Here is a 66,945-nt window from a genome sequence, read left to right as displayed (position 1 = left end):
ATGTCGTTCAGTACGCTGTGAATATGTGTTGCTCTGATTGGATGATAAGTAAAATGCTGTGGGCTGGAGAGATGGCTCAGAGGTTGAGAGCACTGACTGCTCTTCCAGAGGTCCTGAGTTCAATTCCCATGCACCCACATGGTGGCTCACAACCATCTGTAATGAGATCTGGTGCCCTCTTCTGTGTACATAATAGATAGATAGATAGATAGATAGATAGATAGATAGATAGATAGATAGATAGATAAATCTTTAAAAAATAAAATGCTGTTTGTCCAGTAGCCAGGCAGGAAGTATAGGTGGGGCAAGTAGTCACCAGCCAGACACAGAGGAAGCAAGATGACAAGGCAGAACTGAGAAAAGGCACTAAGCCACTTGGCTAAACACAGATAAGAATTATGGGTTAATTTAAGTGTAAGAGTTAGTCAGTAATAAGCCTGAGCAAATGGCCAAGCAGTTATAAAATAATATAAACCTCTGTGTGTTTACTTGGGTCTGAGTGGCTGCAGGACCAGGCGGGACACAGAAAAACTTTCAACTATATACCAGAGGCTATGGGGGGGACATTTCTCATGCAAACCTTGACAAATTGTCATGTACTGTTTGAGCTCACCAAGCAGCTGACTCTGGAAGCAGATTTGTCCCCACTCCCTAGACCCAGTTGTGTTTACCCCAGAGAGCCTGACTTGTCTACAGATGGGCTGACACCATAACTTTGAGACAGCAAAGGAAATAGCCTAAGGGTAAAAATGCCATGTACTTCAAAACAAAAGGAAAGTAATTGTCAGGAAAAACAAAACAAAACAAAACAAAAAAAAAAAAAAAGCATTGTGTCCTGAAGGGTCTAAAAATAGGAAGATGGGAATACAGGAACAAAATAGAAATATAGAAATAAGAATATAGGAATAAGATAAGAATATAGGAACAAAAAATTATAGGCTTAAGAGATGGAAGCTGACAGCCATCAGCTCTGCCAGCAAATACGGATTAATCTTTAACTAGGTCTTTCTTTGTTTTTACGATGGGCAGCTCTATCAGCAACCCAAATGTTAGTTTTTCTTTTAACATGGCTTTCTGCAGCCTGGGGTTAGCTATTCTCCCAACCACTGACAACTGCCATAGACCAAAGGTAACCTTTAATGAGTTCTACGTGACACCTACTCTGCAATGTTTCATATTCTCCCCCTGCTATGGGTACCCAGCTACTTCAGGAAAAGTCACAAGTTTGGGGCAAACATCAATTAGCCATGTCAGGGAAGATGACAGATTTCTGCAAACATCAGTTAGAGCTGGAACCTTCTAAAACGATCTTAGTGAAATTATAAATCCTAAAATGCAATATGTCTCTAAACGTTGAACTTTGAAATTGTAAAAATTCATTTGTCCATAACCAAGGTTTACTTCTTGCTATAAAAAGGGGGGCCAGAACCTGCCTTCATTGCCACAAGTTTCAGAATCCCAGACTCTGGCTGTGGTCCCAGCTAGCTGGTAAGCTTTTTGGGGCCATGGTGATTTTTTTTTTTTCTGGGAATAAAGTTCACTTCTGGTTTAATAGACTTTGGTGGTCTGCCCCCCATCTTCTGCGCACCCTTGGACCTAACAGTGTCCTTGAACATAGCTGGAAGGTAAATCATTCCCACACCTTTCTAAGAGCAAAACACTCAGACATTTTTTATCATGTGATATAAAAAGAGAAGCTTAAATTTCAGTCATAAAAAGAAAGTCCAAGCCAGGCAGTGGTGGCGCACACACCTTTAATCCCAGCACTCAGGAGGCAGAGGCTGGTGGATCTCTGTGAGTTCCAGGCCAGCCTGTTCTCCAAAGCAAGTTCCAGGAAAGGCACAAAGCTACAGAGAGAAACCCTGTCTCAAAAAACAAAAAAACAAAACAAAAACAAAAACAAAAACAAAAAAAAAAAACAAACAACTTTTATTTTAAAGCTGGAGGCATGTCTCAGTGGTAGAGCCCCTGCCTAGAATCCCCCAGTGAGGGGCTGGGGTGTGGCTCAGTGGTAGAGCACCTGCCTAGAATCCCCTAGTGAAGGGCTGGGGTGTGGCTCAGTAGTAGAGCACCTGCCTAGAATCCCACAGTGAGGGGCTGGGGTGTGGCTCAGTTGTTGAATACTTGCCTAGCATATACAAATTCCCAGGTTTTATTTTCAACACCAGCAAAACAAAACACTTCATACTCTGTGTTAACACCACATAAGAGATGACACAGGTAGATCTAAACTCTTTAGGGATTTAATTCCTCTAGGATTTCAAAGGCCAGAGTGAAGAAAATACCTCCTACTTCACACCTCATGCACCAGGTTTTACTTGCTGATGTGTCTACCCAATCTTTCTTCCTGTTCATGTTGACTTTGTTTGGGAATCTTGTGAGTCTATTGCCAATCTATATCACTAACTGTTGAATCTCCCTTTCATCTGGGCATTTATACAGATGTGCCCTAAATGATGTGGAATCATCTTTTTGTACACGGTGAAGATGTGTCACTCGAATTAGTTTAATGAAAAGCTGAATGACCAATGGCTAGTCGGGATTTTTGGAGCACAGAGGATGCTGAGAAGAAGGGCAGAAATGCCAGAGACACAGAACAAGCAAGACATGCAGGAGGAGAGGTAACAGCCACAAGCCACATGGCAGCACACTGATTAATAGAAATGGGTCAAATTAAGCTATAAGAGCTCATTAGGAACTAATTCATATTAAGTCTCTATGTCATTATTGGGGAGCCAACAGTTCCAATGGAAATGTCTGACAACACCTAAGAGCTGTCGGTCTTCCACCTTCTGTATGTAAATAAACTTCTTCTGGGGCTAGAGAGATGGCTCAATACTTAAATGTGTTTGCTGCTCTTAGAGAGGACCCACGTTCAGGTTCCCCCACACTCATATCAGGTGGCTCACAACTGCCTTCTCAGGGACCTGCACTCACATGCTCATACCCACACATAGATGCATAAACCCACAGGTACACATAATTTAAAAACAGGAGGATGGATGTGGTGATCCATACCTTTAATCCCAGAACTCAGGAGACAGAGGCAGGTGAATCTGTGAGTTTGAAGCCAGCCTGGTCTACATGGTGAGTTCCAGGACAGTCAGGACTACAAAATAGTCTTTAATAATAATAAAACTGGAGAGATAGCATGGCAGTTAAGAGCAAGTCTGTTGCTCATGTAGAGGACTCACATTCTATTCCCAGTCCCCAACATCTTTCTGCTCACAACAATCTGCAGTATACACACACACACACACACACACACACACACACACACACACACACACACACACACGGGAAAACAGGACTGGCAGAGTTAAGAAAGACTGCCCTCTGGTGGCTGCCTTGGTTCGTGCGGTGATGGACAAATGCCACACAACTTGTGTTTAAAGTTTGAGGCTGGATGGGTTTATTTGTTCTTCGTGGGTTTGTTTGTTTTTTCGAAACAGGGGTTCTCTGTGTAGTTTTGATGCCTGTCCTGGAACTCACTCTGTAGCCCAGGTTGGCCTCGAACTCACAGAGATACACCTGACTGCCTCCCGAGTGCTGGGATTAAAGGCGTGAGCCACCACCGCCCGGCATTCTTCGTGTTTTTGCAACACTGAGGACTGAACCTAGATTGAGCACATACTAAGCAAGCGTTCTACCACTGAGCTCCATCCTCAGCGCTCTTTCTACTTTCTATTTTGAGATGTGGCCATGCTGGCCTTGAACTCGTTTTGTATTCCAGGTAGGTCCTGTGATAACCCTGACTCTGCCTCCTTAGTGCTGAGATTAAAGGCATGCAGACCCTCTCAGAGTCTTAGACTTGTTTTGCTGGGTAGTGGTGGTGCTTGCCTTTAATTCCAGCACTCAGGAGGCAGAGGCAGGCCAATCTCTGAGTTCAAGGGCATTCTGGTCTACAGGGCAGATTCCAGGACAGCCATAGCTACTCAGAGAAAGTTCTTTTGTTGTTATTGTTTGTTTGTTTTTCTTTTTTTTCTTTTATTTATTTATTTTTCTTAAATTTTTTTATTTATTTATTTATTTTGGTTTTTCGAGACAGGGTTTCTCTGTGTAGCTTTGCGCCTTTCCTGGGACTCACTTGGTAGACCAGGCTGGCCTTGAACTCACAGAGATCCGCCTGGCTCTGCCTCCCGAGTGCTGGGATTAAAGGCATGTGCGCCACCACCGCCCGGCTGAGAAATTTTGTCTCAAAAAAAAAAAAACCAAAAAACAAAAAAACAAAAAAAAACAAGACTTGTTTCCCAAGTGAAGAAAACTGGCAGTTTTTCAGGGGTTTTGTTTTGGGCTTGTCTAACATGTACAAACCCTTGGGTTTCACCCCCAGCACGTTACAAACCAGGCAAGGTGGTGTACACCTGGAATCCCAGCACTCAAGATGGAAGGCAGCAGCGTGTTGGAGGCATGTGCCTTTGATCCCAGCACTCGGGGGCAGAGGCAGGTGGATCTCTATGAGTTCAAGGCCAGCCTGGACTACAGAGTGATTTCTAGGACAGCCAAGGCTACACACACACACACACACACACACACACACACACACACACACACCAACTTAACCCCTCATCCATACTCTCATCCTCCCATCAGCACTGAAGCCAGCAGATCCCTTACCAGGCCGGGTCCCTGATGTCTGTGAGGAGTGGGTCACAGTGCAGCACTGGAGGACCACTAGGCTCCAGTACATTCTCTCATCACCAATGGCCTCCTTTCACTCTGTAGCCAGGTAGCTGGGGAGCCTGGCTAGGGGACCCATTTATCACTTTCCCTCTCTCCATCTTTGTGTGGCGGCTGAGAGGGAGCCACACAGCTGTGATGGCCCTGCTGTCCTGGGATCTCAAGACTCCTGTGGACATCGAACTGGCCATTACCAGTCATAAATCTGGCTCCCACTCCGGCTGCCTCTGGTGGTCTCCCTGTGGTCTTTGTGGACACTTGGGAAACGACCTCCACCCAGGGAAGCTCACTGTTCAAAACAAGATGGGCTCCCTCCTCTCCATCTATCCCACCTGAGTGTTCCTAAAAGAGTTGACAAAGGGCCTGGGGGGGAGGGGGGACACGACAGTGTAGAGAATCACAGCCACAATAATACTTCTAGAATCAGGGCAGGTGCCACTACTAACCCCTCTCACTCTAGGACAGTGGTTCTCGACCTTCCTAACGCTGCGACCCTTTAATACAGCTCCTCGTGTTGTGCTGACCCCAACCATACAATGATTTTCATCGCTACTTCATAACTGTGATTTTGCTAGTGTTATGAATCGTAATGTTATTATGTGTTTACTGATGCTCTTGGGCAACCCCTGTGAAAGGGACATATGGCACGCACCGCCCCCCCCCCCCAAAGAGGTTGAGAAACGCCACTCTAACACTTCCTTCCAATCTACCTGATCCTGCTCTTGCTCCTCACTAAGGCCTTCTCCACTCAGATCAAGTGATTACTTGTGTTTTACTTATTTGTTTGAGATCTAGTTCAGCAGGTTCACCATGCAGCTTGAGGATGACCATTTAATTCCTGGCCCTCCTGCCTCTGCTTCCTAAGTGCTGGGATTAGAGAAGTGAGCCACAGAGCCCTGACAAGAGTGAATACTTGAAAACAAGGATGTTGTTACAGCCTGCTTCTAAGCCAGTGGCTTCCATGCTGCAATCATTCCCAGGCTTGCCCCACATGAACCCTTATTCCTTGCCACTTTCCCCGGTCCCACAGAAGTCCAGCCCCATAAACCTTCCTTACTTATGAGACTAGGCCTCATGTAGCCCAGGCTGGCTTTGAACTTGCTCTGTAGCTGAGGATGACCTTAAACTTCTCATCCTCCTGCCTCCACTTCCCAAATACTGGGGCTATATGTATGTCAGTACACTCAGTTTTATGCCATGCTGGGAATTGAACCAGGTACTTTGTGCATGCTAGGCTAGCACTGTATTTAGTTACTTCCCAGGGCCCCAGGGGTCTTTCTTTTCTGCTCAAATGGGTCGAGCTGTTGTGGGAAATACATCTACTGTTCTGCACCACGGACACCCTTCTCTCAGATCCTCAAGGAGGCAGCTTTCCCTCATTCAGTTTTTCCGTCAAACACCTTCTCACAAGCTGGGTGTGGTGGCTTTCCCCCTGTAATCAGAGCAACCAGGAGGGTGAGACAAGAGGACTGAGGATTTTGAGGCCAGCTGGGGTTACAGGGTGAATTCTAGGTGAGCCTGGGCTGCAGAGCAAGGTGGTCTCAAGAGCAAAAGAAGCACACTGTGCTTGTTAGTACTCATCTGCACTTCGGAGGCAAAGACAAGGGGTTCGGGTCATCCTCAGTTAGATGGCAAGTTCAAGGCCAGCCTGGGTTACAAAAGACCCTAATCGAAAACAAAAACCAAAACCACGGGCCATGCCAAAGTAAGTGTTATTGTGTTTCAAGCTTGATCCCCCACCCCAATTGTCTTATTAAAAGAGAAAATTAAAATTAAGGGGGAGGGGGCAGAGAGATGACTCAGCTGATAAAGTTGCTTGCTGCCAAGCATGAGGGCCTGAGTTTGACCCTCAGAACCTACATGGTTGAAGGAGAAATACAATCCTGACGTCCATGTTTAAGCCATAGCTTGAATTCATGCATATACACCCTACAAAATAAATGAATGTAAAAAAATTGCCTGGCGGTGGTGGTGCACGCCTTTGATCCCAGCACTCGGGAGACATAGCCAGGTGGATCTCTGTGAGTTCGAGGCCAGCCTGGGCTACAGAGTGAGTTCCAGGAAAGACGCAAAGCTACACAGAGAAACCCTGTCTCGAAAAACAAAACAAAACAACAAAACAAAGAAGCAACATCATTCAGAGGCTTTTCCTAACCTCTCAACATCAAGCAGCCTCTCTCTCCCAGCCCTGTTCTTTCTTGTCCTCATCCTGCATATATACTGCAAGCCACAGCCTACAATTATTTGGTTGTTACTACTATTATGGTTACTTATCTGTCTCCTGAATAGAATGTGACTTCTGTGTGAGGAAGTCACAGATTCTGTGGGAATCTGTCATTTGCTCAGTGTCATAGTATCATATGACCTACACCAGTGCTTGAGACATTACAGGTATTAATTATCCACCTAGTGAATTCACTGAGTAAGTGAATGAACTAAAGTCAGGTGAGAGCCAGGTGGGGCTGCACATGCCTCTAATTCTGTAATCCCGGGAGAATCAGGAGTTCGAGGCCAGCCTCAGCTTTGAAGACAGGCTGGAATACATGAGACTGTCTTTAAAAAAAAAAAGTAGTCAGCTGACTATGGGGTCATCTCATCTCCGTGTCTGGCACCTTCTCACCAGAGTGCATCCTGGGAGAAACAAGTCATTGGTCACAATGTTCCTCTCTTGAAGCTTCTGGTTACAATCCCAACGATTATTGTTCTCAGTATTTTGCATTTACATCAGGACAGTATGTCTTCCAGTCTCTTTTTTTTTTTTATTTTGGAAGACCTTAACAAGAATATTCGTCAAGATGATAAACATGCCTGCCACCAAACCTGACGACCTGAAAACTTAATCCTGGGGACCCACAGGGTGGAGAGACCGACTCCTCCAAGCTGCCTTCAGTCCTTCACGGACACGGACACACACACACACACACACACACACACACACACACACACATCCCATAAGTATTTTAATTAAATTTTTTGTCTGCATTTTACTGAGGCTCACTGAGGATGCAGAGTTGAGCCTTCGTCCTACTTAGGTTGCAGACAGTGATAAAGGTGGCTGAGGCCAGTCACTCCATCTTGCTGGGAAGCTGCCTCCTGGCAAAGCTGACAAGTCTTGCTTGATCTGCCTGTCCTCTGGGTCTCCCTGACTCCAGTTCCTCGCCGGAGGAGGGGCTTTCCTGATAGGAGTCCAGTTAAGCGGCCTCCTTGTCTTCACACACCAAATCCTCCGAACTCTTCACGGCTCCCCTGACCACCCGAAAGGGGGCTCCGTGACCAGGTACCACCACATCAGCCACACCCAGGATCCTCTCCCGGCTCCGCTGCTGAGCTACTGGGTCTTCGCTCAGGGCCTGCCAGGAGTCCTCGTCCCCAAGGCGCTCGAACACATCACCAGCCACCACCACGGTGCCCAGGCTGGTGCCCTCCACTACCACACTCACGTCCCGCTGTCCTCCGTGGCCCGGCGTGGCCCACACCTGCAGTCCGGAGCCCAGTGTCAGGGGCTGCCTTTCACACAGCCCAAGAGGCAGATAGAGGCCCCCGGGAAGGCAGAAGTCATGGGACACTAACAGAGCCGCCCGGGGAAACAGCCCTAGGTTCCCGATATGATCCGAGTGCCCGTGGGTGCCCACCACCAGAGTCACGTCTCGGGGGGCCACGCCCTGCCGAGCCAGGGCTTCCAGCAGCGCCTCCCGAGCCCAGGGGCCCCCGGTGTCCACGAGGATGGGGCCACGCACCGCCTCCTCCAGGGCAGTCTTCGCGCCGCCGTCTGCGGACGGGGACCTTCGGCGGCTGGAATCCGAGGCCCAGGCCCGGGGCAGGACGAGGGTCACAGTGCCATCCGCGCGCACCGCGTCGCCGGTCCCCTGCGGCTCCGCGTAGCCGCGCAGCAGGACCGCCACCGAGCAGGAGTCGCTGGACGCCAGCAGAGGGGTCTCACGGTGCAGCGGCTCGGTCCGCACTGCACCGCTCATGGCAGGGGAAGGAACAACACCCCGCCACCGACGGCTGCCCGGCACCGGCGAGTTCCTACCTCCCGCAAGCGGGTCGCACACCGTGCCGCCCCCCAGCTCTTACGGTGGTATCGCCCTCCCTCGCCCACCCCCGCCCGAGATGGTACCGCCCAGTCGGCCTCTCCACGCGCCCTCGCCGGGGTCCCTTTCGGCTTGTAGGCGGTAGGTGTTCGCCCACCAACATTTTAAGGGTATCTTTTCCCCGCCTCCGTCCTAGCTCTAGCCGTTCACGACTTTGAAACCAAACTATCGCGGGCCTTATAACCCCGGGAATGGGGGTGGGGAGAGGGGCAGTCGGGAAAACGGGAGGAATTTTGCTCTTTCCAGGCTCCCGTACAAAAACTTAGGTGGATGAAGCGCTAGCCACGTCGCTGAAGTTCTAAGCTCTGTGCAGTTTACACCATGTGTTGCACAAACGAGGTGGGTTGGGTTGTTTGTGTTTGTTTTCTTTTCTGTTTTCTGATACAGGGTCTCAAGTAGCCCAGGATGGTCCCGAACTTATTACGTAGCTGAGGAAGACCTAAACTCTTGATCCTTTCGCCTTTACCTCCCAAGTGCTAGGATGATGAGCATGTTTGAAATGGGGCTCAGCCGATTCATACAGAAAAGGTTTAATAGCGATATAGAAAATATGGCACCTGTGAAATATGAAATAGGCCACGTGCCTGCACCACCTAACCTGTCAGATCCACGGCAAACAGCCTCGTGTGCAGGCTGTGTAAGAAGGCTGGTGAGTGTCCCTATTTGGCTTAGTCTGAGACAGGGTCTCGTGTCGCTCCAGTTGGTCTTGAACTGCCACGGAGCTGGGTGATGGCTTTGAACTTCTGATATTCTTGCCTCTGTTTCTCAAGTGCTGAGATTATAGGAGTTTGCCACCGCCTTCGGGTTTTATATAGTCCCAACTCACATCACTGTCCATACTAGGCAGACTTTCTACCGACTGAGCTGCATCAGTAGCCCTCCTCTAAAATAAACCCTTTAAAAAGCAAAGAGACTTTCTCCCAGCTCATACCATGACTGACCAATCGGTGTAGGTGAGGACCCGTAAAGGACAGAGAAAGGCCTCAACACTGTCACCACACAATTGTCAATTAAGTGGCTGCATGTGGCTCATCACTGAAGGCAAGACTTGCCCCCAGCTTCTTTCTCCACCTTTTTCTTCTCTCATGTTGCCATTCTGGGTCCCCAGGACCAGGCCTGAGATTTCACAAAAAGGACAGTTACAAGCCTTGAAATGGGGAAGGGAGAGTTTAGAAAACTCCCCATGATCCCCCCCGCCTGGGGGTTCAAAGATCCTCTGGGTCATGCTTGGGATTGCCTGAAGTCTTGGTTATCTTCTCTTCCTCCTCTTCCTCCTCCTCCTCCGCCTTCTCATGCCCATCACTGATCTTCTCCTTTCCAGTCCAGGTTTCCTGTAGACAAGCTAGGTAGAACAGGAAACGGGAGCAAACAATTGCAGTATTAATGCTGGGGATGGGGGAGCCGAGAGAGGAGAGGTCCCACCTCTACACTCACCAGTTTCAGAGGCTGGAAGCACATGACCTTCGCAGAGAAAATGCTGTAGGGGCTGGTCCTGGTGGTGGAAGTACCAGTCTCCCACGACATCTTCAAACTTCTCCAGCATTGTCTCACACTGGTGAAGAAGAGCAGCAACAGGATCCGCTCAGACGGGCCTTGGAAGACCTCCGCTCTTCACTCCCTGTCTTCCTTCTCCATTGACTGCCTTTCGAGAGGCAGGCAGCCAGATGGTTACACCTGGAGTACTGGATGTGTGATGCTCTTCATTCAACGTTTATCAGTATCTATTACTGTCTAATACCCAGGATATCTACTCTGCTAGGTGGCAAGTGCCTGTAATCCCAGTTGGGAGGTAGAGGCAGAAAGGTCGTTTTATTCAAGCTCGTTTTCAACTACATAGTGAGTTACAGACCAGCCTGGACTGTGTGTAATCCTGTCTCAAAAACTCAGTACGTCTCCAATTCTAGCCTGTAAAGTGGGAATGGTAATCACACCTGTGACAGGAGAGTACAACAAGGCAGTAGTATGTGGCTCAGAACCCAGGACATAGTAGTTCCCCAGTGGTAGATATTATTAGCCTCGCAATGTTACTTCTTGGTATGCTTTTGAGCCTGCCTCAATAAATGGCACAGCCATCCTTGCTCAGAGGTACACATCCCCGACATCAAATTCTAGGATTTAGCTCGTCTCACCTCCCTGGACAGAGTGGCATCCCATCCTACCTGCTTCTTGAGGAATGTGACCTCCACGCTGGGCTCGTCCCATAGCTCCAAAGGGATCCCCAGGTCCACTTTCACTCCCTTCTGTACTAAGCCTTTCAGCGTTGCCATGGTCTGACTCTGACCCTGAGGGATGGAAATACGGTGTTAGCCCAGTCCGCCACCTCACCTCTTCTTTTCCCTTTTTACCACACCAGCTTTGTCAACTGCTGGAGACTCTGCGGTGTGTGCTATGAGGGAGTCTGGCTGTAACAGGGGGACAGACGGCAAATATTCCTTGAGGATCTTAGATGATAAAGGTCTCTGCTTCTGAGAAACAAGGTCTGGGCTGGGGAGAGATTGCAGTTGGTAAAATGCTTGAGGACCATAGTTCAGTCCCCAGGAGATATATATATATCTCACTATATATATATAGTGGTTGTTTTTTTTTTAAGAGAGAGATGGTGGTATAAGCTTACAATTGCAGCACTGGGCAACAACAGACAGATTCTTGGCGTTCTCTAGCTACCCGGCCTAATTTGCTTGGAAAGTCAGTAAGCCAGTAAGACCCTGTCTGAAAAACCAAGGTAGGAGCTGGGTGTGTGTGATGGCACATGTTTTTAATCCCAGCACTTGGGAGGCAGAGGCAGGTGGATCTCTGTGAGTTTGAGGCCAGCCTGGTCTACAAAGTGAGTTCCTGGACAGCCAGGACTGTTTCACAGAGAAACCCTGTCTCGAAAAACAAGAAACATAAAACCAAGGTGGGTATAGCAAGATGTCTCAATGGGTAACGGTGCTTCCCACCAAGCCTCATGACCTGAGTTCAATACGGAGAGAACCAACTCCCACAAGTTGTCCTCTGACCTCAGTAGTATGTTGTGACACATGCTCACACATGAAATGATTATGGAAAAGCAAAATAAGGTGGATGGCTCCTGGGGGAAAACACCCAAAGTTGTTCTCTGGCCTCTCTACATGCATACAGGCACATATATGAACATACAAGGGCACATGCAAAGCTTTGGGGGAAAAAAAAAAAAAGAAAGAAAAACCAGCAGGGCCATTCCTAGGAAAGGCCTGACCTTGGCATATCTCAATGAGCCCTTGCGCTCCGCATGAACACTGTAATCCAGGATCCGCTCACATAAATTCTCCAAAGCCTCTTCCAATCTTGTCTCCCTGTGGGAACGAGGGAAATAAGGCTGATGTTTCAGGAACCCGGCAGCTCCTCTGGGCTTGGGTAGAAGGTGGATAAGCACAAAGACTCACGAAAGGCTGTAAGGCACGTGTCTCTTCCTCTTGCCTGTGTCCAGCACCTGCCCCAGCTCCAGCACTTCTCGAGATCTGCCTGTGCGACTCAGCTCTTCCTGTAGCTCCATGCTCAGCAGCTTACACACTGGTAATAAAGAGATACCCAAGGGGATGAAGACACTGATAAATAGAGATACCCAAGGGGATCAAGACAAGTGATGACTCCCAAGTTCTTCCCATGATCCAAGGCAGCAGAGCATATAAGCATACGCTCTGGAACCAGACTGGCCGGAGGAAGAGATGACACAATCACAGTAGCTGTGTGACACTTGTGTGTAGCTGGAGTTTTTCAGGTCCTGCCTGGCCCACGGTCAGGACAGATTTCTCTCACCCGCCAATCCTGCAGCTGCTCAGATCCAACCGAGTAAACACACAAAGACATATTACTTATAAACTTGTAAGTTACCCCACAAAATAAAACTCCCTTTTAACTACGTGGAGTGGCCTTAATAATTTCACCAATACTTGTGTATCTCAACTCCTTCACCCCTAAAATGAGGATAAGACTGGGTCCCTTGCCGGGCGTTGGTGGCGCACACCTTTAATCCCAGCACTCGGGAGGCAGAGGCAGGCGGATCTTGGTGAGTTCAAGGCCAGCCTGGTCTCCAAAGTAAGTTCCAGGAAAGGTGCAAAACTACACAGAGAAACCCTGTCACGAAAAACCAAAAAAAAAAAAAAAAAAAGACTGTGTCCCTTTTAGAGGAGTGATGATTTAAGTCCATTAATATATGGAAAGCCCCTAGAGCTGTGTCTGGCTTGTAGTGAGCACTGTGTAAGCACTTGCTCTCACTCTGACATTACTCACTGAGCTACTTTTCTATGTGTACTGCAGTGTAGACAGCATAAACCCATCATGATGCGTCCATGAAACACTGCCAGAATAGTTGGGGACTGATTCATAAACGATGATACAGTGACAGTGATCCAGGGTTACAATCAAGAAACCTGTTTCCAGGACTGATAAGATGGTTCGGCAGGTAAAGGAACCCACTGCCAAACCTGGAGGACTCACATGGTGGAAGGAGAGAACTGACTCCTCCATGTTATCCTCTGACCTCCACACACATACACAAAATAAATTTTTTTAAAAAATCAAAGAGACTTAATCTCACCAGAAAATGTAAGATTCACCCAAAGGTCACCTACTGTACTGTAATTTCAATAAGGATGAACATATCTTTTCCAGCACTGTCTTCCCAGCACCTGATCTGGCACACGGTGGGCTGGGCTCTCAAAAGAAAAGTCTCCTATAGAAGTAACAAACTATGGCCGGGCAATGGTGGCCCACACCTTTAATCCCAGCACTCGGGAGGCAGAGGCAGGTGGATCTCTGTGAGTTCGAGGCCAGCCTGGTCTACAGAGAGTTCCAAGGTAGCCAGGGCTACACAGAGAAGCCCCATCAAGTAATGAGTAACAATGATAATAAAATGCAGTTGGGTGTAAGGTGAAGAGAAAAAGAATCCAAAGAAAAAGTCACTGTCAGGGAGGCAACAAACCAGGGAACCACAGGATATTCAGTGACCTGGCTCCCTCCCAGTTGGGGGACATTCAGTCATGCAGCCAGACACCACGCTGCTTGCTGTAAAATCCCTACAGTACACTCCAACTGCAAAGCCTCACACCGATGAGCAACTAACTTCTAAGTGGTGTGGTGTCTTCATCTTTTGTTTACGAGCTTCAGCTGCTGACTTACTCACCTTTAAACCCCTGGAGGGTGTCATCAGGGATGTAATTTTCGAGCGTCTATGCCAGGGCGGGGCACAGGATGTCTAGAAGGTATGAACCTTACACCCCACCCATGCAAGGCTGTCAGATTTAGGTCTGGTGGTTAACAGGGCGGGAAGCGCAGTGAGGAAGATGCTCCGTAGACTCAGTGTAACAAGTCCTTGAACTACAATTCCCACAATCCATGGGGGTCCGAGCCTACAAGAAAAACCTGGCTCCTTCTGGATGCTGCCTGGGAAATGTAGTGTCACCCTAACTCTGATTCCCTCCCCCCCTCCCACTCCCTTGTTCCCATTCAAGAGTTACCAAGCTCCAAAAGAACTTCTTTCAAGATGGTCGAGTGCATCTATCTTAGTCCATTTGAGCGAGCCTAGAGCTAGAGAGGCAGGAGGTGGGATAGACAGATGCAAATAAGAACAGCTCCTTTTCTATACCTTCGCATTTGCTGGGCAAACGTTCTGTGTCCTCTTCCTCTTCTCTCGTCGTCCCTGCCCAAGCACTGTACGCTGCCAGGATGAAAAGCAGTATTTCCAACCGCACCGGGCCCATGACAAAACGCAGTCCACGCATACACACAACCACCGTTTCCCTTCAGACTAACTTCTGGAAGGCAGCGGGCCCTTTAAATTTAGACGCAGCGGGCCACAAGCTTAAAAAAAAAAAAAAAAATTCCATCGTAGGACCGTCAGCGCATGCTCAGAGCTCGCCCGAAAGTGGGTGGAGCGTCATGGCTCGGAGCTTCCCCGCCTTAGTTTTGTGGCGCCTCCTGAAGGTCCTGGCAGCTGGCTAGTGAAGATACCGATTGAAGTAATTAGAATATAGTAATATTATCCTTACACATCTACGTAGAATATATTTTTTATATAATTTAAGACGGTGAGACGAGACGATTTATCTTGATGTAGGGAAGAGCACTGATAAGCTCTTGGCTTCTGCCAGGACCTACTCCTGCCAGGGGGCGGGGCCAAGATGGCGCCGAGCGCCGGGTGAGCGGCGCTTTGGCAGCGGTGAGAGTCTTTTACTGCTCCCGGTGTTTGGCTGGCGGGGGAAGGTCTGAGGTGTATCCGGGAGGAGACCCTTTGAAAGGGCCCATGTGAGAACTGGGAAGAGGACGGTTGGTTGTGTGTCCGTGCTCGTGGGGACTCTGTGCGTGTTTGCACTGGAAGGCTGTTGGGGAGATGTAGTGGATTGTGAACCTCCTGTAGCGCTGCCCGGGGAAATCTTCGAATCAGTTCTCCTCCGTGGAAAATGGTGCACAGATCTAGCTCAAGTTGTCCGTCCTCTGAGAAGTCTTCCTGTCGCTTCCACTGATCTGAGACGCTCCTGAGGCTGTTAGAGTGTTTTATGAACCCTTTAGTGGCAGAGGGGACCGCAGGGGACCGGGACCCGACTACTTCTTGTATACCTGGCACCAGGTACAGAGTATGTGCTGAATAATTGTATTCCCTGTAGACAAGATTTAACAAAAGTCTGAGAAGACTTGGGCTGGCTTGAAAAGAACCGGTGCCCTTTGGCCTCCTTTCCCCGGCTCCCTAGCACTCAGTTCTGAACACTCTTGGGGTTGATCTTCCTATGTCCAATGTCAGGCAAGCCCCCTTCCTTTTGACCACAGAGTAAACTCTCAGCTTGAGTCTGTGTCTTCTTCGTTTTGGTGATGGTTGTAGCAAGTATTTATAGAACACTTAACACCTGTAAGACTTGAAGTTCATTTATTTTAACAATGTCCCAGGTACCGATCTAGGCACCAAATAGATCAGTGAACATAATAGACATATTCCTGTCCACTGGTGAGGTCAGGATGATCAACAAGAAGAAATGGTAGCTAGACTTGGTGCTGCACAGCTGTAAAAGGCAAGAGGAGCTCAGTTTCAAGGCTAGAGTGAGTTCCAGACAAGCCCCAGCAACTTACTGAGACCCAGGTGTAGAGGGGTTGTTTAACATGTAGAAGGCCCTAGATTTAATCTAGAGTGAGATTATGTTTATGTGTATATATGAAGAACATATGCAAAGAAGTAAAGCCGGGCATGGTGGTGCTTGCCTGTGATCCCAGCACTTGGCGGGTGAAGGGGGGTGATCTTAACTAGGAGTTAAGATCAGCGAGAATAAAGCAGCAGAAGGAAGGATAGGTGATCAGAGATAGGATGAGAGAAAGGGAATTGAAGAGGAAAAAACCATCTAGACAGGAACTTACCGCCTCGCCCAGGCTGGCCTCACACTTACTGTCCCTACAGAGTACTGGGATTACAAGTGTGCACTGTGCAGGCTCTCATTGTCAAGCATACCCTGGTGTGATACTTAGGGCGGCCCATTGAGAAGTGTTAACCCCGACACCTGCACAGGGAAGGCTCTGGAAGGGTCTCCTGGCAAAGGGGAGCCATTACAGTAAAGAAGTGGTAACCTGGTTTATATTTTGACAGCAGCACAATATTTTAAGGAGTAAATGCAGGGAGGCTGAGATAGAAACAGGAACACCTTGTCAAGGGCTTTTAGAGTTCAGCAGGTGACAGGTGATGGTCACCTGGGCCCAAAAGGGTCTGGTTGGGCTGCCTGGTTTTGCCCTTGTGCGTGCCCAGTACTCTGCCACTGAGCCACATCCTCCAGCCCTTACCTGGTGGATGTGATTCAAGGGTCCAGACAGGAATGAGTTGTGCTGGCTGTGGTGACACATGCCTATAGACTCAGCACCTGGGAGGTATAGATAGCAGTATCAGGAGTTCAAGTTCATCGTCAGCTATTTACGGCCTAGGAGGCCAGCCTGGGCTACAAGAGGCCCTACTTTAAAAAAAAAAAAAAAAAAAAGTCAGGTGGTGATGGTCCACACCTTTAATCCTAGCACCCAGGAGGCAGAGGCAGGCAGATCTCTGAATTTGTTTACAGAGCAAATTCCAGGTGAGCCAGAGCTACACAGAGAAACCCTGCCTGGGAGGAAAAAGAAAAAGGGGGGAAAAATGAAAACAAAAATCTGGTGTGGAGATGTAGCTCAGTTTTTATGAGTATTTTCCTTGCAGACACAAAGCCCTAAGTTCCATCCCCAGCATCACAAAAACTGGGTGTGGAGGTATATGTCTGTAATCCCAGCATTAGGAGGGTAAAGACAGAAGGATCCAGAGTCAAGGCTATCTTTTTGAAACAGAGTTTGAGACTAGGCTAGGCTACAGAAATCCTGTCCCCAAAAGTAAGACAAAACAAATTGTCACTAGTCACACATGCATATAATCCCAATGACTCAGAAGCAGAAGCGGAAGCCGGGTGTGGTGAATGCCTTTAATCCTGGCACTCAGGAGTCAGAGGCAGATGCATGTCTGTGAATTTGAGGCCAGCCTGGTCTACAAAGCGAGTTCCAGGACAGCCAGGACTACACAGAGAAACCCTGTTTTTAAAAACCAAAAATAAAATAAAATTTTAAAAAAAGAGACGAAGAAAAGAAAGGCAGATGCAGGAAGCTGTGTCTGGGCTACATAGTGAGCCCCTGTGTCCAAATAAATAAAATAAATAAATAAAAGGACAAACCAGGTTCCTGGGTGATAGCATTGCTTTCGAGATGAGCTGAAGTTGAAGCAAGTAGAGAGGGGCTCAGGGTTAGGTTTTGAATTGTTTTCCATCTTCTCTTGCCCTATCCCACTACCAGTGGCCCCATCTCTCCACCCTGGGGTGGCATCCTTCCAAGGACAGGAGTTGGAATTCCAGTATGGCCGAGGAGAAGAAGCTGAAACTCAGCAATACTGTGTTGCCCTCTGAGTCCATGAAGGTGGTGGCAGAGTCCATGGGCATTGCTCAGATTCAGGAGGAGACTTGCCAACTACTGACAGATGAGGTCAGCTACCGCATCAAGGAGATTGCCCAGGTAACCCTTCTGCCCAGCCTTGCTTTGTGTTAAAAGATTCAGTTTACAGCCAGGTGGTGATTGCGCAAGCCTTTAATCCCAGCACTGGGGAGGCAAAGGCAGGCGGATCTCTGTGAGTTCGAGGCCAGCCTGGGCTACAGAGTGAGATCCAGGAAAGGCGCAAAGCTACACAGAGAAACCCTGTCTTGGGGGAAAAAAAAAAAAAAGGATTCAGCTTACTATGTAACTGAGGATAACCCTGAACTTCTGATCCTCCTGCCTCCACCTCCCATTGCTGGGGTTGCGGAATGTCTACCATGCTGTTTTTGTGATGCTGGGCATTGAACTACTTGGGTCCCTGTGCATGCTGGGCAAGTGCTTTACCCCCCGAGCTATATTCCTCCGGGTCTTAGATTGACATTCTTCTCCTCCGACCCCAGGATGCTTTGAAGTTCATGCACATGGGGAAGCGGCAGAAACTCACCACCAGTGACATTGACTATGCACTGAAGCTAAAGAACGTGGAGGTGATTTGGAGGGACCTGAAGGGGACAGGCGGCCTCGGAGCGGGCAGCCCATGCACCTGTATATGCCTCCCTTGGCCGTGCCTCATGTCTTTCTCTGTCTCTCCTGATACAGCCACTGTATGGCTTCCATGCTCAGGAATTCATCCCTTTCCGGTTTGCCTCTGGTGGGGGCCGGGAGCTTTACTTCTATGAGGAGAAGGAAGTGGACCTGAGCGATATCATCAACACCCCTCTGCCTCGGGTGCCTCTGGATGTCTGCCTCAAAGGTGGAGGGAGGGTAGAGCTGGGTGCACAGGGAGGAGGGAAAGGAGGCATGTGATTTGGGGGGGCCCTCCCAAGTGCAGAAACAAAGAAACATCTAATGTGAGATCCCTGGTGAATGGCAAGTCAGGGACCGGGAAAGAACACACACTTTCCTTCCTGTGGGGTGACGCCCCAGTGTCCATGCCCAGTAACTCAGCTTGGCATCTTCCTTACAGCACATTGGCTGAGCATTGAAGGCTGCCAGCCAGCTATACCAGAGAATCCACCCCCAGGTAACATTTTCCATGGCCGGAGCCAAGCCTCCTTATTCTCCTCCCTCATCCCTGGTCCTGTGGGGTTCCTCCTCCTCCTCACCACTCCTCCTGTGATCACTTTCCCACCAGCACCCAAAGAGCAGCAGAAGGCTGAAGCCACAGAACCCCTGAAGTCAGCAAAGCCAGGCCAAGAAGAAGATGGACCCCTGAAAGGCAAAGGTCAAGGGGCAGCTGCAGCTGATGGCAAAGGTCAGGATCCAGGCCAGGCCTCTCCCTGTTTATCCCAAAGCCAGATGGTCCTCCATGAAGTGGATAAAGAACCCCAGAAAAGGCCTAGAAGGCTAGTGAAGGGCTCCGTGTTGCGGTGATTGTTTGCCCTGTACAAGCCTCTTCCGGAGCTTGCCTTTTTAGTACATGTGTACACGTGTATGTGTGTTCCTGTGTCAGGCGCAGGTGTGTGTGTATGTGACCAGAGGATCATCTTAGCGGTCAGTCCTCATGTGTGATCAATGGCCTGGAAATCTTCTGTTAGGCTAGGCTGACCAGCCAGTAAGCCCCAGGGATCCTGTCTCCGTTGATTACAAGTGTGCACCACCATGCCCAGCTCTTTTTTGAACTCGGGTCCTGTGCTTATATGACAAGCACTTTACTGACTGAGCCCTCTCCCCAGCCTGCTTTCTCAAGCCTGTCTCCCCAACTCGCACAGGAAAAGAGAAGAAAGCACCTCCTTTGCTGGAGGGAGCCCCTTTCCGCCTGAAGCCCCGCAGCATCCACGAGCTGTCCGTGGAACAGCAGCTCTATTACAAAGAGATCACAGAAGCCTGTGTAGGATCCTGTGAGGCCAAGAGAGCGGTAAGCCTGCCCTCTGGCCTGCCTTCGCACGGGGAGAATCCTGGAGCAGCAATAGTTTTCCTTCAGCAAATGGTCTCGCCTGACTCATTGCCCCCTCCAACAGGAAGCTCTGCAGAGCATTGCCACCGACCCGGGGCTCTATCAGATGCTACCACGATTCAGTACCTTCATCTCTGAGGGGGTGAGAGAACTGGGGAAGGCCAGACCCAGGATGAGGCTCCAAGGAAGGGGGCTGGCTCCATCTGAGGGGTCTCTCTGCCCCTCCCCAATTTTCCCTTTCTTAGGTCCGTGTAAACGTGGTTCAGAATAACCTGGCCTTGCTCATCTATCTGATGCGCATGGTGAAGGCCCTGATGGACAACCCCACGCTGTATCTGGAGAAATATGTGAGTAGTCTCGCCTACCTCCTGTCTTTTCCTGACTGCACCACAGGAAATCAGGTATCAACTGGCTGATGGTGCCTGGTCTCCCTCAGGTGCATGAGCTGATTCCAGCAGTCATGACCTGCATTGTGAGCAGACAGCTGTGCCTGCGGCCAGATGTGGACAATCACTGGGCACTCCGGGATTTTGCTGCCCGTCTAGTGGCCCAGATCTGTAAGCATTTCAGCACAACCACCAACAACATCCAGTCCCGGATCACCAAGACCTTTACTAAGGTGAGTGCCAAAAATGTATCAGATGAATCAGATGATGCAAATCACCTCTCCAGGGTTATCTCCAAGAAAGAGCTTCACCCCCCTGGCAGTGGAAAGATACCCAGAACATGGGGCAGAGACTGGAGCCAGGGAGATTGGGTCCAAGGGTCTTGATTGAACCTGTATCTTAATGCATTATAAGTGTTTATAGGTGATGTCAGTCTTTCCTCTTTTGAAACAGGGTGTCATGTATCCCAGGCAAGCCTAACCCTGACCTTCTAACTATAACCCTAAATTAAACTCTGTAACTGAGGATGGCTTTGAACCTTTTTTGGGGGGCGTGTAGGGAGGTTGAGACAGGGTTTCTCTGTAGCCCTGGCTGTCCTGGAACTAGCTCTGTAGACCCACCTGCCTCCCAAGTGCTGGGATTAATAGCATGTGCCACCACTGTCTCTATCTCCTTTGTACCAAGGTTACAGGCATGCACCCCCAGGCCTGGTTTAGCAGTTAGCCTTTCCAAACCTTTTCATCTAGGCTTTTCTTTTCTTTCTCTGTAGAGCTGGGTAGATGAGAAGACTCCATGGACAACTCGATATGGCTCCATTGCAGGCCTGGCAGAGCTGGGACATGATGTTAGTGCCCAGAGGGAAGATCTGGGAGAGGGGCATTTACATGTGGGGTAGGAGAGACCTCTGGTGACCTTCCAGTCTGGCTTCTCCCCTTCCTTCCCACCAGGTGATTAAGACGCTGATTCTGCCAAGGCTGCAACAGGAAGGGGAACGGATCCGCAGTGTCCTGGATGGGCCTGTGCTGAGCAATATTGACCGTATCGGAGCAGACCATGTGCAGAGCCTTCTCCTGGTGATGAACCCCCACCACACCCCCGCTTCTTCCCAGGAGCCCCACTCCTAGCTCCCACAAACACAGCTACGGTGTTTAGCAAGCACGAGGCACATCTTAACCCTTACTATTCAGAGGCCAGCACTGTGGTGCACATGTAAGGCTTGGCACAAACAGAAACAGAGGCCTTGACAGTCACTAACTTCTGGACTGCACTGCCCTCACCCTACACGAGGCACATGAACACCCTGTCTATGTCATCACTAGACACAGCGAGTCCTGTCCATAGCAGCCCATCCGTATGGAAGGAGGCAGTCTTTTGTTTTACTTGCTGACTCTTACAGATGGGTCTTGCCTTGGCTAGTCTGGAACTTGTGAGGTAGACCATGCTGGCCCTGTGGCAACCCTGCTGCCTCTGCTTTCCTGAGTGCTGAGATTACAGCAATGCACCACCACACCCACTGAGATCATCCTTTTTTTATTTTTACACGTTTTTTGTATGTTTGTATGAATGGACACTGTGTGTACAGATGCCCACACAAGCCAGAGGGAGGCAGCAGATCTGGAACTGGAGCCCCAGGTGGTTGTGAGCAAGCAAAACCTCTGGAAGAGCAAGTGCTCTAAACCTCTGAGCCACCTCTCCAGTCCCCCATTCCCCTTTTGCGTGTGTACTGCTGGGAATCGAACCTAGGGCCACCTGCACATTTTCAAAGCACTCTACCACTGAGCTATCGTCTCCTTGCCCCCCTTTTTTTTTTTCCATTTCGAGACAGTCCATCTGTCCAGGCTAGCCTTGAAGTTCTCTTTGTAGCTCTGGCTAGCCTGGAACTCAGTGGTCCCCCTGCTTCAGCGTGAGTGCTGGGACTATTGGCATGAACCACCACACCCAGCTCAGATGCGTTCCTAGTGGAAGTCAACAGTAGCTTTTCATGGCGGCTCTAACCATAGTGGTAGGTGAGCTCCTCACATTTGCTGCGGAGTACCAGCTTTGCCTTCTCTGCAGAAACACTGTGCCCCGGTACTGGCGAAGCTGCGCCCTCCACCTGACAATCAGGATGCCTACCGGGGAGAGTTTGGGTCCCTTGGGCCCCTTCTCTGCTCCCACGTGGTGAAGGCCAGGGCCCAGGCTGCTCTACAAGCTCAGCAGGTCAACAGGACCACACTAACCATCACACAGGTCAGCCGCTGAGGGAGGATGCTGACAGGAAATGGGCAGGTTTGGGACAGGACTTGCCACAGCCAGCAGTCTCGGGGAGCCTGACCCTACTGCCACCCCCAACGAAGAGCTAAGCGCAAGTGCAACCCAGGTCTGCCTTCAGTGTTGGCATTTTCTTCCTGTCTCTCTCCACAGCCTCGGCCCACACTGACCCTCTCGCAGGCCCCTCAGCCAGGCCCTCGTACCCCTGGCTTACTGAAGGTTCCTGGGTCCATTGCCTTGCCTGTCCAGACACTAGTGTCTGCTAGAGCTGCTGCCCCTCCTCAGCCTTCTCCTCCTCCAACCAAGTTTATCGTAATGTCCTCATCTTCCAGTGCCTCATCCACCCAGCAGGTATGTGGGGCCAGGGTGAGGGATGTCAGGGGCACCTGGGGAAAGTCTCCAGTGGAGGCCTAACCGGTAGGAGGGCCCCTTGTCGGGATCTTGGAGGCCTCTCAAGCTTGCAGCAGTCTCCTGGCTCTTGACCCCTCACTGGGGACTGCAAGGGAACATGGGAGCAGAGGGAAGCAAGGACAGCATGACGCGGGCCCTGCAGGTGTGAGGCAGGCAGCACACAGTCCCCACAATCACGCTGCCCTCCTTTCTCCCCCAGGTCCTGTCCCTCAGCACCTCAGCTCCTGGCTCAGGCTCTACCACTACCTCTCCCGTCACCACCACGGTTCCCAGCGTGCAGCCCATCGTCAAGCTGGTCTCCACGGCCACCACCGCACCCCCAAGCACAGCCCCTGCGGGCCCTGGCAGTGTTCAGAAATACATTGTGGTCTCCCTTCCCCCAACGGGGGAAGGCAAAGGAGGCCCTCCTTCTCATCCTTCTCCAGTCCCTCCTCCATCGTCTTCACCATCCCCACTTGGGGGCAGTGCCCTCTGTGGGGGGAAGCAGGAAGCTGGGGACAGCCCCCCTCCAGCTCCAGGGACTCCAAAGGCTAATGGCTCCCAGCCGACTGGACCTGGCTCCCCTCAGCCTGCTCTGTGATAGCGTCACATGTGCTGACCTCCTTTTGTGCGGATTCCTCCACGCACCAAGAACGCAGGAGGGAGGAGGCTGTTTCCCAGGGACTTTCTTTTTAGATACTGTACAGTAAGTTCCTCAGAATAAAAGTTGGATTTGTAAGTTTGTGAGCTTCCCTGCATCACGTACAACAGAAAGGATGAGTCCGTGGAACCTTCCTGGTCTTGGGACTCTGCCTGTCTAGATCCAAAGATACAAGAAAGAAAACGTTCTCTTCCAGTTCAACTGCCTGCTGACTTTGCGGTTCATAACCTTGTTTGGGGAGTTTCAAATCCGAATGACGTAGGCGTTGCTGTGGCTCAGATGTCGCACCCACTTGTGAGGGTTGGCACTGCCGCAGGCGCTAAAGGACAGCCTAAGGAAGCGAACCTGGAGGCCAGAGCACGTATGCCGAGGGAGTTCAAAGGAGAGGCTGGCAGGACCCAGCCCCAAGGGGGGCGCTGATGGGGAGGGTCCATGGCTGGGAGGCCCCTGTGAGCCAGGGACATCCATCTGTAAGTGACACAGAAGATGTGAGGCTAGACAGCTACCTGGTACCAGGGCTGGGCTGTTGCCAAAGGTTCATGAGGATGAAAAAGGGATACCTGGAAAAGGCCTGAGAGTTGAGAGCCTCCTTGTACTCGGGGCAGGTCCCAATGGAGGGCTCCTTCTACCAGCTCTGCCTTCTGATCTGGGCTGCTCAATTCCTGAGACAGGCTGGAAGGTGGACAGGGAAGATGTTGAGTTAAGTGGCTACTTCCTTGGTAGAGCAGAGGCTCTCCCAGGGAGTCTTCCCAGCAAGCATGCTGACCTGACCACTCCTCGAGGCAGGGGAAGGTGCAGATGAATGTTGAGAGCTTGGCTGCAAAGAGGAAGAGAGTCAGCTCCAGGATGGCAGTGTCTTACCTCTTTGCATTGTTCTTGAGACAGTCTTATGCAGTTGAGGATGACTTTGAACTTCTGATTCTCTTTCCTCCAGTGCTAGGATTACAGGAATGCACCACTACACTTGATGTGGTGCTGAGGATCAAACCTTAGCTTTGTGCATGCTAAGCAAGCATTCTACATGCATCCCCAGCCCCTGCTGTTCCTCCTTCATGTCCCAACAGGAGTTCAGCACAAACACATTCCCTCCTCTAACCCTTTCCCAAATGCCAGAACCTCTGACCCAAGTGGAATTTAAAGGTGGTGGATGCAAATACTGGTTTGTTTTGAGCTAGGGTCTCACTGGCTTCAAACTGGTGATTCTCCTGCCTCAGCCTCTCGACTGCTGTGATTACAGGCACACACCACACCACAAGCTTTATACATCTGCAGGAGGAATTAGCAGTCCCTTGGCCCTGTTTCCTGTCCTAGACAGTCGAAGTGGACTTGACCCACTCTCTGTGTTGTGCTTTTTGAGACAAGAGCTTTATGGCACCCAGCTTGGCCTTAAACTCCTGATCTTTCTGTCTCTGTCTCCCAAGGGCTGGGATTATAAGTGTGTACCACTAAGCCCAAGCTCGCCCCAACTCTTACCTCTTGGGTGGCAGGTCACACCGTAACTTCAGGTAAATCTGGAGCCTGGAAAAGGTGGCATACAATTATTTACAACGTATCCTGTTGGCATTCCATGGCTGCTTATGTGGGGCCTCCATGGGAGTCTGTCTAAGTCGTACCCTAAGAAGGAAAAGGGCTGAGAGCCATCCCAACAACACTGGCCAATACTCTTCCCAACCCGCCTGCTATCAGTTCTACTGCCTCCCTTCCACATTAACCCTAACCCTCCATGTTCAGCCGTGGCTCAGAGGGTTGTAGAACACACAACTAATCTCACCGGCCTGAACCTCGGTCCCACTGCACAGAGGGAAAGAGCCGGAAGGGGAGCGGTGAGGGGAGGTCATCAGACAGCTGGTATCTCATCACGGTCAGCTGAGGCCAGAGAGGAACAGGTCAGCGTGGTCTTGCCTGGTACCGCCTCCCTCCCCTCTGGTGGATGGAATACACCGGGCCACCCCGAACCTGACCTCGCCCTGAGGTGGCTGCAGGCGGAGGATCCGATGAGACTCAAACTCATCCAGATTGACAGAGCTATGGAACGATACCTCATCAACTCGGATGCCTGGCCCATATCCTGCCAAGAGAAGAAGATGGCTCTCCCAACCTGGGATCAGAAGGGAAGAGACATTTCCAACGTCTCTCCATGAGGAAAAAAAACTCATGCTCCCCTTACCTCTCAGTTCTGACTTTCCCACACAAAATTCTTCTGTCAAGCCTATGTACATCTCTGGGGGAGGAAAGGACATGAGAAAGGGCATCAAATACCACTGCACACATCACCAGGTAGCCGTACCACACCTAACCATGGGTCCTCACCAGAACCACTAGGAAGGAAGCTCTTGAGCCGTATCTCTCCTTGGACATCCACCTTCAACAATGAGCCCTGGGGTGGGAAGGAAGTTAAAATTCTGCTGTCCCCAAGTACCATTTCCCTTCAACTCCAGGGGGGAGCCCAGACTTACATTAGATGCAATCAGTACAGACAGCCTCTCGACCACATCTAAAAACACTTCATTCTTTTGGCCCTAAGAAAGAGGATGTGAGTTATGCATGCTGAAAACCTGTTCAAAAATAGAGAGCAGTGCCGGGCACAGTGACACATGTAGTCTCAGTGCTTAGGAAGCTGAGATAGAAGGACCACCATGAGTTCAAGGCCAGCCTGGGCTACACTGTGAGAGCCTGGGTTACCTGATGAGACCCTGTCTCAAAAGACAAAAGAACAAGAACTACAGGGATGGCTTAGTCAGTAAAGTGTTCGCCACGTGAATGTGACGATCTGAGTCTGATCCCCCAAATCCATGTGGAAGTCCAGCGTGGGGATGCGAGCCTGTAATACCTACACTAGGGAGGTGAAGATACACACATCCCTGAGGCTGGTAGGCCAGCCAGCCCAGCCTAGTCCGTGAGCTCCAGGCTAATGAAAGGGCCTGTCTCAGAGGAGAATGGCATCCCTGAGGACGACATCCAAAGCCTAGTCCTTTGGCCTCCACACAAATGCATGCACCACACGTATACACATACAGGCAAAACATAACAGAGGCAGTAAAAGGGACAGGGGAGTCGAAGTAGAGCCCTGGGATAGAAGCCCAGGGAAAACAGGACTACCATACCAAAAGGAGTGAAGAGATAAGCCAAGTTCTTGAACTCTCGGGGGTGTTAGGACCAAAAACCAAAACCAAAACCAAACAAAACAAAATCATCATCAAGTCTGGCCTCACTGATCTGTCTCTTACCGGGTCAGAGCGACTGGACAAGACCGGTCGACTGGCCGCACTGCTTGGGGCCACTCTGTTCTGCTGTGTCTCTGCTCCGAACTGTAAAGCACCCAAGGCAACCAATCCTCAGCTTTGATGCTCACGCCAACCCTCCCGGCCCCTCCCCTTTCCCTGCTTCTGACCAATCCAACGCTGCTGAGGTCAAAGAGGCTGAAGGGCTTGCTGACCACAGCTTCGGTTTGGATGAAGTTCCGCAGCATCTCCGTGGATGTGGTTTGCACGTAGCCATAATCCTAATGGACACAAAGGGTGGAATGGAGTGGATTTGGCCTCCTGCTCACAAAACTCTACGACAGAAGAGAAGACACTTCTTCAGGGGCGCAGGGAACAAGGGAAGGAAGTCCTTCAGGGCTGGAGATGGTGCAGTGGGCAAGTGTGAAGACCTGAACTCAGTCCCCAAAACTCAAGTGAAAAAAAGCTGGACATGATAACGAGCATCTGTAATTCCAGTGTTCTCATTTGGAGATGGGGGATGGAGACAGGAGAATATGGGAAGCTTGAGGGCTAGCTGGTTTAGTGTATGTGCACTGGAAAACAAAGAGACCTTGCCTTTTGTCTGTCTTTTCTTCCCACCCCTCCACCAAGTTTTCCAAGACAGGATTTTTCTGTGTGGCCCCAGATGTTCTAGAACTCACTCTGTAGAACAGACTGGCCTTAAACTCAGAGATTCACCTGCCTCTGCCTTTCCAGTGCACCACCACACCTGGCTTCTTTTTCCAATTTTTTGAGACAAGGTCTCACTACGCAATCCTGGCTGGCCTCAAACTCATTCTGTAGGCCAGGCTTGCCTCAATCAAAAGTAGTCCACCTGCTTCTGGGTGCTGGTATATTAAAGGCATGCACCACCATGATCAGCAAAGGACTTATGTCTTGAACAAGGTAGAAGGTAAGGACCAATACCCGAGATTGTCCAACAGAAAAGAAAGAGAGATCCCGTGAGATGACTCAGCTGGTAAAGGTGCTTGCTACCAAGCCAGCCAACCTGAGTTCAATCCCAGGGACCCAGACAGACAGTAGGAGAAAACTATCTCCTGCAAGTTGTCCTCTGAACTCTACTCACACACAGTGGTGTGGGCAACCATGTACATACACACACAAAATGAATAAATCAATTTTTAAGAAGAGGAAAGTCTTTGGGCTTTACCAGCACTTCATCCAGGAGTTCGTAGACAAGAGCCACGTTCTGTGAGATGGTCCCCTCACTGAGTGAGCCACAGTAGTCACCCAGGAGAGTGGCTAACCTAAGGAGACATAGTTGAGTGTGTGTGAATAAACCTCTCAGGCCCTCCTCAGGTGGCTGGCCCAGCCCTACTCACCGGGAAAGCAGCTCCAGGAGGCTGAAAGGAGAGACGTTTTCTGAGGTTGTGGCCACCAAATAGAGACCACTGTGTCTGATGTGAATGAAATGACGATCATCATGATACTGAGGCGGAGTTGGGGAGAGAGGCATTAAAAGACCAGAATTGAGGTAACGTAGCCTGTGAGATGGCACCCTACAGTCACTACTAGTGATAATAGAAAGTGTGGCTTTGGGTGATCCCTGAGACCTCTCAAAGACCTGGCCCCCTAAGCTGTAACCTACCTCTCGGAGTTGTTGACAGTCAAGAGATGGGGGTGCAAGGCTCTGTTTCTGGCGTCTTGTTCACTCAACACACCTATCTTACTTGGAGAAATGTATCCCCTCCCCTCCCGGGAAGCTTCCTATCAAGCAGCCCTTGAAAGGGAGATCGAGATGAGGCACTCATCAAGCTCCCCAGTCCTAAGCCCCTGCTTGCCAGCCACAAGTGGTTACCATGACAACCGGAGACTCGCCTCCAGGCAGCCCCGTCAGCTTCCGGTAAAAGAGCTCGGCCACATCACGACCACCACTGTCCCCGCGAACTGGAAGGATAGTTAAGGGCACAGGCGACACAGGATGACTCTGGGCTCGGTGTCTACCAGCTCCTCCACTCCGTCTCGCCGGCCAAGGATACAGTCTTTGTAGATGAGCGGGTCCCCCTTGGAGGACAGAATGAAGAACTGGGAAATCATGGCCGTTCCGGAGGGCAGACGAGAAGACGCTGAAAGTTGAACCCACCCCGCCCTGCGGCCGCGGAACAAAAGGACGCACGGAGGCTGGCGCTTTAAGAAACCCTCCTCCCACACCCACACTGGCGAGCAGTCATTTCGAACCGCGGGAAAGCGGGTGCCCAACCCGCCAGGGCTCGGCAAGCTCCCTCCGGCCCGCCCCCCTCGCCCCCTGTCAGTCAACCCAGACTCGCCCAGTGATTGGTTAAAGTTGGTTGCCGGCAGCGGTTAGGAGCCCCCTCTCTGATTGGCCCGTCCTCGGCGGCACGGGTCACGTGGGTGAGGACGTTTCGCGCCAATTTCGGTTGGTCGGCCGCACCGCGCCGCGCGCTCCTTCTGTGCTTCCCCGGAGTGAGTCTTCTCAGCGCGCCCGCTGCTGTCGCACGGTCCCCGGCAGCGATGGCGCTTAAGGACTACGCGATCGAGAAAGGTGATAGGCTCTAGGGCTGGGGCTGGAGTCCGGCGGGGAGCTGGGCTCTGGGGCCGGGCGGACTGCGCCCGAGACAAGGGTGGCGGGCATCGGGGTGGAAGCAATCCAGATTGGAAAAGGTGCCGTGGTGGTGTGACGGGGGAGGACCCAGCGGAGGCCACGGAGAGGAGGGACGCTCCAGAGAGACAGCTGGCTGCCGCGGAGCCATCGGTCCCCGGCCGGAGGCCCCGGGGAGACGGGCCCGCCTCCGCGCTTTGGGACGCTAGAGGATTCCCGCGTCCACTCGAGACGCGCCGGAGTTCGGGGGCGGGGCTTGCCCGGCCGCTACGCGCCGGGATTGGCTGTTTTAGGCCGCCCTCCAAGCGGAAGTAGAGGCGGGCGGAAGTGGCGCTGCTCCGTCGGAGGGAGTGTCGCGTGTAAACAGTGTCCTTCCGCGCGCTGGCCTCGGAGGTAGCTGCCGTGGGTCGTAGGGGCGTGCCTGGCAGCGGGAGGCTGGGCGCCCGGCGGCGGGAGGTGGCAGTGAAGTGGACCCGAGTGGCCCTTGGGCGCGCTGGCCAATCGCCGCGCCGCCCCCCGCCTCGGGCGGAGGAATCCCGGGCTGTGAGGCGGCTGGAATCCGGGCCCATGTGCTTCTTTGTTTACTAAGAGCGGAAGCAGTGGCGGGAGCGGGGTGTGGGGTGCAGGGGAGGCCTTGCGGCCGACGTCCCGGCGGGAGCAGAAGACGAAGAAATAAAAAGAGTTGTGCTCGTGGAATGTGTGCGATTGTGTGCGAGCTGAGAGAATTGAAGGACCTGAGGCTCCTGACTGAGGCAGTGAGTGGAATTCTCCTGGGAAGGTTGGAGTGAGGCTCACTCTTGTAACTGCCCGGGGACCTATGTTCTTCCCCAGGTAAAAGCAGACTTGTGCAAAGGAGTACTGCCTGCTTTGGGGAGAACTAGGTAGGCTTGTTTTGAATGTTCATTTAATATGCTCACAGGTCCCGTCTTAAATGGAAGTGGGTTTCTTAGGTTTCCGTTAAGAGCTTGAAGTAAAGAATCCGAAAGGAAGCTTGTGTCTGGAGTATTTGGTACACTGTTGTGTGGGGGACCACGCGCGTGTGCTGCACGAGTATATCATCACGGCTTACACGTGGGTGTTAGCCTCGGGAGTCTGTTCTCTTTCAAGCTATGGGTGGGCACCAGGGATTGAACTCCGACCATCAGGCTTGGCAGCGGTGGCCTTTACACCTCGCTGTACTCAAAGATTTGTTTTTTATTTTACATTTGTTTGTAGAAAAAGTTAAGAAGTTTCTACAAGAGTTTTACTATGATGATGAACTTGGAAAGAAGCAGTTCAAGTATGGAACCCAGTTGGTAAGTCCCAGGATTGGTTTTGGGGAGTTGGGGTGGCATGAAAAAACTTGGACAAGGTGGCCTACCTTGTTTGTAGAAAGTCTTTATTTTAGCTTTGGGTTTTGTCTTTTTCTTAACTTTAAATTATGTTTATGGGGGGGGGGCTCACATGGTCATGTCATAGCATGTGTGGGGGTCCATTCTCCCACCATGTGGGTTCAAACTCAGTGCTTCAGGTTGGATGGCAAGTGCCTAACCCATTGAGCCATCTCTCCCATTCCTGGCTCTTGGTTTTTAGGAATAGTGTTTATGTGGCCTGGACTGGCTTTGGGAACACCTTATGTAGTTACATAGCTGGGGTTTGCTGTGAGCTCCTGATCCTCTTGTCTTGGGCATCCTAAGCACTGGGATTACCAGCACTTGCCTGGTATGTGGATATAACACCACATTCATAAAAACAAAGGGTTTCTGGAGTTAGGAGGTTTTCTTCAGAGCCGAAAAGTAGCTCTCTGCTGTGTTCTTTCCTCTGGGGGATGGCCAGTGACTTAGATGAGCTTTTGTGGGTGAGGTAAACTTGACCCTAAAGTAGTATTACTCTCTTTGCCTTGCCTCAGGTTCATCTGGCTCATCGGGAGCAAGTGGCATTGTACGTGGACCTAGATGATGTAGCTGAAGATGACCCTGAGTTGGTCGACTCAATTTGCGAGAATGCCAAGCGCTACTCAAAGCTGTTTGCTGATGTTGTACAAGAGCTTCTGCCTGAGTACAAGGAGAAGGAGGTAGGTTGCTGGTTTCGGAGCTCTATTGCCTGGTGCCCACTATACTCTTTAAAAGACAGGGTTTCTCTGTAGCTTTGGAGCCTGTCCTGGATCTTGCTCTGTAGCCCAGGCTGGCCTCGAACTCAACAGAGATCCACCTGGCTCTGCCTCCCGAGTGCTGGGATTAAAGGCGTGCGCCACCAGCGCCTGGCCTACTCTTCATTTTCTAACCTTCCCCTCATGTTTCCTATCTTTAGGTGGTGAATAAAGATGTCCTGGATGTTTACATTGAGCACCGACTGATGATGGAACAGCGGAGCAGAGACCCCGGGGCGGTCCGGAACCCTCAAAACCAGTATCCTTCTGAGCTCATGCGGAGATTGTGAGTGTCTTGGTGGGTAAGGTTGGGGACTTGTTCTCCAGGTCCTTGCTAACAAACGTTTCCTTCTCTTAGCGAGTTGTATTTCCAAGGCCCAAGTAGCAGCAAGCCTCGGGTGATCCGGGAAGTGCGGGCTGATTCTGTGGGGAAATTGGTAACTGTGCGTGGGATTGTCACTCGTGTCTCTGAAGTCAAGCCCCGGATGGTGGTGGCCACATATACTTGTGATCAGTGTGGGGCAGAGACTTACCAGCCGGTATGTATATAGTAGGGAACAGGAAAATACTTAATCAAATAATTGTTTCACTGATTATCATCTGTCATTTTCTCTCTCTGCCTATTGCAACAACTGCTGCGGTTTAATTTTTAATTCTTTGGTAGTGACCTGATCTCTAGTCATTTTGTTCTATCAATGTTTCTGCTTGACTCAGAATATTTCAGTGTCTCGTCCCAGCAGGAATGGTTCCTGTGGTGATTGTAAGGGGCTTTTGATTTCCTATTTCCATTCCTCTCTAGATTCAGTCTCCCACCTTCATGCCTCTGATCATGTGCCCCAGCCAGGAGTGCCAAACCAACCGCTCAGGAGGGCGGTTATACCTGCAGACTCGTGGTTCCAAATTTGTTAAGTTCCAGGAAATGAAGATTCAAGAGCATGTGAGTTGGGGGATGGGGTGAATCCTGCCGTGGTTGTGAAATGGAAGGAGGAGGAGTGAAGGGCCGGGGGAGAGAAGTCATCTACCGCAGGAACAAGGTGAAAGTCAAGACGTGATTTGACTGGAATTTTCTGGTTGAGGTGGAAGAGCTCAGCTTTCCCCCTGGAGTCTTCTGGGCTGGGCTGGCTGAGTCCTACCATCGAATTGGCTTCTGAGGCAGTGGTCTCGGTCAGGTCACGGTCTGCCTCACTTTTCTCCTTGTCTCGTGTCCTGTGCTCTGACCCCAACCCCTAGAGTGATCAAGTTCCTGTGGGGAACATCCCTCGCAGCATCACAGTGGTCTTACAAGGAGAGAACACAAGGACTGCCCAGCCTGGGGACCACGTCAGCGTCACTGGGATCTTCTTGCCGGTCCTGCGGACGGGATTCCAGCAGATGGCACAGGTGAGGGGGTTTTGAAATGAGGGACTAGCTCCTTGCCGCCTCATCCACCCACTCACTGTCTTCACACTCTTGGAAGAGTTAACCAGTCAGATGGAACTTGTAGTTGTTAAGAAACTCTTAGGGATTCTGGTGATGGGCGGTCAAAGGGAGGCCTTTCTTCTGCCCAGGGTCTGCTCTCAGAAACGTTCCTGGAGGCCCACCGGATCGTGAAGATGACTAAAAGTGAGGATGACGCAGCCGGGGCTGGAGAGCTGAGCCGGGAGGAGCTGAAGCAGATTGCAGGTGAGGGGCCGCAAGGTTGAGCTGGTGGCTGAGTTTATCCTAGCTTTTGTGTCAGTGAAATGCAATGGCTTAACTTTCTGCAGAGGAGGATTTCTATGAAAAGCTGGCTGCTTCTATTGCTCCGGAGATCTACGGGCACGAAGATGTGAAGAAGGCACTGTTGCTGCTGCTGGTGGGTGGTGTAGACCAGTCTCCTCAAGGCATGAAGATCAGGGGTAAGGGACGAAGGAGAGACTGGGAGTTGTTTGGGAGGGTAAGAAGGGATCGGTTGAAAAACTGTTCTGTGAAGGACGTCTTAGAAGAAATAGTAAGGGTTTGGGAGGGGAACCAGGTCTCAAGTGCTCTTCCCTGTTGGTCAACAACTTGGGATGAGCGTGTCACTTAGGCTTCCTTCCCATTTTCTAGGAAACATTCACATCTGCCTTATGGGAGATCCTGGTGTGGCCAAATCTCAGCTCCTATCTTATATTGATCGGCTGGCCCCACGAAGTGAGTGTGTGCAGGGATAGGTAGGGCTTTGTGTTTGTTTGAAACACTTAGGCCTCTGGAAGGCCTGGGTAAGTGGTTCCTTCCTTTAACAGTCTGCTGTTTCTCTTTGCAGGTCAGTACACAACAGGCCGGGGCTCCTCTGGAGTGGGGCTCACAGCAGCTGTACTGAGAGACTCTGTGAGTGGGGAACTCACCTTAGAGGGTGGTGCCCTAGTGCTGGCTGACCAGGGTGTATGCTGCATTGATGAGTTTGACAAAATGGCCGAAGCCGACCGCACAGCCATCCATGAGGTCATGGAGCAGCAGACCATCTCCATTGCCAAGGCAGGAATTCTAACCACACTGAATGCCCGATGCTCTATCCTGGCTGCTGCCAACCCTGCCTATGGGCGATACAACCCCCGCCGCAGCTTGGAGCAGAACATACAGCTTCCCGCTGCTCTACTTTCCCGATTTGACCTTCTCTGGCTGATTCAGGACCGGCCTGACCGAGACAATGACCTCCGGTGAATAAAGTACAACACCCATAGAGACAGCCTATTTTAGTGGTTTGAGGGGAGGAAGGTAAAATCAGAAAACCACTCAACTTGTCTGCGCGGACACATCAAACACTGTTCTTGTCCATAGTTCCTAGGAATACGGGAGATGTTGAGGGTTTCCTGGGAGACCTGCCTCTGCTGTTATGTAGAAGAGGTGGGGCTAAGAAGGGGTCCTGAGTCAACCTCAAGGTATATAGCTCTTAATGTTGCCTGTGTTCTCTGCAGATTGGCCCAGCACATCACCTATGTCCACCAGCACAGCCGGCAGCCCCCTGCCCAGTTTGAACCTTTGGACATGAAGCTTATGAGGTAGGGGTAGGGAGTGAACCCAAGGCTCACTTTTGTAGCCTAGCCGTACAAGGCAAGGCATCATCAGAAGTTTTTTTTTTTTCTGGCTTGGGGTGATAAAGCAGCAGGCATAAACCTGGCTACCGTGGAGACAGGAGGATCTTTAGAAATCTTTCCGCAATGTCACCAAATTTACCCCTACCCCATACATTCTTCCCCATCATTATCTTGCCTTAGGGTTGAGGCAGACACGGCTTCTTGTTCATGTCTGCTCCTGTGGCATAGCTATGGCTCAGAGCTTCTCTGTGATCTTCGGCTTTCTAAGTTCTTTTCACCAGGTCTCTGAAGTCTTCTCCTTGGTGACATGTTCGGGGGGCTAGGTCATCCCAGTGCAGGTGGATTTGTGTTGCTTTTGCAAATGTCATTTTCCTGAAAACCTGGAAGTTACTGAGCACTGGTAGCCCTGTTTGGAGAAGTCCCTCAGTAGTGCCCAAGCAAATAGCTGTCCACCTCCTGCATGGACTATTAAGTAGGGGATGCATAAAGCAGGCTGCGTTCTGCTTTCCCACAAGCCCTGTTTCCCACAGACGGTACATAGCCATGTGCCAAGAGAGGCAGCCCACAGTGCCTGAATCTCTGGCTGACTACATCACAGCAGCGTATGTGGAGATGAGGCGAGAGGCCCGGGCCAGTAAGGATGCCACCTATACTTCTGCCCGGACCCTGCTGGCCATTCTCCGACTTTCTACTGCTCTGGTGAGTGCTGTGTCCCTGTCAGCTGGAAGGCTGACCCTTGCCTGCCACCTCACTTTAATGGTGGCCCTCAGGCTGCCTCCTCCCTCCCTCCCTCCCTCCAGCCCTGCTGGGGCTAAAGTGCTGACAGTGCAGATAGTGGTCCTCCTGTGCTACCGCACTGTGGGTACTTGCTGCTCCAGCAGGGCACGCACACCAGCCGTGGAGGGAAAGGCTGCTTGCTACTTAAATCCAAGAGGGCAGACGTGTCCTAGGTACATGGTCTTAGAAATCTCCATTGTCCTTCTCTTGGACCTTAGTCCGGGGGGCTCCAAAGTGCTGTTCGTGCAGGTAGTGGAATTACCTGACCTACTGCTGAGCTAGCACTTCCCGAGCCCCCAGGACACAGCCTCTCTGACAGTGGCCCTAGCTGAGCTCCCCAGGCTCCATTTGTCATGATGGGGAACCTAGTGGAGTTCAGAAGGGTCTGGTCTCCCTCACAGGACAGATGGACACCCACCGGGACTGGCCAGTGTTGAGAGGCGGAGACTTGGGCAATTGCTGGAAGCTGCCCTGGGCATTGCACTTGTCTCGGTCTGACAGTGCCGGCCCAACACTGCAGATGTGGGGGGCAGGGAAGAGTCCCCACTTTGGTTCTATGAGTAGGCAAACATGGCTTGCCCAGCCTTGAGCAAAGATTTTACTTCGTCCTCTTCCTCCCTCCTATCCCCATCTTCTCCCTGCCTTCCCCCCTAGGCTCGCCTCCGGATGGTAGACATCGTGGAAAAGGAAGATGTAAATGAAGCCATAAGGCTGATGGAGATGTCAAAGGACTCCCTTCTAGGTGAAAGGGGACAAACAGCTAGGTGAGTATCTTAAGAATGAAGTTGGGCCACTTGACTTGTAGCTTCTACACTCATAAACATACAAGTTTAACCTGAGAATTTTAATGTTGATTGCTATTCTGTTTGCTTAGCCCTGCCTCCTGACATTTTCCATCCATGCGTTTCAGGACCCAGAGGCCAGCAGATGTGATATTTGCCACAGTCCGTGAATTGGTCTCAGGGGGACGGAGTGTCCGGTTTTCTGAGGCTGAGCAGCGCTGCATATCACGTGGTTTCACACCAGCCCAATTCCAGGCAGCTCTGGATGAATATGAGGAGCTAAATGTCTGGCAGGTCAATACTTCTCGGACACGGATCACTTTTGTCTGATGGCCAACTTTGAGGCTCACCTTTGTCTGATAGCCAGCTTTTTAAGGCCCTGCTGCCCACTCTAGAGAATGCCCTGGATGCCCCAGAGGTGAAGATCCCATTTTCCCACGCTGCACTTTTTTATTCTGTTGTTAATAAAGTGTTTTGAATACTTCCTGTTTGGGCCTGGCTTCTGTTAAGTTAGCATTGGGGAATGGGCTAACACCACTATTCCAATGCAAGTTTGTCTTGCCTAAGTAACTAGGGTGTGCCAAGGACTGAATGGAGCCTGTAGGGTTCTTGCTCTCTCTCCTTTAGTCTAAAGTACTGAGCTGATCAAGCTGGGAGGTACAGTGCCTCAAACCCACTCACTTCCTGAGATGTTCCCAGCCATCTTTTTTGAATCCCCACCTCCCTCAGAGGGTGGTGAAATGGGAGATGAGGAATGACCTCAAAAGTAGCACCTGGCACAAGAATGCTGACTTAAGTGGTTGAAGTGTTGGAGGCTGAGACGTGAAGAAATCACTCCCTTGGTACTTCTCAGTGTCCACGGGACCAAGGATTTGAGTTATCCGTGATTATAAAGGCAGGCTTGGTACCCTCCCCTTTCTACTTGGAAAGCAGTCGTTTGTCATTTCTGCGGACTGGCCTATGTAAACTGACACCACAGAACTGGCAGCAAGCAGGCGGTCCTACCACATTCTGCCTATCCAGACAAGGGGTCACCTCAATCATTAAAGGTGGGTAGGTGGCTGAGAGGTGCTGATGAATGGACTGTGCCTCTGAGCAAGGCTGCCTCGATTCCGAGTGGAGAAACCAATGCGGTGCCTGGTAGGACAGAGCCACTGGGAGGGCTGCTAGGGCTGCTCTTTTATTGTGACAGTTTCTCTAAAGGGAATGTAGTGCCCAGTCCCAAGGAACAATGTCTGAGCCCTGTACATCATCCCTTCCAGAACCTTCATCAGAAAAACAGTCCCCTCATTCGCCTGCCGATGCCTTGTCGGTCGTAGAGGACGTTGAACTTGTTCACAAACTGGTTCATTGTGTTGCACGTTTTGGTGATGGTGCCGAGGTAGGCCATGAGCCCCACGTCATTGCATTGCTGGGAGGGAACAGAAAGAACCAGTTCCCAGGGATCCCTCACATTAGGGCCAAGGACAAGTGAATTTCACCTCCTGCCTGCAAGAGTAATGGTGTGAGCCCCACCTCCCATCAAGGGTATTAACACTCACATCATAAAAGTCTGTCTTGAACTTGTCTGTGCTGAGAACCGGAAGACAGTGGCATAGGGCATAGGCCTCCCGCAGGATCTCATGGTTGAAAGGAACCTCTCCTATGGGTAAAATGAGGCTGCACTGATGTGGATGCTGTCACTTCTCCAGGAGGGAGGGAAACAGTTAAAAGTGACGGAGAGGAACCTGTCCTACCTGCTTCAGAGGCCTTGACATATTCTAAAATGAGCTTCACACGGCTGTGCAGCATCTTGATGGCACTGTGTTGAGCTATCAGGTGTTCAGCCACTGCAGGGGAACAGGGCGAATGAAAGAAGGTACGTGACCACAACCACCCGCACTGCCAAAGAGTTCACCTCCCTTACCAGTGGAATTCTCCCCGCTGCCTGTTGCGGTCATCCGGGCCACGTGGTCTACACCGATACGTTCAGCTTCCTCAGTGGCCAACGTGTAAGTGAGCTCAGCAAACAGCATTGTGGCCTGCAGAGTAAAGGGGTTCCCACCCAGGGAGAGTCAGAATTGGGAAACAGGGCTGGACAGATGGGTTAGCAGGTAGCGAGCACTCGCTGCACCCACACTAAACTAGATATGTATGGTAGCATGTGTCTGTAATCCCAGCACTCCTACAGCAAGAAAAGTGGAGACAGAGTTCCCAGAAGCTCACGGGCCAACCAGCCTGGCAAACGAGATCATATCTCAAACACGGTAGAAAACTGGGACCGACATCCAGGGTTGTCCTTTGACTGCACACATGTGCCTGGCATGCAGGAAACAGACTAAAAGCAGGATTTGAAGGGTGCTGGGTAGGTATTACCTCTCCATTGATTATATCGATGACAGACTCAAAAACGCTGACAGGAAGCTGTAAAACAGATGGGAGACAGCAACTGACTAAGGGCAAACGTACTTGAACTTACACACACGTGCCAGGCTGGCCTTGATCTCACCATCTTCCTAGCTCAACCTCTTGAGTGCTAAGATTAATTACAAGCGTGTCACCACGCTGGGCTCACATTTTCTCTCTAATTTCCCCAAAAACCTACTGGGTAGGTTTTACCCATATTACATATGAAAATGCCACTTCAGAGATGATGGCATACACCTGATGGGGAAATGGCAGCATGGAGATTCAACTCATGCATTCTCTAATACAGATGATGTCACAGAGTAAATTAGAGCAGAGCATGAGGATAAAACACAGGCAGTGGTAGATGATCAGGACAAAGGGGACCCAGCAATACTCACATCTGTGTGCTTGGTCATGGGGTTCAACTTCAGAAAGAGGGGACTCTCAATGATCTCGCACACCTGGAAGGAAAGACAGAGCCCAGAAAAAAGTCAATTTTTCTTCCCTCATCTTCTGCTTTCTTCCCCAACATGTACACATTTGAGCCTGTATACCTGCTTATGGACGTGGATGTCGGAGGGGTCAGGCGGCCCCCCTGTGGTATACCAACCCAGAAACTCCAGCTCCTTGAACACCTGTTTAACTGGAGAAGGGGCCACAGTAAACAATATTTCTTTAAACCGCTCTTCCTTAGTTTGATGGACCTAGTGTACTTCTTTTTTTTTTTTTTCTTTTTCCTCGCCAGCTCTTCCCTCCCTCCTCAAATTTTGGCTCCGTTTAGAATAACTACATGCTGGGAAGTGGTGGCACACGCCTTTAATCCCAGCACTCAGGAGGCAGAGCCAGGCGGATCTCTGTGAGTTCAAGGCCAGCCTGGGCTACAGAGTGAGCTCCAGGACAGCTCCCAAAGCTATACAGAGAAACCCTGTCTTGAAAAACCATAAGTAAATAAATAAATAAATAAATAACTACACCTTTCCATTCTGGCCATCTCTCATCCTTTACTTGCTGAAGATAACCTTTTACTTCTGATCCTTCTGCCTCCACCTCCTGGTTTATATGGTTCTTGAGGGCTGAACTCTGGGCTTCCTGCATGTTAGGGGGCAAGCACTCTACCCACTGTCCTACATCCCCAACCCTTTTATCTCAAAACCAAACCAAACAACAACAACAACAAAAAATCTTCCCACTTCTCTTTCCCACCCACTTCCATTCCCCTCTCACACTGCTCCTCCTTGGTGTAATAATATTCCTTGTCAATGATAATCTTCTCTTCCACGGTGTGGGACAGCAGCTCAAAGGAGTTCATCACTTCGATATTTCGCCCCTCCTGCTTCCCGATCAAAGCCCCAATCACTGAGAGGGGAGAAGCACACGGAAAATAGGTGAGGTCCGGGCAGCCAAAACCTTTCCTAATAACCCCAGGCTTTGAGGTCAGTGTGGATCAATGATTAGGAGGCAGGGGAAAAGTGACTGGAGGAGGTCTCCAAGAGGAGGTCTCCAAGAGGAGGGTTTGAGCTTTACACACAACACTCACCCTGCATAGGCCGCCCCTCCTGGGAGCGCATGCGGATCCAGTGGTCTGAGATGTTGAGGATGACAAGGGGATGGAGAGCGACCGAAACACTCCCAGTTACTCCGGAGGCCATCACGCTGGGGACTGTTAAAGGTGAAAGGAAAACATAGCGGGTGAAAGCTCGGGCCCACACATTCTCTCCTAGACACGGGAGTAAAGGACCGGCAGACCCGGGGCCGTCCAAGCCTGCCCGCAACTTATCCTCAGAGAGATGTTGCTTCTCCCAGGTTTAAGAAGTACTCAAGGTACTCCGCAAGGGAGGCTCCAAAAGTCGCTCCGCGCACCCCGTTACCTGCTGCATCCACCTCCATGCCGCTGCTGCCTCCGCTCCCGTTCGCCGCCGCTGCCGCCGCCGCCGCCGCCGCCATTTTCCCCGCGCCCGCCAGCCACGGCCCGCCCCCTTCCTTCCCGGCTTCCGTCGGCCAGGAGCGCATGCTCAGTATGTGCTTGGTGCTCCTGAAGGGCGGGGCGTCTGCCAGTACTTGTTAACCCTGGACGCCCCGTAGTGTGCTGTGCTGTGTTGCTGTCGCTGTTAACCGGCTCTCATGTAACCCAGCCTGACCTCGGGCTCTGTATTGTGTATCTGAGGATGACTTCGAACTTTGATCCTCCTGCCATCACCTGTTTGCTGAGGTGGGATCTCACTGTGTAGCCCAGCTGCCTGGGAACTTGGCTATGAGAGCAGGCTGACTTCAGACTCACAGAAATCCACCTGCCTCTGCCTCCTGAGTGCTACGATTGTGTGTGCGCCACCATGCCCGGCATCCCTAGCTTTTATGTGTGTCCTGGGGACTTAAACTCGGGCCCTAACACTTCACTCACTGAACCATCTCCCCAGCTATGACCGCTCTTCCACTGTTGAGCTGCGTCTTCAGTTGCATGGCAACCGGACTCCTTATGCAAGCTAGTGACTGCTGCAGGGAAGACTTGGCGCACACAGTGGGATGGGTGCCAGGAGAATCTGGGGTCACTTTGGTGTGGGCATCTACTGCTCACTGGCGGAACTTCTTCAGTGATCCAAGAGCCCCATAGATGTCTCCACCACTTTCCAGCAGTTAAGCCGGCACAGCAGAGGACTCGTTAGCCATCGCGCGAATGGGAGCAGGGGCAGCAGCCGCATGGAGGTGGATGCAAGCTGCCACCAGCAAACCACACAAGAGAAGCCTTTATCATGCCTGGTTGTACCAACAGGGAAGGTGGGGTGTTGTGGTGGTTTGAATAAGAATGAATGGCCCCCCAATGAGCTGGAGAGATGGCTCAGTGGTTAAGAACACTGGCTGTTCTTCCAGAGGTCCTGAGTTCAATTCCCAGCACCCATATGGTGGCTCACAACCATCTGTAATGAGATCTGGTGCCCTCTTCTGGCCTGCAGGGATACATGCACACAGAACACTGTATACATAATAGATAAATAAATCTTTAAAAATAAAATAAAACAAAGAGTGGGTTGGGTTGGGGATTTAGCTCAGTGGTAGAGTGCTTGCCTAGCAAGCACAAGGCCCTGGGTTCGATCCTCAGCTCCAAAAAAAAATTCTTTGGGGGTTGGAGAGATGGCTCAGAGGTTAAGAGCACTGACTGCTCTTCCAGAGGTCCTGAGTTCAATTCACAGCAACCACAGGGTGGCTCACAAACATCTGGCCGTTCTTCCAGAGGACTGGAGTTCAATTCCCAGCACCCACATGGCAGCCCACAACTGTCCTTAACTCCCCTTCAAGGGGACCTGACACCCTCACACAGACACACATGCAGGCAAAACACCAATGCACATAGAAGTAAATCCTTTTTTTTTTTTTTTTTTTTTTTTTTGGTTTTTCAAGACAGGGTTTCACTGTGTAGCTTTGCGCCTTTCCTGGAACTTGCTTTGTAGACCAGGCTGGCCTCGAACTCACAGAGATCTGCCTGGCTCTGCCTCCCAAGTGCTGGGATTAAAGTGCCACCGCCGCCGCCACCACCACCACCACCCGGCGAAGTAAATCTTAAAAAAAAAAAAGAAGAAGAAGATTCCCTACCCCCAACCACCCCCAACCCCCTACCCCTACCCCATTGACTCATATTAGTCACCAGGGAGTGGCACTGTTGGAAAAGATTAGGAGGATCAGGAGGTGTGGCTTTATTAGGAGGATCAGGAGGTGTGGCTTTATTAGGAGGATCAGGAGGTGTGGCTTTATTAGGAGGATCAGGAGGTGTGGCTTTAATGGCAGAAGTGTGTCACTGGAGGTGGGCTTTGAGGTTTCAACAGCCCAAGCCAAGCCCAGTCTCTCAGCCCAAGGATCAGGACATAGCTCTCAGCTACTGCTCCAGCGCCTGCCTGCTGCCGCTCTCCCAGCCATGATGATAACGGACTGAGCCCTAAAACTGTAATCGAGACCTCAACTAAATGTGTTCTTTCTGTAAGAGTGGCCTTGGTCATGGCGTCTCTTCACAGCAATAGAACAGTGGTTAAAACAAGCTGGATCAACAAGTGAGGCTAAGCACCCTGCTTATACAGCCAAGCAAGAGTATTTGGCCCACTCATTCATCGTGGGCTGATCATAGTCATTTGTTTGCCAATCAGTCACTGAAGTGAGTGTTTTGACCAATCACGGCCTTGCTCTAGTTCACGGTAGTCCTTCCGCCAGGGGAAGGGCTCCCTTCCTGTCAAGGTGGAAATGACTGTAGCATCATATACAGTTCTTTGGGGGCTGTGACAGCAAAATGTCTGGTAGCAACTGTGTCAAACACACAAGTGGGGCTAAGTCTTCCGAAGCTTGGGACATCATCTGCAGTCTTTACACAACTGCTTTAAGGCCTCTGTTGAGTGTCGGTAGACAGTTGATGCTGATATAAGGGCAGTCTGGCTAACTGTGAGGCCATAGTTCTTTTTTGTTTTGTTTTGTTTTGGAGATAGGGTTTCTTTGTGTAGCTTTGGAGCCTGTCCTGGAGCTCACTCTGTAGACCAGGCTGGCCTCAAACTCACAGAGATCTGCCTGCCTCTGCCTCCCGAGTGCTGGGATTAAAAGCATGTGCCACCACAGCCCGGCTGGAGGCAATAGTTCTTTTGCTCAGGGCAGCCTTGGCAATAAGGGGAAGGAGAATAATAGATGCTAATGAGGGAGTTAAGTTGCCCTATTCCCAATGTCTTTGGTTACTTATAGTAAAGTAAACATTGGAGAGTTTTTATACTGTAAACTTAAAGAAGTTACCATTAGTGCTGGGCGGGGGTGGCACACACCTTTAATCCCAGCACTCGGGAGGCAGAGGCAGGCTGATCTCAATGAATTCGAGGCCAGCTTGGTCTACAGAGTGAGATCCAGGAAAGGTGCAAAGCTACACAGAGAAACCCTGTCTGGAAAAAAAAAAAGTTATCATTAGAAGAAAAACAAGACAAACGTTAACACTGACAGCAATTTAATACTATGTTAACAATGCTTAACAGCAGTCTAGGACCCAAGGAGAACTGGGTCTCCTTCATCTGTCTCAGATTGAATTTTTCAGATTTTAGTAATGTATAGGACACTTTTATTTTTTACTTTATTTGAGTGTGTATTTGTGTGTGTGTGTGAGTGTGCGCATGAATGTGCACTTACACACTCAGGCACGCCACCAACCCAAAAGCTAGGATTCTCGTCAGACAGCAGCAGCTGAGGCCGACAGAGAAGCTTGCTCCGGCTTGCTGTAGCCCTCCTTCTGATGGAGCCACCCATGTATTTTTAAACTGACATAATGTGTGACTTTCAGTGCTCTGTAAAACTAGAACACTACAAGAAACTGCTCCCATGCGGGAACGCGGAATTTGGGGCAACCTAAATCTGTGTTCCCTGGGCCATGATCACTCAGCTAGGACTTAGAATAAACTATCTCTTGAGCCTGGGTGAGACATGGTAAATCTTGTTGCTTATAGAGTCCTCATGACTTATTACATGCTCTTCTTTCATATGACTAGAGAGGTTTGGTTATTGTGGTGGCCCACAGAGGCTTCCTAGTGAGAATGTACTCAAGGTCAGAAAATCTGAGCTGGCTTTACCCAGCAGGCCTGCATATATAGATGATTTGGCCACAGGAGTGTTTACCAAGTGTTTGGGAGGGTTTACACTTGGCTGTATGGTGTGCTTTGATCTTGCAAGGGGGAGGTCTTTTGCCTCTCCCCTTGGCATATTAGAAAAAGCCCTTTTGAATAAATGAAGAGGCTGTTGGGTATTGACCCAGGCCCTCTTGAAGCTATCCTGTGCTTCTGTCTTTCTTCTCATTGTCTAGGTCTATCTATCTGATACTTTCTTATTCCTCTCTCCTTCACCTAAGAACCCTTCAAAAGGTGGGAACAGGTTGGAGCTTGACTCCCAGCAGACTCCCACAGGTTATATAATCCAAACAAAATATAAAATTGACAGATGTCTTTTGCCTGTTCAAACATAAAACAAAAGATCATCTTTGGCTGGCTTGCATACAATGCATAGTCCATATTTGTGTTAATGCAGACACGTATGTTACTTTTAAAAGTTTATGTGTTTTCAGAGTAAAAGGGGACTAGATACCAATGAAAATGGGTGGCCCAGGTGATCCAGCCTTTCAGAGTGCTTCTGTTGCAGTTTCCTCAGAATTTCACATTCAGAACAACTTCAAAGCTGCTAGCTGAGATGGTCCAGCTTCACAGACTATTGTAGTCTAGAGAATGAAATGTCCACATTCCCAAGAGGTGGGGTGGGTGGTTTTTGGTCATTTTGTGGGTTATGGATGTTTGTCATCATTTAATGGAGATATAGGAATATAGGATAAAAAGACAACTATTCACCGGGCAGTGGCAGCGCACGCCTGTAATCCCAGCACTCAGGAGGCAGAGGCAGGTGGATCTCTGTGAGTTCAAGGCCAGCCTAGTCTACAAAGCGAGTTCCAGGACAGCCTCCAAAGCTACAGAGAAACCCTGTCTCAAAAACAAACAAACAAACAAACAAACAAAAAAGACAACTATTCATCTCAAATATTTTACATTGGTATAGATTTTTGTATACTGATACAAATTTAATGTTATTTTTGCTAGAACATACTGTATATACATTTCTACTCTTGTTTAAGGTATTGTGCCTATGCAGCTCATTAAACAACATAATGTAAATTTCTAATCCTTGAAAGTTATTATTACAAACTATTTAGGATAATAAAGAAATACGTGTTAGTAATTAGTCACATATAGCAATCAAACTTGTAGTCATGTTAGGTATGTTTTCAAGGTTAAACAGATATTTTAGATACGTAGGTTTTCTTCAAATGCTTCAGAGACCTACAGAGTATGGCATTTAAGATGTTTACTGACCTAAGGCTTTTCAAGACAGACAAATCTGTTCCTGGCAGCACTCATCTACTTCATAAAAGGATGATAGGTGTTGAAGAACCTCCATTTGGCATTTGCTTCCATTGTGGCAAAACTAGCCATTTGGGCAAGAAACTGCCCTTGCCATGACTGCTGACAGTATGCTGTACAAATGGACATGCAGGACACAAAGGAAAAGGACTGCTGAACTTTGCCAAGACAAGGTGGGACAGTCCTTCAAAATTCCTGTTTCACAGAAAGGTCTGTCAGATATTCTAGACCTGTAGGCTGAAGGTGAATGCCCCAATGGTACAGAGGATCCATGAGTGACTGTCCAGGCAACCAGCTGCTTCTGTCATTTCTACAGTTTTAGAAGTTGCTTGATCTGTACTTCCTGTTTTACTTAGGTAATATTATATCCTTTGTGGGTCCCCGATGGAGTTGAAGACTAGACAGTTACAGTTTTCCTTGTTACCAAATTCAGAAAATAAACATAAGAGATGTGAAGTGTATAAGGTTGAGAAACAAAAAAGTTTAAAGTGTTTAAGAAAATGTTTTGAGGTCTAAAAAGATAATTTTGGGTTGGTAACAGAAGTTATGATATAAAGTAAATTAGGTACATGACTTTGGATTCACCAAGATAGGACAGAGAGTGGAGTGTTTTTTCTGAATTTGCCAAATTCAAATGGACTGGATATTGTAAATGTAATTCTTACTTGATAATTGCTCTTATTTTATATAGTCTTATTATGTTAAAGATAAAACCTTTCTCTTTTATTTAGACAAAAAGGGGGAAATGTTGCTGCATATTTGTTTAACTATGTAAAGAAGTGTTGCATTTGTGTTTATGTTGCTGCATATTTGTTTAACTATGTAAAGATGTGTTGCTGTTTTACCTTGCCTGCCTAAGGCATCTGATTGGTCTAATAAAAAGCTGAATGACCACTAGCAAGGGAGGACATATAGGCGGAACTTCCAGGCAGGGAGAGTAAGGAGGAGGAGGAGAAGGAGGAGGAGGAGGAGGAGGAGGAGGAGGAGGAGGAATTTAGGCTCAAGGAAGAAAGAAAAAGAGATGACGGGGTCAGCCAGCCAGACACAGAGAAAGCAGGAAAATAGAAATGAAAGAAAGGTTAAAAAGCCCCTGAGGCAAAATGTAGATTAATAGAAACTTGTTAAATTAAGTTAAAAGAACCAGTGGGACCAGCTTAAGCTAAACCCAAGCATTCAGAATTAATAATAAATCTCCATGTCTTTATTTGGTTGGAGGCCCAAAGAAAATTCCAACTACAACCTCTTATTCTCATTAAGCTGAGAGTGTGGTTATGCATCATCATCATCCAAAGGCTTCCATTCCCTAAGCCATCTCACTAGCCCAAGGAGAGCATTTTATGTCAAACAAAGATTTTATTTGAAAATCAGGCATGGTAGTGTACACCTTTAATCCCAGCACTTGGAATACAGAAGCAAAAGGATCTCTGTGAGTTCCAGGCCAGCCAGAGTTGCACCGTGATACCCCGTCTCAATTAATTAATTAATTGGTTAACTAATTAACTTAAAAGATTTTATTTGAAAATGTTAGGTTTGGGACAAGTCAGACCTTGCTAACTGGCAGAAACTCTTTCTCCAACCTCACAGCTGCTGTAAAAGAAATGACGTGGAAAAAAAAGGGAAGGAAGGTTGGGGATTTAGCTCAGTGGTAGAGCGCTTGTCTAGCAAGCGCAAGGCCCTGGGTTCGATCCTCAGCTCTGGGGGAAAAAAAAAGAAAAAGAAAAAAGAAATGACATGCACCATCCTGTGATCCTCACTTCCCCTAAGTACCAAGTGTCTAGCAATCAGTGGTTACAGGTGGTACACCTCATATGATAGACACACATTAGCTAGAGAGCTAAACCTTTTCCTCCTTCCCTTGCAACTGAGTTATAGGTGGTTGTGAGCCTACAGACATAGGTACTGGAAAATGACCTTCTGTCCTCTGGAGTAGCAGCATGTGCTCTTTACCACCACGCCATCCCTCCAGCCTCAAGCATATACTATTGACTATTCATTAATTACATGGAATGGGGTTACCTGCCCCCCTGAAACTGGTAAGACAGGACACCACCCCTCACTCCAGTTACTCTCCATGGCCTGGAATATGTGAACTCCCATCACAATTCCTGTGGCATTGACAATGCTTCTAATAAACCATTTACCCCAAACCACAATCTGCCTCAGTGTTCCTTTTGAACCCCAAATGTGAGGCTTTATAGGAAGCTCATTATAAATATGTGTATGTTAATAAAGTAATTAATCATTATTATTATTTTATTTTTTTACCTTTCTAGAGCTTTATTGGGAGAGAGGGGGAGAAAGAGAGAGAGAGACAGAGACAGAGACAGAGAGAAGAAGAGAGACAGACCGCGCAGAGAGAGGGGGGAAGAGAAGAGTATTATTTTTTGAGACAAAGTTTTATTCTGCAATCTAGGCTGGCCTCAAACTCTTGGCTGTCCTCCGATTACAGCCTCTAAAGCACTGGGATTAGAGATGTGTACCCCCAGGCCAGATTCATAAGTGCAAAATCATTTATAACTTACGTGAGGCCTCTCATATAGCCCAGGTTGGCTTTGAACTCCATCTGTACTGAAGAATGATCTTGAATTCCTGATCTTCCTGTAGCCGCCTCCCAAATGCTAGGAATGTGTCCTGTGTCATCTTGTCTAGTTTGTGTAGTGCTGAGGATGGAACCCAGCTCTTCAGCCAGGTTAGGCAAGCATTCTAAAAACAAAGCTAAGGGTTGTGGAGATGGATTAGCAGTTAAAAGCACTGACTGCTCTTCCAGAGGATCGGGTTCCATTCCCAGTAATCATATCGTCGATCACAATTGTCTGTAACTGCAGTTCCAGAAGATGTGTTGACCTCATCTGACCTACACCTGCATCAGGTGGAAGTATGCATACATATAAGCAGGGAAAACTTGCAAAAAAAAAAAATCTTTAAAAAAAACTGAACTAGGGGCTGGAGAGAATGCTCAGCGGTTAAAAGCACTGGCTGCACTGGGCTGGTGGTGGCACTTGGCTTTAATCCCAGCACTTGGGACTCAGAGGCAGGCAGAGCATTCATACCTTTTTTTTTTTTTTTTAAGCTGATGATCGAACTAAATCCCCACCCCCCTTTTTTAAATCTGAGCTAAATATTCAGCCCATGGCGCACATTTTTAAAAATTTATTTATTTTTATTTTATGTGCATTGTTATTTTGCCTATATGTATGTCTGTTTGAGAGTGTCAGATCTTGGAGTTACAAACTGCCGTATGGGTGCTGAGAATTGAACCGGGGTCGACTGGAAGAGTAGCCAGTGCTCTTAACCACTGAGCCATCTTTCCAGCCCTCCCCCCATTTTTGGTTTTGGGTTGTTTTTGTTTTTCGAGACAGGGTTTCTCTGTGTAGCTTTGGCGCCTTTCCTGGAACTCCCTCTGTAGCCCAGGCTGGCCTCGAACTCACAGAGATCCGCCTGCCAAGTGCTGGGATTAAAGGTCTGCGCCACCACCGCCCAGCATTTATACTAACGGATCTTCAACTTTCTTATGTTGGCTGTGGAGGTTTAGGTGATGGTGTTGACTGGTCCACCGGAATTTATGCCCTGAATTCCCAGGGCCTCCAGCTTCTTCCACCTGCTCATCGTCCCTTCCCGACCCGGCCAGCAGGTGGCGCGGTCTGGCGCACTTGTTTTTCCTGCACACCGGTCTTCTTAGAGTCAGCGAACCATCGAGAGACGAAGACCTCCCATTTTCCTAGAGAAAGCAAGCGGGCGTTTGGCTCACGGGGATTGTCGTGGGTGGCGAAGAAGGACGACCCGGAAACGACATGGGGAGGGGGAACTTCCGTTCTTTGTTCTGTTCTCGGTTGTGTGGGTCTGTGACAGGGTCCAAGAGGGCCTGGTTCGTGTCCGGCCCCCTAATTACGTCCCTGTCCCCAGGGTGAGTGGGGCCGTCTTCGGGACTCGCGGTGAGGCGGAAGTGTGGTCGCCGGGGAAGGGGGTTGGTGTTCACGCCTCTGCGGCCCGCGGGGTCCCCGGGCCCGGCTCCGCGGGGTCCTGGGCCCTCCTTGTCCCTGCGGCCGCTGCCCAGCCCCGCAACCCCGGCTCCTCGAGCCCGGCGGGTTCCCGCGTGTCGCGGATTGGGACTCCGGTCCTGCTCTGGTGTCCTCCACCGCCGGCCCCAGTGTTTGAAATTTCCAGCGTCGCTGCAGAGGTCCCTTTCTTTAAAACAGCTGATGACAGAGACAGACAGCCTCACCTGGTACTCTCAGTGCACCGTTTTCTGTGCTCGGGGCAGGAGAAGGAAGTTTGTTTTTCCTTAACTGGATCGGAGCGTGAGAGTAGGTCTGTGTAGGAGTGAGAACTAGGGCTTGGGAGGAGATGCGAACTCGGGTCCTCGGAAAGATCCTGCGGGGACCTCACCAAAGACCTAATGTCCTATAGATATGTTTTAGTTTACTGCCCGATACCCTTTCCTGGAGAAGCTGTACATTGCTAGCGCAGAGTCCCTGCAGAAAGTGGCCGAATGTGTCCAGCTGACTAAGACACTAAGAACCTAGATTGACACAGAGAACCTTCAGTTCATATCCACTCTCTAGGGTGTAATGAAAAGACAATGGTCTTCCTTAGTAGTTATTAGCGTATATCCCTTTCCCCTCCATACTTCTTGAGCATCTATATTAGAAATAAGTTTCACGTGAGTTTTTCCATTTTGCTCCCTTAATCATACAGCACTGGTATCACCTAAAGCAGTGGTAATGCTGCGACCCTTTAATACAGTTCCTCGTGTTAAGAGTGACCCCCAACCATAGTTATTTTGGTTGCTACTTCATACCTGTAAATGTTCTACTGTTATGAACTGTAATGTAAATATCTGTTTTCTGATGGTCTTAGGCGACCTCTGTGAAAGGGTCCTTCGACCCCACCCCCACCCCTAGTTGAGAAACACTATCTTAAAATGAACTTCCAGGAATTAGTCAAGCTTGCTGGCTCACATCTGTAATCCCTGCACAGATGCAAATAAGCAGGAGTATGAATATAATTTTGAGGCCAACCTGTACTGTACAGTGAATTCCAGCCTAGTCTGGGGTATCCTGTGAGGTCTTACCCAATAAAGACAGACAATAAATAAATAAATAAAATCCCAGGAACTGAACATAAGATGCCAAATTTCTTACATCACCACTTTACTCTTAACAGGGGTTAACTCTGTAGAAGGAAGACAGGATCCAGGAAGGGAGGCTTTTCCTGACCTGTCCTCACTGTCATGTGGTCCTTCTTGGTCCCTCGGGCAGCTTGAGGGAGTGGAGTTGGCAACAGGGCTGGGGAACGGCTCTGCCCATACCCAGATGGCAGAAGTATCATGCAGAGTTTCTATGAGAAACATTGTTTACTGACTCAAGACACTGGGGACTTGTCCTCAACAGTATGCCTTTGAGTTCCAGCTTCAATTAACCCAGCCTTGAATGGGGACTATTGCCTTTCACTCTGTTTTTGTTTTTTGAGACAGCATCTTTCTTTCTTTCTTTTTTTTTTTTTTTTTTTTTTTTTTTTTTGGTTTTTGGAGACAGGGTTTCTCTGACTGAGTAGCTTTGCGCCTTTCCTAGAACTCGCTTTGGAGACCAGGCTGGCCTCGAACTCACAGAGATCCACCTGCCTCTGCCTCCCAAGTGCTGAGATTAAAGGCGTGCGCCACCACCGCCCGGTGGAGACAGCATCTTTCTACAAAGCCCTGGCTGTCTTTGAATTCATTATGTAGACCAGGCTGGCCTTGAAGTCTGCCTTCCAAGTACTGGTATCAAAGGCATGGGTTACCATGCCCAGCTTGCCTTTTACTTTGGAGTCAGTGTGTGTGTGTGTGTGTGTGTGTGTGTGTGTGTGTGTGTGTGTGTGTGTGTATGTGTGTTTCTCTTTGAGATAGGGATTGGGTTGGAACTCCTAATCCCTTCTCAGCCACTCAGTTGCTAGGCTTTCAGGTCTGTGCCATGATGGAGGAATTCCCACAACGCTCCAGCCGGTTTGACACTGGAGTGTTAGCACCTAGCTTTGCTCTGCCTTTTGTGATTGCTACCCCCTGTCTCTGTACCTTTTGTCTGAAGCCTTATCTGAGAGCTTCCCTAGGGGATGGAAGCCTTATGCAAACTTAGTAACTGCAGCCCAGTGGTATTATTACTGGGAATTTACATTTGGCATTATCCCTTCAGGGGCTTAGATCAAAGACTTTGGTATACAGAATTGACTTGCTAAAGGTGTGATTTGTATAACAATAAAAGGGCTCTTTGCTGAGCAAGGGCAGTTGAGACCACAGAAAGAAATGCACCCTGCAGCTGGAGAAGGCTGAAATTCAGCCTTGAGGTGCCTCTTGCACCTATACCCACTCCCATAGACAACTGTGCCACCCACGTTGTTGATCACCCCGCCCCCACCCCACTCCAACAGGGTTTCTCTGTAACCCTGGCTGCCCTGGAACTTGCTCTGGAGACCAGGCTGGCCTTGAATTTAGAGATCTGCCTGTCACCGCCTCCCTTGTGCCAGGATTAAAGGCATGCTCTGCTGCTGCCGCCCCCCCCCTCCACCCCCACTCCCACCCTCCCGGCTGATTCGCCTTTTAAAGAGGAGATAATTTTGTTGTTTTTGTCCTGTTTTCGATAGGGTCTCATACTGTTGCTAGCTTGGTCTATTTTTTGTTGTTGTTTTGTTTTGTATAGGTGTTTTGCCTGTATTTGCCTGTATGTCTGTCCGTGTACCGTGTGCATGCAGTGTCCACAGAGGCCAGAAGAGAGCATCGAATCCCCTAGGACTGGAGTTACAGATGGTTGTGAGCCACCATGTGGTTGCTGGGAATCAGACTCTGGGCCCTCTGGAAGAGCAGCCAGTGCTCTTAACCTCTGACCATCATTCTAGTCCCTTGTTTGTTTTCTAAGACCGAATCTCATAAAGAGTTATGAGATCCTGTTTTTAGGAAAAAAGGTGTGGAGTAGTGTAAAGAAAGTTGCTGCTGTCTTAATGAGAGGAAGCACAATCAATCGGGGTTAGTCCTCTTGCTTTTTGAGATAAGGTTTCTTTTTAAAATTTATTTACTTTTATATTATGTGTGTGGGTGTTTTGCCTGCATATATGTCTCCCATTGTGTATATGCCTGGTGTCTTTGAAGTCCAGAAGGTGGCATTGGATTCCCTGGAACTGGCGTTCCAGATGTTCTGAGTTGCAGTGTGGGTGCTGGGAATTGAACTTAGGTCTTCAGGAAGGGCAACAAGTACTCTAAGCCACTGAGCCATGCCACCTCTCTAGTCATAAGATTGACTTCTTTTCTTTTTTTTTTTTTCTTTTTTAAGATAGGGTTTCTCTGTGTAACCTTGGCTGTCTTGGAGCCCACTCTGTAGACAAGGCTGACCTCGAACTCACAGAGATCCACTTGCCTCTGCCTCCCTAGTGCTGAGTTCTGGAATAAAGGTGTGCACTACCACTGCTCAGCAAGATAAGGGTTGTTTTTTGTTTTTTGTTTTTTTTTTAATTTTTTAAATTTTTTTATTTTATGTGCATTGGTGTTTTGTCTGCACATCTGTGTGAGAGTGTTGGATCCGCTGGAACTAAAGTTACAGACAGTTGTGAACTGTCATGTAGGTGCTGGACTTGAACTTGGGTCTTCTGGAAGAATAGCCAGTGCTGTTAACTGCTGAGCCATCTCTCCAGCCCCAAGCTAAGGTTTCTTATAGCACAGGTTGGCCTTGAACTGATCCCCCCTTCCCCCCATCTCCCTAGTGCAGGCATTACAGGTGTATGCCACCATACCTGGCTCAAGGTCAGTCATCTCAGTCTAGTGAACGATGCCCACCTCATTACTGCACTTGTCACTCAGTGTTGGGTGGGTGGGGCAAAATTTGGAAACCTCAATTCCTTGTGTGGGCTCATTACAGGAATGCCCATGTTCACAGGGATCTAATAGGGTGGTCTTGTGTGTTTCTTCTCACTCCTCCTATGTACTGAGATGCAGTTCCCTTTCTGAAATCAGGAGGCATTTAAAAAATCAGCTTTGATCTCTTTGCCTCTGCAGTGCTACTTCAAAACCTGCTTCCTGCCGAGGCCACAGCTAGGAGATCAGCGGCCAGACCATTCCCCTCACCCATGGAAACTCAGGCTGACCTTGCATCTCAGGAACCTCGGCCCCTGCTAGAGAGTGGTAAGATGCGGGGTTGGGAGAGGGGGTTGTTCTCATCTTTTTCTGTTGTTTACTTGCCTGTGTTTTTGTTGAGGCAGGGTCTCACTTTGTTGCCATGGCTGACCAGAAACTCACTGTGTAAATAGGTTGGTCTGAACCTCAGAGAGATCCCCCTGCCTGTGCATCCTTAGTGCTGGGATAAAGGTGTGGGCCAGCACACTTGGTAGGCTTGTTTGTCTCTTCCATGTTCTTGACTGTGTCTGTAGTGTTGGGTTTAAACAGATGTCTTTTACCATGCTCTGCCTGTGTGAGTGTGTGTGTGTGTGTGTGTGTGTGTGTGTGTGTGTGTGTGTGAGAGAGAGAGAGAGAGAGAGAGAGAGAGGCAGAGACAGACAGACAGACAGGGTCTCACTGTGCAGCCCTGGATGGTCAAGGACTTCCTATGTAGACCAGGCTACCCTGGAACTCCCAGAGATCTACCTGCTTCTGCCCCCCAGGTGCTGGGACTAAAGGCATGTGGCACCACACCCAAGCCAAAATAACTTTTATTGAATTTATTTAATTAAATGTATTCATTTTGTGTGTTATGTATATATACAAGTATGGCACAATACACCAAAGTTTCTGTGCAGAGGTCAGAGGGCAAGCTCTGGAGTTGGTTCCTTCCTTCAACCATGTGAGTTGGGGGTGGGCATCAGCTCAGGCAGACAGGTTTTGTTACAGGTGCCTTTGCCCACTGAGCCATAGAACCGTCCCTGAACTCTCTTTTTGAAACATTTTGTATTGCCATATAGTAATTATATATGATATTGGGATTCACTATATTTTCATACTATTAAAAAAATATTAAAGAGCTGTGGGGTTGAAGAGATGATTCAGTGGGTAAAAGCTCTCGTCGCAGAAGCATGAGGACATGAGTTTGAATCCTCAGAACCTACATTAAACCAGATGCATAGTAAGGATGTCTGTAATCCCAGTATTCCTATGGGGGGATGGAAGCTTGAGACAGAATAATCCTCAGAAGCTCATAGGCCAGCTAGCAAGGCATATGTAGCAGAAAAACATCAAAGATTCCCAGTCTCAAACAAGGTGGGAAGCAGGGACTGAAACCTGAGGTTGTCCTCTGACCTCCACATGTGCACTGTGGCATGTATGCACCCACACTCACACAGGTATTCCTGCACACAAATTCCCCAAACGTTAGTCAGTTGTGTGGGAGAAAGGACTTCTAGGGCACTTACTGGGTATGGAACCCAGGGCCATACATGGCTCGGATTGTGGTGGCACGGGTGTGTGAGTTCACAGGGACCTTTCTTGGCTGCAGGGGGACCCAGCCTCGAAGGACTGAAGTGCTTTCCCTTTGCCCGGGGCATTTTAATTTTCTCTCTATTTACAGTTTAGCCAGTTAATTTCCATATGCTCAAAGCAACCCGAAAAGAGCTCCCAAAGGTAAATGCCAAGTGCAAATTCCTGGATTTCTCAGGTACCACGGTTTTCCGGGTTTCCTGAACCAAGTTTTGCATAGGCCTTTGATCCTTGGGAGACTCTGAGACAAGATTCACATAGGGCAATAAGAGAAACAAAAAGTGTGGTTAAACAAAGGATGGATTAGGGCTAGGTGCTACTCTCCAGAGCCAGGCCAGGAGCTCACCAGGAATGCCAGATACATTTGCCAGGTAAGCACTTCGCACTGAGCTAAGAGCTGCAGGTTTCAGCCATAATGGCTATTGTTCCCATGCCTAGGAAAAAGCATTTACAATCTATTTTGTCAAATCTAGATATGTATAGTGGGTTAGACCCTGAGAGACAAACACAAAACTTATGGCTGATGGGGAAAGGTATGTGGTTCAGAGCAGAGCTAGGAAACACTTCTGTCATACTGATAGAAGTTTGGTCTTTGGATGGAAAAAGAGAAGAGGTGTGGGTGTTGTGTTTTCTGTCGGGGCTTGAGGGAAGCTGCTCGTTTTCCTCTGCCTACGAATCTCCTACAGGAGTTTGTGGGAAGGAAAATGAGAACGTAACTGGTCCCCGGCCCCGCTTGAAGAACAGGCATGAATGGTCAGGAGTGTGGCATTCATGAAAGCAGAGACTGGGTGGTTTTTTGAGGCATGTGACTTTGGGTCTGAAAGCAGGCAGATTGATTCCTGGCCTTGGTATTGTCCTTCAGCTCTTTCCTCTTCAAAAGTCCCTTCCTTTCCTGACAAGGACAGCCTGGGGCACGAGATGGTGGCTGCTGCACTTCTAAAGGCCAAGTCCCAGGTAAGCCATGGCTCTCTTCATTCTTTTCCTTCTAGCTTTGTAGAGTGATGTATCATTTAGTGCCCTAAACTATAATTCTGTCCATCAAAACCATGGTTCTGGGGCTAGTGGGTATAGTGAGTAAAGGTGTTTGCTGCCAACGCCTTTAATCCCAGCACTCAGGAGGCAGAGGCAGAGGCAGGCAGATCTCCGTGAGTTCAAGGCCAGCCTGGTCTATAGAGCAAGTTCCAGGACAGCCAGAGCTACACAGAGAGACCCTGTCTTGAAAAACAAAAACAAACGATAATGGTGTTTGCTGCCAACCCTGCCAACTGGATATAATCCCTGGGATCTGTTTGTTATAAGGAGAGAACTGACTGTCACAGATTGTCCTCTGACCTCCATATGTGTGCAGTGGTACCCCTCCCCCAAATAAATAAACATTAATAAAAAATCATTTCCATTATGGACTCTTGGAAGGCAGTTACGCTCATCCCTAGGGCCATTGATGCTGCACCCTGCTTTGGATGCTCATGCTGGCATTGCTCTGACCTCTGCCCACATCCCAAAGAGCTCAGCCCCATCCATCCTCGTTGCTGTCTGGTGCTGCTAGTCCTGACCCTTGCCCTGAAATTGCATGTATGGCCATATGACTGTTTTAGGAGTTGGTGACATTTGAGGATGTTGCTGTGTACTTCATCTGGAAAGAGTGGAAGCGTCTGGAACCTGCACAGAGGGACCTCTACAGGGATGTGATGCTGGAGAACTATGGGAATGTGTTCTCACTGGGTAAGGACTTGGACCTTCTCAACAAGCATGCTCTTTTTTCTAGGCTTCAGGGTTTGCTAGTGGCAATGTAGTCTTAGCAAACTCTAATAATGGTGCTGGAAAGATGGCACTTTCTGCTCTTGCAGAAGACCTAAGTTCAGTTTCCCATTTCTCACATGGAGGCTCTCGATTCTAACTCCATTTTAGGGGATCTGAAGCCATCTTCTGGCCTCCGATGGCACCAGACAGACACACACGGTACTTCCATGTCGCAGACAAACAGTCATACACATTAAAAATAAATAAATTTACAAAAGAAAACTAGTAACAGTAAGAATGACAGCTCACATTTATAGGGTGATTAGCTGCTTATAAGGAGGTTTCCACATGTATCCTTGCATTTAATCCTCATAGTAACTCCATAGTTGAGGTGGTTAGTATTATCCTCATTTTATAGGTTTGGTGAACGTAAGATTAATAAATGCAAAATCTGGGCTGGAGAGGCAGCTCAGTGGTTAAGAGCACTGGCTGCTCTTCCAGAGGACCTGTGTTCTTCTACTGCACCCACATGGCAGTTCACAACCTTCTGTAGTCCCAGTTCCTGGGAATCTGACGCCCTCTTCTAGCTTCCCCAAAGACCAGTCTTGCATTTGATACACATACATGCAGACAGCCACTCATATACAGAAAACAAACAAACAAAAAGACCCTCAGAAGCCAGTTGGGCATGGTGTCATATACCTGTAATCTCATCACTTGAGAAGTAGAGGCAGGTGGACCAGCTGTTACATGTTCACTATGGGTTTGAGACCACCCTGGGTTTCGTGAGACCCTGCCTCAAACAAACAAGTAAACAATGAACTTAGACATTTTTTGCATGGTAGTAGAACTTGTGAATGACAAAGTTTGAGCTCCAGTGTTTTTTCTTGTTATTTATGTCTTTGGATTTATTTATGTGTCTGTCTGGACTTACTTATCCGTCTGTCCATCCATCCATCCATCTACCTGTCTACCTGTCTCTGTTTGAGACAGGGTTTCACACTGCAGCCTAGGCCAACCTGGAACTCATTAAGTAGCCCAGGATAGCATTAAACTCTGTAATCCTTGCACCTCATGTACTCTAGTGCTGGGGTATAGGTGTGAGCCACCACATCTGGCTGACCCTCTCCCTATTAACACCAAACCTAGTGCTGTAGCCATCTATTTCCAGGACTTAATATGTCACTCAGAGACTTTTCTAAAGGATTAGGATGTTGGGATTCCTGAACATGGAAGGTGGTGCTCTGTATCTGAGTGAACATTCTAGAGCTCTCTGTTCTTCCTTTTTCTCTTGGGTTACTCCAAGGACCTACAGTTTTGTTCAGGAGCTTCTGTACCTCTTATAGAAATGTATGTTCTGACGCTGGAGAGATGGCTCAGGGGTTAAGAGTGCTGCTGCTCTTCCAGAGGACCACAGTTCAGTTCCTGACGGCCACAGCAGGAGGCTCCAAAACTACCTGTAACTCCAATTTGGGGGGGGGGGGGGGGGGGCTGACACCCTCTTCTTGTTTCCAGAAACACCTGCACACATGTGGACACACACACAATTTTTAAAAGAAATGTGTTGCTATGCATGGTAATACCTTTAATCCCAGCATTTGGGATGCAGAAGCTGGAAGACCTCTGTAAGTTCAAGGCCAGCCAGGTCTACATTGTGAGTTCCAGGACAGCTAGCCAGGGCTACATATTCAGACCCTATCTCTAAATAAATAAATAAAATAAACAAACAAATGAAATCAATTCCTTGTTTTAAGTAGAAATTACCTTCTTAACACTTAGTAACTTGTCTCCTACCTCACTTTCATTAGAACATTTTCCAAGCAGTACCAGGGCATCTTCCTAACTTCCAGTTGAGATGTCCCTATCCATTTCCTTTTGTCCCCTGCAGACCTGGGTTCTAGGTTTGTGCTCTGGGAACACTTGGTATGGCCACGTCTCTCCCTGTGAGCGGGTTCTTCTTCTGAGTCCTGTGACAGTCTCTTGAGGATTGAGAAGAGAGAGGGTTTGAGAGGCTCTGGCCAAGTGAGTCCTTGCCCTGTCTACTCTAAAAAAGCTGACAAACTAAAAATACTACCTGGACCTGGTGGAACCGTCCTCCACGCCTAGAGTTCCCTGTAGGAACTCTGTATATAGTGGGAATGAGAAGCTAGACATGGAGATTACTTAAGATAGTCTGCAACATAGCATCGCCTTCTTGGTCTACAGCCCAGAGCTGGACTAAAACTTTTGTCTTTGCTGGTGGTATACGTGGTTGGACTGCAGACAGGTTCGTTCTCATGGGGTTCTTCGTGTCTGCCCTCTGCTCCTCCTTGCCCTACTGCTGTTTTTCGTCTCTTTTCCTGCCTTTCTCTCCAGCAGTCTGTTAAGTTCCTTACACATTTGCTCCGCCTATCAGACTTCCCCTTTTTTGGACTGTGTCTCCCTATGTAGCCCTGGCAGGCCTCAAACTCATGGTGTTTTAATAGACACATATCACCCCTTTCAGCTTCCTGTCATTCTTTTTTTTGTTGTTGTTGTTTGTTTGTTTTTGTTTTTTTTTGAGACAGGGTTTCTCTGTGTAGCTTTGGAGTCTGGCTGGCCTCGAACTCACAGAGATCCTCCTGCCTCTGCCTCCAGAGTGCTGGGATTACAGGCATGCAGCGCCACCACCCGGCTTTCCTGTCATTCTTAAACTTGCTGCTTCCCCCATTGTCCTTTTCTTCTCCCCATCTTCCCAGCCACAGCTACAGCCTCTGACCTGCCTGAAAACTGTGGTGCTTCGTTAAGAAACACGTCTTCCTTACCTGGGTTTGTTTTGTTTTAAAGACGTGTGTGAGTGTTTTGCCTGCATGTATGTGTGCACACATGTGTTCCTGGTGCCGCTGAAGGTCAGAGGAGAGCATTGGGTCTCCTGGGACTACAGTTATAGACAGTTGTGGGCCCTGGGAATCAAACCCATGTCCTCTGCAATCGCAACAAGTACTCTTAACCTCTGAGCCAGCTCTTCAGCCTCCCTTACCTAGTTTTTGTTCCCAACACATCAGGCCATCTCCTCCCATCCCCAGCACCCATTGACTTCCTCTAGGTTCACATCTTTTCTCCCCAGCTTTCTCCCTGTTCCTTCTGTTTCTTTAGCCCATTTGCCTTACTTTGCTTTAGTTACACATAAAGGTTGGAAGGCCTCTCTTCAGGCCAGCAAAGGGACATGTGCTTTGGCACTATAAACGTCAGACACGTGATTATTTTATTCTCTGACTTTTATTCTTTCCCTCACAATAACATATGACACTTGCATTTTTATTGTGCTAGATGGTGAGTCCAAAACTGGACATGACCAAGTCCTCTCTGAAGGCAGGGCGTCACATGAGATGATACTAGGACGATTGCAAACGGATGTTTCTCAGGGTCTTAAGTTTGAAGAAGCCTACGAACAAGAAGTCAGTCTGAAGAGACAGCTGGGGAACTCCTCTGTTGGAAGACTGAATAGGAAAATACAGGAGTTTCACCAAGTGACAGCTGAGGAAAAGCTCACTCACATGGGACAAAGAAGTGAGAAGTATAATGAGTTTGGGAACAGTTTCACCGTGAATCCCAAGCTTCCTTCACATCAGAGATTTCCCATGGGAGACAGACCCCATAAGTGTGATGAATGTAGCAAGAGTTTTAATCGAACTTCAGACCTTATTCAGCATCAGAGAATTCACACTGGGGAAAAACCATATGAATGTAGTGAATGTGGAAAGGCCTTCAGCCAGAGTGCACATCTTATTCAGCACCAGAGAATCCACACTGGAGAGAAGCCCTATGAATGTAAGGACTGTGGGAAGACCTTCAGTTGTAGCTCAGCTCTCATCCTGCACCAGAGAATCCACACTGGAGAGAAACCCTATGAATGTAATGAGTGTGGGAAAACATTTAGCTGGAGCTCCACTCTAACTCACCACCAGAGAATCCACACTGGCGAGAAGCCCTATGCTTGCAACGAATGTGGGAAGGCCTTCAGTAGGAGTTCCACCCTTATCCATCATCAGAGAATCCACACTGGAGAGAAACCCTATGAATGTAATGAGTGTGGCAAAGCCTTCAGCCAGAGCTCACACCTCTATCAGCACCAGAGAATCCACACTGGAGAGAAGCCCTATGAATGTATGGAATGTGGAGGGAAGTTTACCTACAGTTCAGGCCTTATTCAGCATCAAAGAATCCACACAGGGGAGAATCCCTATGAATGTAGCGAGTGTGGGAAAGCCTTCAGGTATAGCTCAGCTCTTGTTCGCCATCAGAGGATTCACACTGGAGAGAAGCCTTTGAATGTAATGGGTGTAAGCAGAAATTCTCTCGGAGTTTCTGCTGAATTAAACATCAGAGAGTCCACATGAGAGAGCCATATGCCATTTTCCTCACTCCCTAGTCTAACGAGCTCTTGCCTTACCTTATAAATAGGGCCAATTTAGACAGTGTCCCACTGCCAACCTTTCACTTAGAGAGTGGGGCAGATGAGAAAGAACATCCTGGCACAGTGACCAGCAGGATTTCCCAGGAATGGATACCAGTCTTGAAAAATTGTGAGGCAAGTAGCAGATTAAGCACTGGGAAAAGAAGGAAGCTTGGGGACTGGTCACCCCTTTGGGGAAGGGGTTTGCACTAAACCAATTTTCTCACACCAGAAGAGCCTTTCTTTCCAAGGTGGGGATGGAAGCTTATTAGCAACAAAATTCCAAGGATTCCTCTAGTTGGAGTCAGTCTGGTAAGCACAAAAGGCAGAGGGAAGAATATTCTGGGTCATCTTAAGTTCTGGGAAGGGAAACAAGTTGTATTTCTTCCTTTCTTTTTCGAGACACATCTCACTATGTAGCCCTGGCTGTTCTTGAACTCACTGTGTAGACCAGGCAGGCCTTGAACTCCAGAGAGACCTACATGCCTTTGCCTCCTAAGTGTTGGGATTAAAGGCATATACAACCATGCCAGGCCCCCAGAGGCTGCATTTCAAAGCCACTCTTCCTAATCCAGCTTTAAGATTGGACAGGAAATATGCTGTTTGGCATATGAATCATGAACTCAGGAAATTTGGTGCTGATAGGTTCATTTTATTGGGGGGGGGGACCCCAGCAAGGGTTTCTGTAGTGACTATTCTTGGAACAGTGATAACATGTTTTCAAGAGCAGTCTGGCAATAGTGTAGACAGACCCCACATCCTCCCTCGTAACAGGGCTGACTGGAAATCTCATCGGAGCAGTAAATAACATGAGGTAGATCAGAAGCATTTACTGCTGGCCTCACTCTTGTCCTCTTTTCTTCCTGTTCCTGTGGTAAAGGGTAATTTGAGATCAGCCTCTAGTTATTAAGGATGCTGTCAGGGAACTCACCACCCCAGCAGCTGGGCCTCTCTGGAGTACATCTGACTTCAGCTACTTCGGAGTACACAAACAGTAAAGCCAGAGAGGCATTGCGACCCAAGCTTGACAGCCGGGCTCCTTGCTGGGTACAGGTGGTACTCCAACCAACAGATGACTTTCCGTGTTTCTCCAACCCTAGACATTTTTTTGCATTTGTTTTTGGTGTGTGTCCATGCATGCATACATGTGTTCATGCATGTATACATGTGCCATGGAATGCATATGGAGGTCAGAAGCCAACTTGCGGGAGTTGGTTCTCTTGCAGTATGGGTCCCAGGGATGAAGTCAAGGTCACCAGGCCTGACAAGGACAAGAGCCATCACCTGTGGAGCCAAGGATTTTTACTTCATTTACTTTCGTGGTTTATTTTTGACCCAGGACTGACCTTGAACTGATCCTCCTGTGTCTACCTCCCAAATGCTGGGATTACAAGCCTTTCATCGCCAGTGACATCTCTGAGATCCAATTCAAATGATGCTGGGAAAGTATATTATGTAATAAAGTTTCTAACTGAGCAGAGTCCAGTTTCATGTGTACTTTTCAGGTAACAGGATGAACAATGCAGTGATGATAAACATCTTATTGGATTGTTTCTTTTTTAGTGAATAATACAAAACAAAAACAAGAGGAAAGGTTGTTTTGCTTTGGTTTGTGTTTTAGGTGGGTCTTGCCATGTAGCCCAGACTAGCCTTGAACTCAGTCCTGCTTCATTCAACCTTTTTAAATTCTGGAATTATGGATTAACCTGTCATACCCAGTTATAAGATAGTTTTTAAAAAGCTCTCCATACTCCTTTTTTTTTTTTTTTTAGTAAGTTGCTTAGACAGTTGGGTTTTTTTATTTTTATTTTTTTCACTTTAAAAAAAAAGTCCAGGGTTGGGGATTTAGCTCAGTGGTAGAGCACTTGCCTAGCAAGCACAAAGCCCTGGGTTCGATCCTCAGCTCCAAAAAAAAAAAAAAAAAAGTCCAAGGGCCAGAGCCATAGCTTAGTTGGTAGAGAACTCACTTCAGTTGATAAAGTTCTGGGTTTGTGCTCCAGCAATGCATAAATTGGGCATGGCTTAATCCCAACACTTAGAAAGGTCAGGAGTTAAAGGCTATCCTTAGTTATAAATGGTTGAGGCTAGCCAGAGCTACATGAAACCCTACTCCCCCTCCCAAAAAAAAAAAAAAAAAACCAGCTAGATGCATTATTTAATATTTTTGGGGGGGCCTTATATCACAGCATATTTTTATTTCAGCACTTAAATTAGGAGTGGTGGTGTGCTGGCTAGATTTATGTCAACTTGATAACAACCTAGAGTCATCTGAGAGGAGGAACCACCACCTGAGAAAATGCCTCCATAAGGTCAGGCTGTGGGCCAGCCTATAAGGTATTTTCTTTTCTTTTCTTTCTTTCTTTCTTTCTTTCTTTCTTTCTTTCTTTCTTTCTTTTTTTTTTTTTTTTTTTTGTATGCTGAATGCCGTTTATTGAAGGAGGGAGGAGGAGGTCTTAAATAGAGGCTTACAGCACAATGGGAGAACCCCGGAGGGCAGAAGTTTGTTACCCGATGTTTTACAGTCTTGTAGATGCATTATTTAAAATGTCAGTAATGAATCAAAAATTGTATAGACTTATTTTCACACAAAGATGATTGTGGTTACCAGAATAGTTTGTCCTAGAATAGCAATGCTTTTTTGTTTTGTTTTGTTTTGAAACAGGGTTTTTCTGTGTAGCTGTGTCCTGGGCTCTGTAGACCAGGCTGGCCTTGAACTCATAGAGATCTGCCTGCCTCTGCCTCCCAAGTGCTGAGATTAAAGGCGTGCGCCACCACCACCCAGCTCTTTTACTTTTTCTTAGGATTTCATTTTTATTTATGTCTGAATATAGGCCTAAGGAAGCTGTACAAGGGGCCTGTATCCCATGGAGCTGGGGTTACATATAGGCAGTTGTGAACTTTCAGACATAGGTTCTCAACTGCCAAACTTGGGTCCTGTAAAAGAACAGTGTCATATGACTATGTCATATGTTCTATTGTTGTGAAGAGACACCATGACCAAGGCAACTGTTATAAAAGAAAGCATTTAATTGGGGGCTTGCTTACAGTTTTAGAGGTTAGTCCATGATCATCATAACTGGAAGCAGATGGGCACAGAACTGAGCAGAAGGTAAGAACTTTACATCCTGATACACAGGCAGCAAGCAGAGAGAGAGAGACAGACAGACACTGGCCCTGGCATGAACTTTTGAAATCTCAAAGCCCACCCTCAGTGACACACCTACTCCAACAAGGCTGCACCTCCTAAACAATCCACTGGGGACTAAACATGCAAATAGATGAGCCTATGGGTGTTATGCTCGTTCAAATCATCACAAGCAGTATCTACTCCTCACTGATGAGCATCTTTCCAACCCAAGAATGATCATTCTTAGGGCTGACTGCCTGTTGAGGTGGGTTACAAACATGGGGATTATCCCAAATACATGGTGTGATTCCTTTTCATCCATACAAGTTCTCAGTCACCATCGGATCCATCCATTCTTCCATAGTTTCACCTTGGCGCTTGTTAACTCATTCCAGGGCTTTGGTACCAGCCTAGATGTGGGTCTCTGCATTCTTTCTCCTGCACGCTTTTCTTCCTACCCACATACATTAGTTACTGTCCAAATAATCAACATAGTAAAACGGAGAAACGTTGATCTGGGCTCACACAAAATTCTGGGGCCTTTTTTCCCTTTTCCAGGTTATCCATTTATTGTATAAGTTGAATATTATATGAGAAACTGGCATTACCTCTCCAGCCATGGTAGCTTAACAGATGAGGGCAGACATTTTAGAATCTGTGTGTGTTGCTTTCACAGCTGTGGATTTTTCGATTGAAACTTGAAGTATAAGACCATCACAGCTGTTCCCCTGTCTGTGGCCAGTACACAATCCATTCTGCCTGTGACACTCTAAGAAGGGGAATGCGGGTTTGAGAGGTGGCCCAGCAGTGATGAAGAGCACCGGCTGCTTTCCCACAGGACTCCAGTTTGGTTCCCAGCACTCACGAGGGGCAGCTCACAATCACTTGTAACTCTAGTTCCAGGGGATGCCCTCTCCTGGCCTCTGCTGGTACCTGTACACACATGATGTATGTACACGTACACTAATAAGTTTTAAAAGGTTGAAATACGAGTTGAGGATTTAGCTCAGTGGTAGAGCACTTGCCTAGCAAGCACAAGGCCCTGGGTTCGATCCTCAGCTAAAAAAAAAAGGGGGTTGAAATACTATCTAGGACAGGTTGAACTATCTAGGACAGGCACCAAAACTACATGGAAAAACCCTGTCTCGAAAAAACAAAACAAACAACCCCTCGACCCCAAAAAACAAACAAACAAAAACAAAACAAAAAACCCAAACTCTGAACGGGACCAGGCTGAACGTAACGACAGTGGGAATGTGTGAAGGTTGTTCACTTCATGACAACCAGGAAGAAAGAGTAAGGGTCTGGGGCTGGGTATTTTCTAGGTGTGGGCCTTGTCATCCATTTCCAACAGCTAGGCCTCATCTTCCGACCTTTCCACATCTCCAAATGGCCCCACCAACTGGAGACCAACCACAACACACGAGCTAATGGGGAAATGTGCTACTCCTGTTGTCACGTTGTAACATTGTATGTGAATTGCCATACTGACAGCATGTCAAGAGCATTTCTATGTCTCCTTCCCTGGATGAAAAGCCAAAGTTTGTTTGTTTGTTTGTTTGTTTGTTTATTTTGTGTGTGTGTGTGTGTGTGTGTGTGTGTGTGTGTGTGACATGAGAGGTCACCTGTAGAGGCCAGAGGACAACTTTCAGAAGTCGATTCTCTCCTTCCACTCCCTGGGTCCAAGGCTCCAAACTGAGGTTGCTATGTTTTGAGGCAAGTGCCTTTCCCTGCTGAGCCATCTCACTGCCCAGAAATCTAAATTCTTTATCTTGCCACGGGTTGGTTTGCTTTCTTCTTCGCTTCTCAGCCCTGCCTCCTTCCCTGTTTTTGCCTCTTGGCCCTCTTTTTGCTCGATCTCAGCCTTCCTCCCCTCCCGCAGACCTTGTCTTGATGATACAAAAGCGCCATAGTTACAAGAACATGTACCACCTCTGTGGCACCTGCTCTTCCTGAGTGTTCTCTCATTCTACTGCTAGGCAAGCATTGTTTTGTTTTTTGTTTTTTCGAGACAGGCTTTCTCTCTGTGTAGCTTTGCACCTTTCCTGGAACTCACTCTGTAGCCCAGGCTGGCCTCGAACTCGCAGAGATCCGCCTGCCTCTGCCTCCCGAGTGCTGGGATTACAGGCGTGCGCCACCGCCGCCTGGCGGCAAGCATTCTTAACACCTTGCTGAAGAACCAGCTCCAGCAGATCAGACAAACTGGAGAGAAGACGTGGAGTCTGCAAATGCTAAACACATCCATACTGGAGGCTTATCTGAGGGGCAAGACTTCATTCTTCATTTTATTTGTTTTTTCTTCTGTTCGTTTTCTCTTATCCCTTTTATACCACCTAAGACAAAAACTCCTATGCAAGAAAAGATTACCTCACAACCACTAGGTACATAATCTCCAGAAAGAAATTAAAATCTTTACACAAGAAATCACATGATCACAAATTACATTTTTTTTCTTAGAAATCTACAAGTAAACATTTTTATTTGTATTAATTTTCCCATCATAACATCTTCACCTCAAAGCAATGATTCTTTTATAATTGATTAAGAAAGTTTTATGGGGGTTGGGGATTTAGCTCAGTGGTAGAGCACTTCCCTAGCAAGCGCAAGGCCCTGGGTTTGGTCCTCAGCTCTGGCAAAAAAAAAAAAAAAAAAAAAAAAGTTTTAAGCAAGCCAAGTATATTTTAGCCAGTTCCTTTTGTACTGGCAGGTAGGTGTTTGTGGTTTCGGTGTAGGAGATTTCTATCCCATTTTACTTTACGAAACTTGACTCAAGTGATTGAGCTAATCATCTACTTTTCTTTTCTTCATTACCTACAATAGGGTCATTTCATTTCCTTTCACAATTTTGTTTTTTCAAGGTGTCTACTGAACCCTGTGATTAATTCTGTAAGCTACATGACTAAGGAACTCAGGCCTAACCTTGGGTGTGCGGACATGATTGTTTTCTTTGATCATCGGCCTGTTTTCCACAGGCAGAGTTCATGGGTCTATAATGCATGAAA

At 48.7% G+C, this 66,945-nt stretch overlaps 7 protein-coding genes across 10 annotated transcripts; 3 read left to right on the top strand and 4 right to left on the bottom strand.

Annotated features, from left to right (window-relative positions):
* Positions 1 to 7,419: 7,419 nt before the first annotated feature.
* On the bottom strand, positions 7,420 to 8,995 carry Mblac1 (metallo-beta-lactamase domain containing 1). Its single transcript, XM_036172618.1, has one exon. It carries the CDS (start codon positions 8,652 to 8,654, stop codon positions 7,872 to 7,874), a length of 783 nt encoding a protein of 260 aa, XP_036028511.1. The 5' UTR covers positions 8,655 to 8,995; the 3' UTR covers positions 7,420 to 7,871.
* Positions 8,996 to 9,288: 293 nt separating this feature from the next.
* Positions 9,289 to 14,571, bottom strand: Cnpy4 (canopy FGF signaling regulator 4). The gene is made up of 6 exons (XM_036172619.1): positions 14,380 to 14,571; positions 12,179 to 12,305; positions 11,992 to 12,088; positions 10,934 to 11,056; positions 10,209 to 10,326; positions 9,289 to 10,116 (listed from the first exon to the last, which is right to left on the bottom strand). The coding sequence occupies exons 1-6, from the start codon at positions 14,513 to 14,515 to the stop codon at positions 9,980 to 9,982; spliced, it is 738 nt and encodes a 245-aa protein (XP_036028512.1). The 5' UTR covers positions 14,516 to 14,571; the 3' UTR covers positions 9,289 to 9,979.
* Positions 14,572 to 14,680: 109 nt separating this feature from the next.
* Taf6 (TATA-box binding protein associated factor 6) lies at positions 14,681 to 23,470 on the top strand. Of its 3 annotated transcripts, none has more exons than XM_036171570.1 (15): positions 14,681 to 14,952; positions 17,574 to 17,789; positions 18,209 to 18,295; positions 18,408 to 18,561; positions 18,775 to 18,831; positions 18,943 to 19,062; positions 19,520 to 19,665; positions 19,769 to 19,846; positions 19,950 to 20,051; positions 20,141 to 20,323; positions 20,860 to 20,934; positions 21,038 to 21,163; positions 22,146 to 22,319; positions 22,494 to 22,691; positions 22,951 to 23,470. In XM_036171570.1, the coding sequence occupies exons 2-15, from the start codon at positions 17,634 to 17,636 to the stop codon at positions 23,329 to 23,331; spliced, it is 2,037 nt and encodes a 678-aa protein (XP_036027463.1). In that variant the 5' UTR covers positions 14,681 to 14,952; positions 17,574 to 17,633; the 3' UTR covers positions 23,332 to 23,470. The 3 variants fall into 3 exon arrangements, with proteins under 3 accessions (XP_036027463.1, XP_036027466.1, XP_036027464.1); XM_036171573.1 differs by having other exon boundaries at positions 14,903 to 15,038; XM_036171571.1 differs by lacking the exon at positions 14,681 to 14,952 and adding an exon at positions 15,045 to 15,360.
* Ap4m1 (adaptor related protein complex 4 subunit mu 1) lies at positions 23,407 to 28,901 on the bottom strand. The gene is made up of 15 exons (XM_036171574.1): positions 28,634 to 28,901; positions 28,453 to 28,541; positions 27,977 to 28,083; positions 27,805 to 27,901; positions 26,783 to 26,893; positions 26,619 to 26,699; positions 25,848 to 25,910; positions 25,702 to 25,768; positions 25,559 to 25,612; positions 25,353 to 25,459; positions 25,163 to 25,257; positions 24,865 to 24,909; positions 24,158 to 24,208; positions 23,952 to 24,063; positions 23,407 to 23,859 (listed from the first exon to the last, which is right to left on the bottom strand). Exons 1-15 carry the CDS (start codon positions 28,689 to 28,691, stop codon positions 23,635 to 23,637), a joined length of 1,362 nt encoding a protein of 453 aa, XP_036027467.1. The 5' UTR covers positions 28,692 to 28,901; the 3' UTR covers positions 23,407 to 23,634.
* Positions 28,902 to 28,944: 43 nt separating this feature from the next.
* Mcm7 (minichromosome maintenance complex component 7) lies at positions 28,945 to 36,419 on the top strand. Of its 2 annotated transcripts, none has more exons than XM_036171568.1 (15): positions 28,945 to 29,157; positions 30,430 to 30,509; positions 31,103 to 31,267; positions 31,504 to 31,628; positions 31,701 to 31,881; positions 32,142 to 32,279; positions 32,573 to 32,722; positions 32,890 to 33,004; positions 33,088 to 33,219; positions 33,410 to 33,493; positions 33,606 to 33,999; positions 34,258 to 34,341; positions 34,908 to 35,076; positions 35,809 to 35,918; positions 36,065 to 36,419. In XM_036171568.1, exons 1-15 carry the CDS (start codon positions 29,127 to 29,129, stop codon positions 36,264 to 36,266), a joined length of 2,160 nt encoding a protein of 719 aa, XP_036027461.1. In that variant the 5' UTR covers positions 28,945 to 29,126; the 3' UTR covers positions 36,267 to 36,419. The 2 variants fall into 2 exon arrangements, with proteins under 2 accessions (XP_036027461.1, XP_036027462.1); XM_036171569.1 differs by lacking the exon at positions 28,945 to 29,157 and adding an exon at positions 29,545 to 29,607.
* A 653-nt stretch (positions 36,420 to 37,072) lies between these two features.
* Positions 37,073 to 40,292, bottom strand: Cops6 (COP9 signalosome subunit 6). The gene is made up of 10 exons (XM_036171575.1): positions 40,193 to 40,292; positions 39,862 to 39,984; positions 39,549 to 39,680; positions 38,879 to 38,967; positions 38,723 to 38,785; positions 38,292 to 38,339; positions 37,843 to 37,957; positions 37,673 to 37,765; positions 37,478 to 37,578; positions 37,073 to 37,347 (listed from the first exon to the last, which is right to left on the bottom strand). Exons 1-10 carry the CDS (start codon positions 40,266 to 40,268, stop codon positions 37,207 to 37,209), a joined length of 981 nt encoding a protein of 326 aa, XP_036027468.1. The 5' UTR covers positions 40,269 to 40,292; the 3' UTR covers positions 37,073 to 37,206.
* An 8,714-nt stretch (positions 40,293 to 49,006) lies between these two features.
* Positions 49,007 to 61,241, top strand: Znf3 (zinc finger protein 3). Its single transcript, XM_036171510.1, has 5 exons — positions 49,007 to 49,167; positions 53,253 to 53,378; positions 55,525 to 55,616; positions 56,258 to 56,384; positions 59,691 to 61,241. Exons 2-5 carry the CDS (start codon positions 53,324 to 53,326, stop codon positions 60,758 to 60,760), a joined length of 1,344 nt encoding a protein of 447 aa, XP_036027403.1. The 5' UTR covers positions 49,007 to 49,167; positions 53,253 to 53,323; the 3' UTR covers positions 60,761 to 61,241.
* The last annotated feature ends 5,704 nt before the right edge of the window (positions 61,242 to 66,945 follow it).

This window comes from Onychomys torridus, chromosome 22 (assembly GCF_903995425.1).
Source record: "Onychomys torridus chromosome 22, mOncTor1.1, whole genome shotgun sequence".
NCBI lineage: Eukaryota > Metazoa > Chordata > Mammalia > Rodentia > Cricetidae > Onychomys > Onychomys torridus.
This window is presented reverse-complemented; position numbering and strand designations above follow the sequence as displayed.

Coding starts and splice junctions, on each gene's coding strand:
- Cops6 (XM_036171575.1), bottom strand. CDS start 40,268: ATGGCGGCGGCGGCGGCGGCGGCAGCGGCGGCGAACGGGAGCGGAGGC. Junction 37,766..37,842: donor CAGCGGGGAGAATTCCACTG/GTAAGGGAGGTG, acceptor GTTCCCCTGCAG/TGGCTGAACACCTGATAGCT. Junction 37,579..37,672: donor TGTCAAGGCCTCTGAAGCAG/GTAGGACAGGTT, acceptor TTTTACCCATAG/GAGAGGTTCCTTTCAACCAT.
- Ap4m1 (XM_036171574.1), bottom strand. CDS start 28,691: ATGATTTCCCAGTTCTTCATTCTGTCCTCCAAGGGGGACCCGCTCATC. Junction 24,910..25,162: donor TGGGACCGAGGTTCAGGCCG/GTGAGATTAGTT, acceptor CACCTTTTCCAG/GCTCCAGATTTACCTGAAGT. Junction 23,860..23,951: donor AACTCTCAGGCCTTTTCCAG/GTATCCCTTTTT, acceptor TGTCACTTACAG/ATGGATGTCCCTGGCTCACA.
- Znf3 (XM_036171510.1), top strand. CDS start 53,324: ATGGAAACTCAGGCTGACCTTGCATCTCAGGAACCTCGGCCCCTGCTA. Junction 53,379..55,524: donor TCGGCCCCTGCTAGAGAGTG/GTAAGATGCGGG, acceptor ATTGTCCTTCAG/CTCTTTCCTCTTCAAAAGTC. Junction 55,617..56,257: donor TTCTAAAGGCCAAGTCCCAG/GTAAGCCATGGC, acceptor TGACTGTTTTAG/GAGTTGGTGACATTTGAGGA.
- Mblac1 (XM_036172618.1), bottom strand. CDS start 8,654: ATGAGCGGTGCAGTGCGGACCGAGCCGCTGCACCGTGAGACCCCTCTG.
- Cnpy4 (XM_036172619.1), bottom strand. CDS start 14,515: ATGCGTGGACTGCGTTTTGTCATGGGCCCGGTGCGGTTGGAAATACTG. Junction 12,306..14,379: donor TTTGCCCAGCAAATGCGAAG/GTATAGAAAAGG, acceptor CTTTATTACCAG/TGTGTAAGCTGCTGAGCATG. Junction 11,057..11,991: donor GCTCATTGAGATATGCCAAG/GTCAGGCCTTTC, acceptor TCCATCCCTCAG/GGTCAGAGTCAGACCATGGC.
- Mcm7 (XM_036171568.1), top strand. CDS start 29,127: ATGGCGCTTAAGGACTACGCGATCGAGAAAG. Junction 31,882..32,141: donor GGGCAGAGACTTACCAGCCG/GTATGTATATAG, acceptor ATTCCTCTCTAG/ATTCAGTCTCCCACCTTCAT. Junction 32,280..32,572: donor AAATGAAGATTCAAGAGCAT/GTGAGTTGGGGG, acceptor CCCAACCCCTAG/AGTGATCAAGTTCCTGTGGG.
- Taf6 (XM_036171570.1), top strand. CDS start 17,634: ATGGCCGAGGAGAAGAAGCTGAAACTCAGCAATACTGTGTTGCCCTCT. Junction 20,052..20,140: donor CGCTGTATCTGGAGAAATAT/GTGAGTAGTCTC, acceptor GGTCTCCCTCAG/GTGCATGAGCTGATTCCAGC. Junction 20,324..20,859: donor TCACCAAGACCTTTACTAAG/GTGAGTGCCAAA, acceptor CTTTCTCTGTAG/AGCTGGGTAGATGAGAAGAC.